We start from the raw sequence: 72,089 nt of genomic DNA, 5'->3' as shown, positions 1-72,089 counted from the left end.
TAAAGCAATTTCACCTTCAAAATCTGAACTTGAGAGATTGAGGTGGGTCAAACTTTTTAGGGAGCCAACTCGATGTGAAATTCATGAACCGATGAAATCGTTAAAAGCAAGATTGAGGCGGCGGAGATGAGAAATGTGAAAAAGGCTAGTGTTTGGATGGATGATTCCGTAAAGCAGGCCGCAACCCAGATCCAGCCCAATTACACAACCACAGAGGTTGTGGCATGTGACGCCAGCCCAATTGCAACAATCTGTATCTGCTTTCCAATGTGCTGTCTTTGGATATGGATGCTGACCCATTTCATCACAATCTTGAGAAGCATAAGTTGATATGCTAAACATTTCTTTGAATTGAAACAATGCAACAACGTCATCGTGACAGCACAAATGATCTCCCAAGAAAGTGAAACTAATCACTTCCTGAGGTTGCAATAGAAAGAAGAAAAGTAAAGCACTAAAAAATGTCATTTGTCTCTTCATTCTTGCTTGATAAATTTAGTGTCAGAATAACGGTTATATAAAGGCACGGGGTTTACGTGGAGGAGGTATCATTTGGAAAAGGTTGTAACAAGTTTTTCTTAAATGTTGAGCCAGGTAATAGTGGAAGTATAAAGCTGGAACAGTAAAAGTCCGAAAGTTAAAAGCTTTTTTTTTCCTTTACTGGTTTGTTGTTTGAACAATTATGGTATGAAAAGGTCAAGTATTTTGTGAAGAAGTTGCATGTATAATACTCCATTCTTTTTCTTTAAAATTGCAAACTTTACATCATCTTCATCTTCATCTTTTTTTTTTTTGTTTTTCCCTTAAAAGAAAATATTTTATACAATATTCTGATGAAATTTGATAAAGAAGTAAATGAAGAGAAGAAAACTAATAAAATTCTACAACATGATGAAACAATGTTATCGTAACTTAATTTTCAACAAAAAAAAAATTATTTATTCATTTAGTCTGCATGATCTCTATGATATTTTCTTATATATATATATATATATATATATATATATATATATAAAAGAGATATGCTCTTATTATGATCACCAGTTCAAACTTCATAGACCTAAAGGATCTTTGCTAATTTGAACACAAGAAGTCAAAGTGATACTGCAACGACCCTTATATGTATAGGGTTTTCTTTACCTTGACAACTTAATTAAATCAAAATAACTCAAAATTCTAACATATGTCATATTAAAATGCAGCCAATGAAGGTTTTCTCAGCTGTTAAGATTTGAACCATTTGCCTAAACGGAAACTCATATTCAAATACACTCCTAGCAGTTGCTTAATGATACACCATATGGAAGAACACCTATAAGTTGTCAAGGGAGTAGCTGATTTACTCTGGCTTAATTTGAATTGTGGTCTAGCTTTCTCTTGAATTTTCATGTACCAAAACTAAAAGGAAAGAAATAAAATGTAGAGGATAAAAGCGCAAAACATGACGTAAATTAAGATAATTTAGAGTCAAGAAAGAATTTTCTACTGTTAGATAGGAAAAATTGATTCATTATTTAGAAATTGTTGATCATTAGCCAAGATTGTAATTTTAAATGTCAGAACTCATAAAACTAGTCAAGTTTTGTCATTTAAAAGAACTTCTTTTTCTAATCAAATTAGAAATAAAATCGGCTCTACTTGTACAGATTGTATTAGTAAAGGAAGATGCACAACCAAGAAGCCACAATTTATAGTCAAATAGCCGATGTTTCTGCTAAACTCCACACCCACACTCACACACAAAGACACATAGACACACACAGATTGTCATTCGAAGTGAATATTCACTAAGCAACTCTATTAAAAATAAAATTAGCATAATTTGTTCTAGAATGCTTATATAAAAAGAGCATGTACTGTCAAAAAAATGTTTTGTATCTTCAAGCAGTAAAATTGTTTAATGTGTAAGATATTACTATAGCAAAAATATATTTAGTTTATGTATATTTTTTCTGTTACTTAAAAAGAAAAAAAGCCAGCATACAAGTTGTAATCATTGTGCCATTTCCATATTACTATAGACACTTTGCACTTTAAATTTATCAAAAGTTTTTAAAGCACCCAATTGTTCGTGCAATTAATAAAAGTGGACTAGACAGCGGCCATGAATTCATTATTTTAAAAAGACTTGGACTAAAAAGTATTACGTAATATATACAGGTAATGAAGTATACGTAAGATCGCTTTCACAAGATACGTGGGGGTGAGCATCATGTAGTAATAAGTCTATGGGCACTTGGACTTGGAATAAATTCTAAGCAAAAAAAATAATGAAAATGATGATTAACAAATTAGAGCACTTGTTAAACCAAATTAGTTAATAAAATGCCCAATTATCTATTTGAATTCGTACAAAGATTCCCATATCAATGTGAAAGCCAAAAAAAAATTGGGTTTTATGTTAGAAATCGTAATACAAAGACACATAAATGATGTTCAAAAAATATTCAACACTTTATTTTCTTAAAGCCACTTGACATAAATGATATTCTAGAAATGATATTTCTTTCTTCTACTTGACATATGACTTCATGCTTTAATTTAATACGAGTAGAGATTTTGGGTTCACAAACAACTGCAGTAAAAAATAGGGATTCAGGTTCATTATTATTCAACTTGGTCAGAAAACTTTGCTACCTGTTACCACATGCAAGTTCTAATCATATATAATTAATGTTCCTATTCTCTAATGTCACGTATAAATCTCAAAATTAAAATTGTCAAATATTCTTCACAATTGTCATGCCATCGCCATCATCAGGTCAGTCATGAAAATATTCTTCTTGTCTATCTAAACAGTTAAGAATAAATTCTAGTCAAGTTTTTTCCAAGAATTTTCATTTCGACAAATGTTCGGTGAAGACTGGACCTATTGATCATGAAAATACTTCAAAGTTACGCATCAAACATATACCTTGACCTAAGGACGACCTGTGCTAAAACCTCTTATCACTTTTGAGTTTACAGGATAAAAAATGGGAAAGGTCTTTCTATTTTGTGTCCAGATGGTAGACGATAAAAATATAGGGCTAACTATTTTTTGTCAACAAAAGTTTAAATTTTCTATGCAAAAGTATACACAAATTTAGCGTTGAAAATAATAATTTTCTATTATGGGCACAAAATTAAAAAAGCCTTGTAAGAATATAGACATATATGGATATTGTAGATCCGAGCTTGTCAAGTTGAATTGTTGGATCTAGTTATATATATATATATATATATATATATATATATAATTTTTATAACATTTGATGTAAATTAATACAATTTTTGTGTAAACTTGAGTTTGTCAACTCATACAACTATGTTGAAAAAAATCATAATTACGTCAAAGTTATATGAGTTTACACAAACAATTGTAAGAATTATATCAAACGGGGTGAACTAAAGAAAAATCAATTTGAGAGGCCACTATCTTAATGTTGCATGCTAGTAGTTTGTTTGAATAAAGAATTGTGTACTTTCAAAAAAAAAAAAAGGCTTATTTGAGTTTCCAATTATCATTCTAGTTATCAGAATAACTTATTTTCTTTCTTGTCTCAAAAATAATTTTGAACGTGCTTTAGTCTTTACACTATCTTCAAATGTAATAGGACGAGTTTTATGCTTTGCTCAACAACCTTAAATTAATGTATTTTGTCCGCACGAATAAAGACGCATTACATTCATCAGCAAGGTTTCCTTTTTTTTTTTTTTTAGTTTACAATGTTACTATAATGGGGAAGACATAAAAGAACAAGTATAGTTGTATATGGAATCTGTGATTTTGCGAAGGGAGTATGCTTATTTATCAATTATTGGGGTATAAAAAGATTGTATTGCTTAAACCATTTGGGTCGGCCTAATTGCTAGGAGATAGCTCTTACAGTTTCCTCGCTGTTACATTCATGGTTAGATTCAAGATTCAAATTCTGTACTTGCCGGTGTTTGCATGTAGATATATTTCTTTGAATTTTGTGCTTAGCAGTATTTGTGTGTGGATATTTTTCCTTGATCTTCATCCCAGTATAACTCTTCAGCAGTTCCTACGAGGTATCATTAGACAGTTTACTTAAAAGGGGTTAATTTTTTTTAGAAAATTTACATAATATGATTATGTTTTCCAATTTTTCTTCAGGGAGCAAAATGTATAATTAATAAGCAACGTATTTGAAATTTTCCTAACTTTGAGGGAAATTTTTCATGATTTTTTCCGGATTTTATTTCAGTAGGTTTTCATTAATCAATTTGTACTTTTCCTTTTTTCATGGAAAGATGATTTTCTCATAATTTATTTACGTCTCAAGTTAAGTGGTTATTCATTGTTCTAAATTTACCTTTTGCAACAATTTTATTTTGGATTCAATCCTTTAATAAATCAGGTGATTGCCTACGAAGTCTCTTTCTGCGTGATTAAAATGCATACAAATTCCAATAAATTCTTTACAATGAAGAGAGGTACTGAGAGAGAGGTAGGAAAGAGGAAGCTCTGTTGAATATTCCGCCATGTGGCTGCCTTAGGCTCAAGTTGATTGTGCTGGCGTCACTGAACCTCCATGGCCTTCATCCTGTGAAGCTAATGCTATTGAATCTTTTTCTCTTTTGATTTCAGTCATTGATTTCAATTTGAACTGCGTTTTTTATGTAATATTTTGGTATTTTTATTCTTTATTTTAGTTCAAAATGAAAACTTTGAAATGATCTTTGCTACAACCTAAAATATTCTTTATTTCAGTCATTGATTATCCTGGTATTCAACCCTTTTTATAAGAGTTCAATTTGAGGGAATTTAACTATACATTATATGCTTATTGTTCTTGAAATTTATTAGAATATTTGCAGAGATCAGCCACAATGAAACTCTTATGTGCCCACATGAGATTGGCTAATTGCCATTTAACCTTCCAAGTCTGGTCTTGTAAAAAACTGATTAATGTAGTTGATAATTGTGCTTGAACCAATGAAGTTTAAGACACGTATTTAGAAAGAAAGATCTGCCTTTTTTTTTTGAAGTTTAATGACTTTAGGAACATGAGTGCTCCTCATTGTATTAAAAAGTAATTGAGCAAGATATTTTAAGGGTTTTGATCTTTTCCTTTACTCAATTACGGTCTAAAGCATGGTGGAATTCATGGCTAAAACACTTAAGAGGGCACACGATAATATTTTGCACAGACCAATGGTTAGAAGACCAGCCTCTGGTGGAATTGGCAAAATCCAACATCCCAGAAAAAAAACTTTAGAGGATGGCTTATAGATATTTCATCGATAAATCAATGAAATTGTAGGCTTTAGGTGAAGTTTGATTTGTATCGTTGCAACCGTGTTTGGAAAGGCAAAATTGAATTATTTAAGACAGCTTTGCCATCCTTATCTTATGAAACTTGTTGGCTATTGCTTGGAGGATGAGCTCCAGCTTTTGGTCAACGACTTCATGGCCTCTGGGGCAGCTTAGATAAAGCATGTGTTTAGAAATAGCCTATTTCTTCCATAAATCAGTACACTACTAAAATCAGATAATTTAAAACATAGTTATGTATCTTAGTATATAGTTCAATATCATTTTGTGAAAGGGGATCTTGCTTTTAACAATTCTCTTGGGATCTCCAATTAGAGGCTGCTCTTTAAGGTGCAAAAGGACTAGCTTTTCTACATGGTGCTGAGAATAAAGCAATCTATGGGGACTTTCAATTGTCAAATTTTCTACTTGATTCAGTATTCTGTCCTCCTCCAATATCTAGATTACGTCCAATTAGACTTGCTTGTGTAAAAGTTTGTGTTCAGAAGTATCATATCATTCAACATGCTTTGATGTATACTTTCATTTTATAATATGGCAGAGCTGCGGTACCCAGCTATTCGATGGATTGGCCATGGATGACTGGACAGTTGATGAATGCCATTTCTCCACATGAGTTATGGAAACGTATTGATATGCAGCATTACGGTATCTAGGTACTCGTAAGAATGCTTTTCATATCCCATATGCAGTTTTGTGCTCTTGATCTCATTTTATAATGGTCCAGTTATAGTGTAAATGAGAGCCATCTTGGGGCTGTTTTATTACCATTTCAATGAGATAGTGGAGTTAGTCTTGAGTTGGTAGGCGCTGTTGGATGTGCTTGCCTTTCACTCATGGACATTGATTTTGTTTGTTTATTCTGTTAAAACATAGCATGAAGCTCTCCTAGTCATAGCAATTCCTTACTTATTTTGGTGCCTCTATTTTCTATCTTCTACAGCCTTCTATCTTGTTGCTTTGAGGAGACTACCGATGGATTTCTTTCCGAGAAAACATGCAACTCAAAACTCTCTTTCCTACAGCAAAAGAAAAAAGACAACTTAGATATCTAGAGAAAAGATTATTATTGGGAATTGAGAAGTTTGCCATCCTTGGCTGCAATCTCCTTTCCGAGCTATTGGTGAATGCCTACATTTCCTCTCTCACCCCTCTTGAACTTGCTGAAACCAATGTTTTAAAACCCGGATCGTCAATTGAACCGGTGAAATGAAAGGGTCGAGATTCAATCGATCCGACTGGTTCGACCCCGGTTCAATGAATTTAAAAAAAATAATTTATATAAATATATATGCACAAAATAAGACATGCAATAGACTAATTTAAAACTTTATATGATGAAAAGTTTACTATTTTTAAATAACTTGGATTTTCAAAAATAAATTTTTTAAATTCGAAGTTGAAACAAATAAATTTCATCTCAATTTCAATTATATCTACCAAAAAAAATCTTAAATCCAACCCAAAAATATCACAATATTTTGAAATTATACAAAATTCATATCTATGAGAATTTAGACATTGTGAACTTAAATTTTAATTTACATTTTTTAGATTTAGAGATTGCAATTTAAAAAAAGAAGTTTGGAGTTTGAAGGAAGTCAAGAGAATCGAAAATAGAAATGCAAACTTGATAAGAAACAAAAAATTAGATAAAAGTGAGTGGTTGTGGCATTAAATAATTTGGGTTAAAGAAAAATAATTCTTTTTTTAACTTTTTTCAATTTAATGGACAAAAACAAAATAAAAAGATGGAAGAAAACATCAAATATTAAAACTAAAGAGGTTTGATTAAAAAGGGAGTGACAAAAGAAAAGAGGAGAGAGAGAGAGAGTTGAAGATTAAAAAGAAAAGAGTCATGAGAGGATGAGATTTGGTAAAAAAAAATGAAAAAAAGAAATATGGATGTTTGTTTTATATAAATAAATTATCAAAAAAATCTAATAAGATGTGATGGTGTAATAGTTATTACATTAGTATTATATTACAAAGGTCTTGAGTTCAAATCTTGATAGCTATATTTTGCAAAACTTAAAAAAAAGGGGGGGAACTTGAAAACCGAAAATCACCGATTCAATTCGGTTCAACGGTTTTTCACGAGTTGACCGGTTTTCTGACAAAGGCAACTCTAACATAGAATCAGACCGGTGCCATGGCTGGTTTGCGGTTTAACCGATCGGACCAGACGGTCCGATCCAATTTTCAAAACACTGGCTGAAACATAGCAAACTATTTTGGTTTTTGATCTATTTCACTCACTATATTTTCTCTATATATTTAGTTGCTTTAATTAGTCAAGTTAAATTGGCTTTTGTTAATATTTATTTGGTTTTGCGTTAGATTTAGTAAAGAATGCTATTGATGTAAGGATGTTGAAATCGAAATATTTGTCTCGCTTCCATGTTCTAATTATCGTTAGTAATAGTTTTTTGTCCTAATAGACTTTACGAACTTTATCCTGTTTTCCCCTCACTCGATTTAGCCATTGATTTCCTTTTGCACTAATTTTGATATTGGACAATGGTAGGGTGACAGATGTCTGTGACCCTCAAGATTGGTCACAAGATTACAGAAGGCAAGTCAACTGGTTGTTAGGCATCTTTTTTATTTTATTTTTTTTCTTATTTTCTTGTGTCTTTGTTGTTTCAAATAAAATCTACCACGGCAAAGTTGGATGTCGAATCAACGCCATTGCTGAAAACCAACGTCAAGCACCAAAGATGGCAAATAGCAAATAAGTATATTACAAATTCTTTTCAATCATAGCAGTCATTTTAACTTGATTTTGCTTATTGCTTTAATGTGGTATGTATTTTTAACAACACATGGGAGTTACAAAAGAAAGCAAGTTTATGTGTAAGGTAAACTATTGCAACATCTCATCTACTGTTACTTCCTTTTCTTGGAGATATTATATTATGTTACTTTATTGGTTTACTGATTTGAGCTTGATATTTGGTTGTAAATCATTTATACTCTTTCCTTGTGAATAAGTTTTCACTTGATTTCTTTTACTAGAACATTAACTTGGCAAATATGCAGGATTCGTACGGAGAATTTAGTATCAATTAGGATTATAATTTGGACTTACCATTAAACTTTTCCCCTGTTCTCTTAGTTAGTTTAGAACTTTATTTATTTTCTAAGGCATTTAATTTTGCTTCTATTGAGTTCCAAAACATGACATTTTATTTGTTTGAATGCCAGGGATATGTGGGAATATCTTTAAGTGTTTTTTGGTGTTCCTAATGGGTTCCGTTTGGATTGACTTATTTTTCAAAAATAAGTTACTACAGTAATCTACAAACAAAAACAACTCAAAAAACATCTTATCCATACAATATCAAATATTTCAAATAACATTTATAGTAAAAGTTTTTCATATACACTGTTCATTAAATATTTCAAAAATACCTTAAAAAACAACTAATCCAATAACCTACTATAGTTTGAACTTTTTTTTTTGTTTAATTAAATTGCTTATCTTAGTTTTTTGATGTACAGACGAAATTTTAACATTGGATGAGTTTGTGCAACTACTCCATGCTTGGAGCTTGGCATTTGTTGAGGTTGTTTCAAAAACAAGACCATCACACTACCCAAATCTGTCCAATTGGAATCTCGAATAGGTCAATTTCTTGGCAGGAAGTAAATTCTCACTAACTTCGCTAACATTTATCTCTATAATGAACTTCAACGTAACGACAGTTAAGGTTTACTTAAGATATTTGTGCAGCTATATACCTCTTGGACTGTTTGAAATTGAAATTGAAGTCGTGAGTTCCTATTACCAAGTTCTCTTTCCCTTGTACTACTTGTTTATCGCAGTGAATTTTCCTGCATGCATGTTGATTAAAATTTCGTGTTTCTGGTAAACAAATGAACTGCCACATGCTCTTCTTATCATAAGTGAGTACATGATACTAATGTTCTGTATTTTCCCTTGGCTCCCTACTATTAAAGTAGCTGTGATTGATGCTTCCTCCAGCCTAAAACGTTAAGACCATATGAACGCGTATATATGATGAATCAAAATTGGACAATATATCATATTGTCCTTTTATGGCATTGTACTTAGAATATCATATGGCTAGAACTTTTAACGAACCAAATCGAGTTGAATACTTGGTGCTCAAGCTTTGTTTGTACGTTATACGAGCAGGGTTCAAGTGCGATTCGAATATTAACGAATTACAAATATTGTTCGTGTGACGGCCCCACCTCCCCTAGGGCGTACCCCAGGGTTCAGCGGGTCGCCTGCCCAGCTCTCGTCGGGACTCAGTCGTTCACTTCAGTTCTCAATTAAAATCAAAATAAATCACAAGAATAAATATAACGATGATCCAAAACTTAACGCAAAACTTATGTACATTACTCTCTCAAAAGGGAGTACAAACATCGAATATACAAAGGTTCTCAATTCTTCATACATCCAGTCCGTGCCAAACGCTAGGGCGAGAACCATTACAAAATCAGAAACTAGTCTAGGTTAGTCTAAACCGAGCTCTCGTCCTTGCTCGCCTTCCCCTGTTAAGGAAAACAAACTAAAGGGGTGAGCTAAAAGCTCAGTGAGATTCTATATACAAAAGCAAGTAATTGAACAAGGACATTAATCATATAATAACAAATAATCCAGAAAATATGTCCAATATAAAGCGATGATAATGCATTCATTAAAAGGGTACAGGCTTACAAGGAGCAATTCGTTTGTTTGTTCCCCATTCATTCCCTTATTCCTCCAATTATTTAAAAAGACATCTTTGTAAGTGAAACCCCTCGTTTTGACGTTCGTTTGTTCATTCTCATTCACCTCCTCCTGGACGTTGGCCGGGCTTTCACCCCCATCCGGACGTTGGCCGGACTCCACCCGACAACAAGGTAATACTCGAGTATACCAAACGTTCACCCAGATCACCAAATCGCCCGACCGAATCCGCTTCTGGCTCGAGTCGATCGGTAACAAGGGCAAGGGCCCAGTTCAGCCAAAAGACTTACATTCATGCGCAACTAGTATTTCAACATTTAAACACCGAAAATCTCATATTTATTTTGGTCGAGTGCGATAAAGTACACACTCACCTAGCAAAAGTTCATTTTAGAAATCATAGAAAACAATTAACATTTAATCAAATGTTCACAAATAACCACATAGTCACAACAATCCACATAGTCATAGAAACAAAACGTATATAGAACACTCACCTATTTAAGCAAAATAATGTCCAAAGTATCCTCCCGGATAACACTCTCAATCGCCAAGAAACCCTAATAATAGCCAAGAGAAAATATTACAGTTAAACCCCTCCAAAGTTTAAGTGGACCAAAGAAAATCCAAATAACTACTAGTACAAAGTGTAAGTATAGTTTTCTAGTCCTCGAGCGTAAATTTAAGCAAAATAATGTCCAAAGTATCCTCCCGGATAACACTCTCAATCGCCAAGAAATCCTAATAATAGCCAAGAGAAAATATTACAGTTAAACCCCTCCAAAGTTTAAGTGGACCAAAGAAAATCCAAATAACTACTAGTACAAAGTATAAGTATAGTTTTATAGTCCTCGAGCGTAAATTTGGGCAGCACGCCCTTTGTATTTTTCTATTTCCAGCCATTTATGGCTTCATTCTTTTCCTCAATCAAACCCAAGGTTACCCACAACACAAATTCATTTCAATAGCCATTCAATAGGCTCAAGACCATACAAGGACAAAAATCAAGCTAATAACAAGTGCGGAAATGAAACTTAACAGAAGACAGATTTGACGGGTTCGTGTGGAATGGACACATCCGAAGCTACGCTTATCGGATTGAAGTGAAACTTATACCATTTTGAACCTAAGACACAGGACTACAATCCTTATGAAGATCACTTAGTCAAATTTCCAGGGTAACCTAGTCAAATTCCCAGTTCACAGAACCAAATTCCAACTAGTCGGCTAATTAACCGTACTACATTTAAAAGGCCATATCTCAGGCTACCAAAGTCCGTTTAAGGCGTTCTTGGAGGAGTTGAAAAGCTAAGACAGAATACTAAAACTTTCATGTTTTGACAAATGGCTAAAACAGCACGGATCATAGTGAATAGACACAGTCAACTGGATGAACTGTCTAACACGGATCACTGGAAACATCCTAGAGCAGTGAGGGTATTTTGGTCTTTTCACAGGCTACGTTGCTCCGATTGAGCTGAAATTTTGTAGGATCCTATAAAATACCATTCTATACAACTTTTATGTTTTATTCTAAGCCTAATTAGGCCTCTAACATAGGGCAAAGAAACCGGACAGAACTGAAATGAAATTTTCCAGAAATCTGGAATTTTGGGATTCAAAGGAAACTTTCTTCATTTCTTGCTTCAATCACTACCAAAGCCCCTTATATAACCTTAGATACAACATATATCTCCATACAACAAGTATAGGCAGCAAATACCTCAAATCCTAACTCATGTAACTCAAGAAAACATACACTATATCCACCCAAAACATGATAATAGCTATCATCCACCACAAATTTAAGGTGCTAAGCCAATTTAAACAAGATCAAGAGTAAGAAATGTGGAAGTCAGCATCATTACCTTGCTAAAGTGACTACCAAAAGCAACCCTAGCTCTTCCTTCCAAAATTTCACCAACACCCCACTAGCTAAACACTCAAGGAAGGTTTAAATCGGTTTAGTTTTTTGTTTCCTCACTTGGATGATCCAATTTCAAGATGGATTGGGCAGCTCTCCCTTGGGTTTTTCTCTCTCTCTCTCTCTCAGCCAAGATAGCATAAAAATGAAGAAGAAAGGCAGCTCCAAAGTGATAAGAAGGCAAGGAAAAAAAAATATCAACTAAGGGACCATAGGGTGGTGACAAAGCCATGAATTTTTTTCTTTCTTCTCCTTGTATTTTGGCCACAATTTTCGGTTATAAGGATGAGGATGAGAGAGATATTTTGTACAAATATCAAGGGTATGTGGTGGTAAGAAAGTAGTGGTCAAGTGGTGGGTTCAATCGGTAGTGATCGATACCCGTCGGTTCGGGCCGATTTTCTTAAATCGCGTATACTAGGGTTTTTCTCTTCCTATTCACTAACTTTATATCATTGCTTCTAATTACATATTATTTCTCACCTAAAAGTCACTTTTAAGCACCAAATTTGATTCTCACTCGGTATCGAATAGTCATACTACGAAAAACGTGAAAACCCTAATTCGCGCTAACTTAAAACGAAAAAGGAACAACCTTTATTTTCATGTTCATTTGCGCTTATTGTGGGGTGATTGGGTAGTAAGGCTATTATAAAATCATAAGTTCCAAATAAAAGGAAGTTTTAAGAGAAACGTGAGGGATTTTACAATTCCAGTGATTAAAATTAGAGTTTCAATTAAAATATGAGAGATTTAAGAAAACCGGTTAGTCACAAGTAAATTAGGGTTTTTGATTAAAATCTTAGGGTTTTTTTTTTTTTGAATTTAGGGTTTAAAGAAGTTGGGGTATCACAGTTCGAATATAATTTGTTTATTTGTATAAATATTCGATTTCTAGGTCGAGTTCGGCTTGTTAAACTATATGAGCCGAATTCAAGCTCAAACTCAAACTCGAATTTGATTTTGAAGATGATCTAATTGTATTTTTAATAAACAATACATTATTTAGAATAAGCTTAATAGTATTTATTGATTTTTAAAAAATAAATAATGCTAAATTGATATATAATTACTATTGTAGTAAAATATAATATATATTTAATAATATTAAATATATTTATATTTATATATGTATCCATGAACTATTCAAATAATTACCGAATAGGTTCATGTTTGACTCGATTATTAAATGAGTCTAATATTATATTCGAATTTGATTCGAAATCAAGCATTTTTCGAACTCGAACGAATCGAACACGAGCACGTTTGCAAATAGTTCGGGTCGTTAAAAGCTCGACATGTGACCATATTAGTTGAAGCTTTTGAACTTCCTTATATTAATATTGGGATACCTGTAAAATTTATATCAGGGCTGTCTTTAGTTATTTATAAAGGCTATCATATTTGTCTAGAACATAAGAATTCCATCCAGATGTTTTGACTATTAGGCAATTTTGAATTTGGATTTACAGCTATCCGTATTTCTAGCTTTGAAATGTTAAAATCCATGTTTAGAAGAAAGGAGGCATACCCAGAGTATTTCAATTATTACGACTGTTAATATAATTCGTTTTTCTATGTTTTGATTGGCTGATTTCGATTATTTTTAGTTTTGAAGTTTTTTTTTTTTTTTTTTGACAGAACCCCAGAGGGGAGGTTAGCCAGCCCTGCCTTTTATTAGAAAAAGAAAGCGTTACAAAGAAGAGAATTATAAAAGATGTAACTACCCTTGAAAGGGAAAAACATGAACTCAAATCCGATCCTTCATTAGTCGTAGACGAGGGACCCCGTAACAGTCGAGACATGCCTCCACTCTGGCCCTGGGCGGCAGTTCCGAGATTGAATCATAGCATCGCTGACCCCCTAAGTGTAAGGAAGCCAAGGCATCCGCGACTGAGTTGGCCTCCCGATACACATGAAGAAGGGATGCCTGCATCTGGCTGAGAAGGTGCCTAATCTCACGCAATACCCTGCACAGAGGCCACTTAGAGACAGCCCCTGAGCCCACCAGCTGGACAAACACTTGCGAATCTGATTCGGCGGTCAACGATCTCACCTCACGTTCTGCACACATTCTTAGACCAACCAGAAGGGACTGTGCCTCCGCCTCCAAGACCTCCAGCTCTCGAAACTCCTTATAGTTATAGTAGGCAAAGATCACCCGCCCACAATGGTCTTGCAAGGCCCCGCCTCCAGCCGCCCTGCTATCAAGGACACTAGCATCAGTGTTAAGCTTCAGCCATCCCGTCGGCGGCTTCGTCCAGGAGGCAAGTGTGGCACCCCTAACCCACCTTGGAGAACCACCCAGATTTGCCCACGGGCAGTCTCGATCGCCTGCGAAGGAGGCTCCAGAGAACACACTAGCCCTGCCCATCTGTCTCAAAAACTCTTCGATCTGGAAGATCACCTGAGGCGGAGAGAAGGAACTCGATTGGAACCTTGCCAAGTTTTGAAGTTGTTTATGCTTTAGATAGAAATACACAGTCCACGAATGTAACCTTCCTGGGCATTCTTACGTGTAGCGTGAGGCTAAAAAACTAGTCTGTAAGAAATACACCAATCAGACTTGATTGAATTGTCCCAAATCCCCTATCAAGTAAACCTTAACATCCAGTAATCGTCAAAAAGTGCGAAAGTCAGGTTTCTTAAGAAATCTCTTTTTTCTGCTGTCTTGCATGGTGAAGTGTGATTGACAAGCTGAAATTAATAGCAATCAACTTTTGACTCTGCAGCTATATCAAGGCGCTCGAATGAGAGTAGCTTTTTATAAGAATAACTAAACATAGATGAGTAAAAAACAAGTGTTGCGAATTTTTGTTGCTACCATACTCGGATAGCTCTAAAAATTAACTCGAAAATTATGGAGATCAACATTAACGCAACCAAATATGTAAGAAAGTTAATTTACACACATAAAAAAATGTGTTTGGGAGTAAAGGAATAATATCACTAATATAATAATAATATTATTATAAGAACAAGACTCACAATTTTTCATTCTTTTTTAACTGAACACACTAACATGATACATTACTTATAAGGATGAATAAGAAACCAACACAATAAGATATCACCGTTAGGCATAATTAGAGGGTAGCGGGGAGCCCAACGCCCCCCCCCCCCCAAAAAGCTCTGAAAAATCAAGCTTGTCTTCTTTGAAAAGTTGAAATTTTGAAAAAGATTATGTATAAATTTAAATAAACAAATACAAATATTTTATATTATATATTAAGTTTTAGTTGAATTAGAGTCGCCCCTCAAAAGAATTTTTCTAGTTCCACCTATGATATCACCTGATACAATACTCAAATTACTAAATAAGAAAACTATCTGAAACTAAATTTGATTAAAAAAAAGCAGCTAAACAATAATATGAAAACTTTTAGGATTATTAGGCCTGATTTAGTATGTCAATGATAGTCAATATCATAAGCAAACTCTTCTTGACTGTTTTCTTCCAATACTGGCCGAATTATTGTATGCCTTAGCTAAACAATCTTTGTTTATTTGTTTATCCTTGCATCATAAATTGTTTGAGCAATTGCTTAAAAATATGGATTCTTTTTCGAAGACAGCTTCTGTAGCCATCTTTATGATGATTAACAAATATACTCGAGTAGAATCAGGACAATAAGGATGAACATACATGTGATTTCATGGTTCATGGTTATGAGATAAACTCAATCTCTATTTAATTTACCATGCCCCTTAAATTTTTCTCTTACTAAAAATCACAAATGGGTAGCCAATCATGCGTGATGGAGAACTTTGTGTTTCTTGTATGTTGGATTATGAGCTCAGTGACTTGTTCACCTCTTTCACACCTAATGATGAATGTCATATTGTTCCTTTTCCTACCTCTTAATAGTTGTTGAGCATCCTTTGACCGAAGCCGTCTTACCAACACTATTAAGAGGTTCTTCGTGGAATCTCCAAGTTGTTTCGACGGTAGGGGGAACCACTATATATTATCAATGGTATTATTGTCACATATTTAGTCCATATCATATAACATGTTATTCTGTTTAAAAAGAGAAAAGTTGATCCAGAGTACCATGAGTGCTGATAGCAAACAACATAAAATAGAAAATGAACCACATTCTGAAAATTAATAAAAAAAGGGATCTTAGATAGTGCAATACTTAATAAAAATTTCTATTGAAGTAATAGAGTGCCAAGATGAGATTACAATACAAAGCGATTCGGATAGACTACTACTTTAATCAATGTTGTTAAACTCAGATCGGATAGCGATTCGGCTAAACTACTGGATCAAGGGTCTGGTCTGATTGGTAGACCATTCTCAAAATCCCGTAGATGTCAGTATGATGTCATAATTATTTTATATTTTTGAAAAATCATTCAAAGCGTCCCTCACATTTAGAAGTGGCAATTTGTTCTAAGTCCCGCTACCCATGCCCAAAAGGACTTTGGGCGGGATGTATATTGTAATTTGATATTGGGTTTAAAATGAGATGTATTCCAATTGTACCCATTATTTGATGGGAAATATTAGGAAATACTTGGGTACCCATTGGGCCCAAATATCTTCTAAAAAAATTACATTTATCCAAAAATTCATCTTTATTTTTTTTATTTACAAAAATCTGATTATTTTCACTTCCATTTTCTTTCTTTTCCTTTCTTCACTTTCCTACAAAAGAAAACCAATTAAGTAAAAATGATGTCATTTAAACAACTTTTAAAAAATAAAGATAACAATAAAAATAAAATGAATTGGTAAAATTTTGGCGTCGACAAGAATCAATGGTTTACTAACAACTGTTAGCACCCTCTATGTTGATTTTATACTAATTATTGAACTATCTACATAGATTTCTATATGCAATCCTGTTATCAATTTTTAATCAGTTTCTTCATTTCTGTGCTAGCTTTATTCATCATTTAATGTGAATTTCTTTTGTATCAAATTTTGGAAATTTTAAGAATGTCAGTAAGAATGAATTTGGTGTTAAAAATTCTTGTTTCTAGTCCTTGTGTCAGACAACATTATGGGTAAAATTGGAATATGGCTGTATATCTATCTTTTCCTTTATTTGTTAATCCAATTTTTGGTTTAATCTACGGAGAAGATATGTTCATTCTTACCAAAATGTTATGTCTTTTAAAAGTAACTGTTGATCGTTCTAGAGTGTAAATGAATTCAGGAAAATATAAATTCACAATAAAATCAAAAGAAATTTAATAAATAAAATTATTAAAGTTATATAAAAAATAAAAAAGAATTAAAGGAAAAAAATATAGAAAATAGATTTGGGTATTGGGCGGGATCAATCTAAACCCATCCCAAAGTGATCCCGCCCAAATTAGTTCCAAAACACATATGGGTAAGGTTAGACCCAAACCCATATGATTCGGTTCCATTTCGAACCTAAGCAAATTCCGCCCATCCCGCCCATTTTGCCACCTCTACTCACATTGCACAAAATGATTTTTTTCATCCTTCACTTTTAAAAGTGTATTTTTACATCTCTTACAAATTCATATTAGTCAAATTTGGTCCCTATCTAGGTTTTTTACTAGTTTTTTGTTGGAATCCACCACATGCCTTACATGTGATCATTTTTGAAGGGCAAAATTTTCAAATCAAAATTTATATAATCCAATCTATAATCCTTCACATTTCACAAGATGAATTTTTTTGCCCCTCACATTTCATAAAATGAATTGTTTCTTCCTTCACATTTTACAAAATAAATTTTTTAATCCCTCATTGACCATGTATATGAATACCTTTTTTAAAACTCATGTATATATCTATTTGATTTTCATCTGAATAATATGAATAATATGTAATATATCTCTATTTGATTTCACATGAACGTACTATTCAGGTGAAATTCAATAGATATATATGGGGTTTTAAAAAAATTGTTATTTTTTCACTCATAGTCATTTCCTTTTATTCAAAAATTGAAAATAAAGAAGACATTTAATCCTAAATATTATCAAGTCATTCCTTTTACTCATGTTCATTCTTTTTCTATTTATTGTTCATTTTTATTATGTGTTTCATTATGTTTATCTTAGATTTAACATAGTTTGGTAGGTTTAATTTTCGTTTCTGATGATTAGCAGAAGTCCACCCAATAAGAGATGCCCGCGTCTTGAGAGCATGTACTTATGTGGAATTAACTAACTCCACTATCACAAGACTCTCGACCAACAAGACGTGCCCACGTCTTGTTAACGAAGAGCTCATATAATTTAAAAAATTTCAACGGATGACAAGGCGCAAGACGTACCCGTGCCTTGAGGGCACGTGCTAATGAGAAATTACTCAACCTCAATATCAGAAGACTCTTGACCCACAAGACGTGCCCACATCTTGTTCCACCAAAGGCGGGTAAAAAAAACTAACAAAATTTTTTTTTCTTTCTCTTCTTTTTCTCTCTTTCTCTTCTTTCCTCTTTCTTTCTCTTTTCTTTTTCTTTCTTTCTTTTTTATTCTTCTTTCATTCTCCTCTTTCTCTTCCCCCCTCCAAACTAAACCTAGTACCCTCACTGCTAATCGAGTCACTGCATGACATCGTCCTCGCGCACACCACCTGATTTCGCCTCAGCTTTGCGCACATCTGCCGCGCGTTTTACCGCTGCCCTCGAGCCACCTTTGCCGCATCACTGCCGTTGCTCCACCATTGACAACTGCTCCAAGTCACTACCACTCATGCCGATCTTCAACATCTGTAGTTTGCACAGCTGTCCGCCACTGCTCGAATGCCATTCACTGGAAATCGAAGCCATTGTTGTCATTGTCGCTGCTGTATTTCCCTTGCTGCCATTGTCATCTTCAACAACCATCGCCGTTGGCTTTCCAGTTTCGTTCGCCAACCGCAGACCGTCATCAGTGCATGTTTTGCCTTGATTCCATTCATAATTTGAAGTGCAGGGTAGGTATTTGTGACCTCAATCATTATTTTAAATTGCTGATGCTGTCTGGGCCATTAACAACTTGATAACTTTAATTGCTCCATCTAAGTATCCTACTGACCATTGATTTAGGGTGCTTGGCGCTCTGAATCTGGTTACTTTAACTTGGTACAATAGGAGTTTAGCAAATATTGAATCGGTACACACTTTTAGGTACATTATTGGGTATTGGCTATTTTTATGTTGGTGAATCGGGGTTGTGCACTGGTGATTTGCATATTTTTTGGTTGAATCAATGAGACTGTAATTCTAGTGTGCAGTTTGTTGTCTGGGGAAGTTCTATATTTGTTTGGAAAAAAATTGTTGGGATCTAGTTGTTCCTTTATCTTGGGGTGAATTTGATTATTTGTTGAAAAATTTTGCTTTGGGTCAATTATAAATCACATTATTATGGCTAACCGGCTAGCCGGTTTAGTACTTTGTTGGATGCATTTGTCACGCCCCGAGCCCGCACGCGCCCGTCACGTGACATCCGCCGTATTCTTAAGTCCCGCCCAAAAATACAAAACACATTTAACTAGACTAAACTTTAAAAGTACGAAATAATATAACTAAATAAAGTGTGGTACAAATGTCTATAAAATGTAGTCTATGAATATCCAATAAGTCCGTACAATTATTCTCGGATTGAAATAACAGAAAACGAATGTAAATAAACTAACAACTAGAAGTAGCCAGCCTACCGACTTCTATTCATTTAAAACTAATAAAAGTCATCCTCAGTGTGACAGCCCCACCTTCTCCTAAGGCGAACCAAAGGGGTTAGCGGACTGCCTGCCCAACTCTCGCCAGGACTAACGGATCAGTTCATATCGATCTAATACGTTCCGGGACATACAAACACGCGTAAACAACTCAAAACCGCAAAATAAAAAAAATGAAAATCGGAGCCGAAGATGAACAGTACCGGCCACGTCAGAATCCGGCCGGAATCTGGCAAGATTTCCTGCCGGATACTGGCCAGAGAGCAAGGCCGGATTTTTCCAAAATTCCATAGCAATCCGGCCACTAATCTGGCCAGTTTCTGGCCGAATTCCTGGTCGGATTTGACCCAGTTTTTCCCGCCGAAAATTTTTCGTTCGCCGTTTGAAATCCAACCAAACATCGATCAAACATATACACATTGAAATTCAACATTTACAAGCTAAAATAGCATACAAAAGCTATCCCACAAATATATATACATGTACAATTCAAAGTTTACAACCCAACAAAGGGGTTGGATCAAAATGTGTTTAGGGTTTTATCCAAAAGGAGCTATTCAAAATTCATATGCACATAAGCTCATTTCGGCAATCCATAATCATCTCCTTTCCAAAAGTATTCAATTTCCTGTAAGGAAAACAAAACGAATAGTGTGAACTTACGCCCAGTGAGCTACTATCACATAAGCAACAAGGTTCACATAAGCATAACCTTTCATTCCAGTTACTTTATTAAGAAGTAAACCAAGTTGGTAAAAGGATACGGAAGGCTCTCAAGAGCCCCTTTCCTCGCTTACATTCTTGATCGGATCTCATTGACCCTCCGTCAATGTTTAAGAGTAACCAACCGTAGACTTCTCTTTACTTCCATTCCTTCCACCCAACATACCCTACCGGGCCCGAACTCCAAACAGTAAACTTTGGTAATACTCGAGTATACCGGAATCAAGAGTCTCACTACTACAAAATTCCATATAACAGTCCCCATGGCTCGTCAATTTTCACGACCAAGCTCTCGCCGGCTCGATGCAATTGACTACCAATGGGGTTGAGCTCAGTAGTAACAGTAATGGCCGTTGGATACTCGTCCAAACGACACCAAAATCCAGTTTTTCAGGTACTAATCAAGTACCACAGTAAACAGTGACAGTCATATATAATACCACAGAGGGTGAGGGCGATCAAGTACACCCTCACATTTAATCAGTTTCAATGGCCAAATAAGCCTTCAAGACATCAAATCCGCATATAATAAAGCCACATTGTAAACAAACAAGTGAGTAGTACACTCACCAAGCAAGCAAGTGCAATTTTATCAACTTCCTCTCAAAGAGCGTCTTGTACCACTGTCACGTCCTAAAACATTCAAATAAGCATAATAAGACTCGATCACAAGTCATAACCAAGTCCACATACCACCAAAATAAGGTTCCACTAGAATGTATAAACACTAGAGTAAACCAGGGAAATCCGGAAATGGAATTAAGCTCTAATCCAAAAAAACAGTTTTTGACATCATTTTGGCGGTTTTGGTGCCATTGGCACTACAAGTATCGGATGGAGGTGCAAGACCCACCGTTTCGAAGCTAAGAGATAGGGTTACACTGTTACATAAGGTCACTCAGTCCAGTTCAAAGTGAAACTAGGTCAAAAATGCAGGATACTAAACCCAAACCGCAAAAATAGGTGAACAAACCGCATTCTGGTTAACGAACCGTAATTCAGTCTACCTAAGTCCAAATCAAGTAATTCCAAAGCCATCCGAACACTAAGACATCAGGATGTATTTCTTCAGAAGACCTCAACAACCAAATCAGTCATATTCCCAATCAAATTAGCCAATTACAGAAGCAATTCTCAAGTTCGGGTAGAAACAGGGCAGCAAGGGTATTTCGGTCGTTTCACAAGCTACGCTACTCCGATTGGCCTGAAATTTTGTAGGAATCTCTAAAATGTCATTCCCTACAACTTTCATGTTTTAACCCAAGGCTAATTCGGCCTCTAACTATGATGAACAGTGCCAGGTAGAATGAAGGAAAATGAAACCCTAACTTTCCAAATTTCCTTCCAAAACAGAAATTTTCTGCAATTAACCACACTTTCCACCTTCTAGTTTCCTTAAATATAATTTCCAATCATCATACACGGCCACATAGTAATAATCATATGAAAATAGAAAAATCACCAATAATTATAAAACTTCACCAATTCAACTAAAAATCATGAAATAACACCAAAGATCATCACTTCAACTCACATAGGTCACTAATCAAGCATTATTGGAAAGACAAGAGTAGTCCCTTAGTCACTCACCTTATAAGACAAGAAAGGAAGCAATTCAACACCTTAGCCTTCCAAACAATTTCACCAATCACCTCACAATCACGAAGTGGAGGGGTTTTTTGGAGCAAACACAAAATTAAACGGTGGAACTTGAAGATTGAGCAAGTTTGGAGCAAAGAAATTGGAGAGCTTTTCTTGTCTTGTTGCTTGAAGAGGGTCGGCCACAAGAAGCAAATTTTGAGTGATTTTTGGTCAATTTTTGAGTTATTTTAACCAAATGGTAAAAGGGTGAATAGTGTTCAAAAAGGTGAAACCAATGTCTAAGTGACACTTGTCACTTCAATAAATGCATAGCTATCACTTTGATTCCTCTCACACCAATCCACTTGGTAACCTCTAATTATCTCTTAGCATCCGATAATTTAACCCCAGTATCCAAAACTTAACCTAACTGGCCGAATTTTTCCGAACTTTTCGCACTAGCGGGTCCCACATCCGATATATATTTTTAATTTTTCAAAAACTATCCGATACTAGAAAAATCATCTAAAAACTATATTTACTCATAAAAAATATCGGAAAAATTTTTCCTAATAAAGAAAATGCAGCAAACATGCCATTAAAGAGAATAAACCCTAGAAAAAAAATGAGAAAATTACAGGTTCTCACACTCTCTCTCCCTTAAAAGAATTTCGCTCTCGAAATTTCTCACCTTAACTCCCAAAAAGGTCAGGATATTTCCTTTGCATCTCTTCTTCCACCTTCCAGGTAGCTTCCTCTACTCCATGGTTTCTCCATAGTATCTTAACCAACGGAATTTGCTTGTTTCTTAACTCTTTGACTTTCCGGTCAAGCATTTGGACAGGTTTCTCTTCGTAAGCAAGCGACTCGTCTACGTCGATCTTCTCTGATTGTAAGATATGGGATGGGTCGGGATAGTACTTCTTAAGCATCGAGACGTGGAAGACGTCGTGAATTCGAGAGAGACTGGACGGCAACTCTAATCGATACGCTACCGCTCCTACCCTCTGGAGGATCTTATAGGGTCCAACGAACCTCGGTTGGAGCTTCTTTCCTTTGCCTGCTGTGACGCTCCGTAATGGTGTGATCTTGAGAAACACATGGTCTCCAACTTCGAATTCCAAGTCTTTTCTTCGATTATCCGCATAGCTCTTTTGTCGGCTTTGAGCTGTTTGGAGTCGTTGTCGTATCAACTTGACCTTTTCTCGAGCCTCTTCCATCCATGGAATAGTTGCCGGGTCTAGTACCTTCCTTTCGCCAACTTCGTCCCAGTAGATCGGTGACCGACATTTTCGTCCATATAGTGCCTTGTATGGAGCCATTTGAATCGACGAATGGTAGCTATTGTTGTATGCAAACTCTACTAAGGTCACGTGTTGACCCCAGTTGCTTCCAAAATCCAGAATGGAAGTCCGTAGCATGTCCTCGAGAGTTTGGATCGTCCGCTCCGATTGTCCATTCGTCTGAGGGTGATAAGTCGTGCTCAAGTTGAGTTTAGTCCCCAGGGTTTCTTGGAACTTCTGCCAAAACCGAGATACGAACCGGGGATCTCTATCTGAAATGATGCTCACCGGAACGCCGTGTAGCCTTACAATCTCGTCCATGTACAGTTGGACCAACTTGTCCATGGAGTACTTCATGTTTACTAGCAAGAAATGGGCCGATTTGGTTAATCGATCGACGATCACCCAAACGGCATCGTGTCCTCTTTGCGTCCGCGGCAAACTTGAAACGAAATCCATGGTGATATTTTCCCACTTCCACTCGGGTATCTCAAGGGGCTGTAACAAGTCCGATGATTTTTGATGCTCTGCTTTCACCTGTTGGCAAACGAGACATTTCTGCACGTACAGAGCGATTTTCTTCTTCATATTGTCCCACCAATAGGTTCCTTTCAGGTCCTGATACATCTTGCTGCTGCCCGGATGGATTGTATACTTGGACCGATGGGCTTCCTCTAAGATTTCCATTTTCAATGATTCATCCTTCGGTTCCGGTATTTCAAAATACCCTCAGGACTAAAGTTGAAATCAGTTGTTTCTCATTTTTCCACTTTCTCTCCCCCACTTCCGTACTATCACATCCTCCTTTTGCGCTTCTTTAATGCGTTCCAGTAGAGTGGAGGTCACCTTAACATTGCTAAAACTCACCTTATGACTCCCAAGACAGGGTTTCCACTCACATACGGATTCTAATAAATCCCATTCTTTGATCATCAATCCTGCTACTTGAACCTTACGACTTAAGGCATCGGCTACCACGTTTGCCTTTCCCGGATGGTAGTTGATTGTGCAGTCGTAATCCTCCAAAAATTCCATCCACCGTCGTTGCCTCATGTTCAATTCCTTCTGGGAGAAGAGGTACCTAAGACTCTTGTGGTCCAAGTACACTTCAAAGGTCACCCCATATAGGTAATGCCTCCACTTTTTCAGTGCGAAAACAACCGTGGCTAGCTCCAGATCGTGGGTCGGGTAATTCTGCTCGTGAAGTTTCAACTTCCTAGAGGCAAAAGAGATCACATTACGGTTCTGCATTAAAACGCAACCCAAGCCTTCTCGTGACGCGTCAGTGTACACAGCAAATCTGTCCACTCCGTTTGGCAAGACTAGCACTGGAGCCATGGTCATTCTTCTCTTTCATTCCTGAAAACTTGTCTCACATCGGGCATTCCATACGAACCGATCATGTTTCTTTGTCAGGTCAGTTAAAGGTCCTGCTAATTTGGAGAAGTCTTTAATGAAACGTCGGTAATACCCCACTAGTCCTAGAAAATTGTGGATCTCTGTGGGATTTTCTGGCCTCTTCCAATTCGTCATGGCCTCTACTTTCGCCGGGTCAACCGAGATACCTTCGTGGGAAATTACATGCCCTAGGAAAGCGATTTTATCCAGCCAAAACTCGCACTTACTGAACTTGGCGTATAGATGATGTTCCCTTAGGGTCTGCAACACCACTCTCAAATGCTGCTCGTGCTCCTCGCGAGTCTTGGAGTAGACCAAAATGTCATCAATAAAAATAACGACAAATCGGTCTAAATAGGGCTTAAAAATCCTATGCATTAGGTCCATGAAGGCGGCAGGAGCATTGGTTAGTCCAAAGGGCATAACTGCAAACTCGTAATGTCCATATCTCGAGTTGAAGGCGGTTTTCGGAATATCCTCTCTCCTAATCAATAACTGGTAGTACCTTTGACGGAGGTCCAGTTTTGAGAAGACCACTGCTCCTTGCAGCTGGTCGAACAACTCATCGATGTAGGGCAGTGGATATTTATTCTTAATCGTGACGTTGTTCAGGCCCCGGTAATCAATACACATCCTCAAGCTTCCGTCCTTTTTCTTCACAAACAGGACAGGAGCTCCTCAAGGAAACCCACTCTCTTGAATGAATCCCTGCTCCAGAAGGTCTTGTAATTGCAACTTTAGCTCCTTGAGCTCGGCAGGGGCCATTCGGAAGGGTGTTTTTGAGATAGGTGGGGTTCCAGGTAACAGGTCTATCTTGAATTCTATCTCCCTTTCCGGAGGTAAGGTTACTAACTCATCAGGAAATACATCCGGAAATTCCTTTACTATGGCCACGTCCTCCACCTTTAACTTATCCGTGGGGGTGTTAATCAGAAAGGCTAAAAATCCTTGCGCCCCTCTACAAAGCAGTTTCCTAGCCCGAATGCCAGAAATCAAAGCAGATGAGGCTAACCTACCCCTTATATCCAACCTTAAGGTTGCTTCACCAGGGATGCGAAATTCTACCACTTTCGTTTTACAATCCAGTTGGGCATTATATTTGGCTAGCCAGTCCATACCCAAGATCACATCATACCCCTTAATGGACAAGCTTATCAAGTCTCCTAAAAATCTCTTCTCTCCTACCCACACTTCACAATCCCTATAAACCATACTAGTAACCAAACGTTGATTCCCCGTAGGTGTACTAACTTCTAGGTCGTATGGTAAACTAGCAAGTTTTATATCGATGCCACACATGAAATCAGGGTTAACAAAGGAATGAGTGGCACCAGGATCAATTAAAACTTTGGCAAAACGGTGGAAAATAGGGATCGTACCTTCTACGACCTCTGAGAAATCTGGGACCTGATGGGGCTCTAAGGAATACACTCTAGCTAGCACCTTAGGTTTGGACCCATCTCCCTTAGCTGGTCCAGCATTGGTCCTGGCGCATTGGTCCTGGCGGTGGTTGGCTCCCTTTTCCGTCTTGTTTTAGGACCGGGCAAGTAGCCAACTGGTGGTCTGCGCTTTCACATCGCAGACATTTGCCCCCTTTCCTCCAGCAGTTATCTTCCGTGTGGTTTGGCTTCGATAACTGCCCACAGGGACCGCGAGGTGCTGAAACTGAGCCTTCCTGAAAAGTTCCTCTTTGCCCTCGCCCAGCTTGGCCACCCCTAGACGGAGTCCCTCTGTCTGAACCCGATTGTCGTCCACCTCCCATTCCTCGTCCAAACTTGGAGGGGGTACTCTTCTCACCCTGTCCCGAACTACTCCCAGGAAAGCCATGCTTCTTCGCCTGGAAGTTTCTTACTTGCATCCTAGCGCTCTCTACCAGTTGGGCCTTCTCCACGACCTCGCTAAAAGCGTTGATTTGAGCCACTGCGAGGTCTTTCTGAATTTTGACATTCAAGCCCTGGATAAATCGCCTGATCCGCCGCTGTTCGGTCATGATCAGCTCAGGCGCAAATTTAGACAGGCGGGTGAATTGACTCTCGTATTCCGCCACTGATTGAGCCCCTTGGCGGAGTCGGATGAACTCGTCTTCCTTCCTCTCCTGAACTGGAGGGGGGAAGAATTTCGCGTTGAATTCCCTTATAAAATTCACCCAAGTCCTGGGTGTTTGTTCTCGTTCCCACTTTTGCCTAATGACGTTCCACCAGGACCGGGCAGCCCCCTCTAGTTGGAAAACGGCAAAAGTTACCTACCGTTCTTCAGTGTAGTGCAAGGCCGCAAAAATATAGACCATCTTCTCAAGCCACCTCTCGGCGACATCCGGATCGGGCCCCCCAACAAACTTGGGCGGAGCAAACTTTTGGAAACGGTCGAGAGCTCTGTTTTCGCTCTCGATGTGGTTGCCAGGGTTTCCAGGATTAGGGTTTGGGTTTTGGCCCTGTTGCTGCACCACTTGTGCTAGCAAGTTGGTCATTTGCTGCATAGCGGCAGCTATTTGCACGTTGGGGTCAGGATTAGGTCCAGTAGAGGTTTCCCCAGTACCCCTGTCCGGTGTGAATTGTCTATTTCCACGCCCACGTCCCCGTCCACTCCGTGTACCTTCCATGAAGTCTACTTGGTTTAGGCAAATGTACTAAACCAATATAATAACAATGCATGTCAGTAAAATCGAAAAACTTTTACAAACATATATATATACATTCTAAACAAGGCAAACAACACACATATCAACAACCAGTCAAGTCAAGTACAAACATGGACAATCCACGAGGGAACGGCCTTATCAAAAGAAATATACACGTAGCTAATTCAAACATACAAAATGATTAGCTAAGGCTCTTTTCCCTATCCGCCATTTATACAAAACAAAACTATCCCAAAAGACACTAAGCGTCAAGACCTAGTCCGTTGTTGGGCTCTTAGACCCACCCGACGGGATGGATTCATCCCCAGTCCCGAGCCCCGCACACGAGTCCTCGTCGTTCACTCCCTCGACCACGTCGGCGCAGAGGTTCAAGATCGATGCGGCTCGAACCTTAACCTTTCGAGCTCGCTTCGTCTCGTGCTCACGTACTTCCCTAAGCTGGGTGCACAGGTCATCCACCCGATCTTCGACCTCAAGCACATCGTATTCTAACTCTTTGATGCGCGCAGCTTGCTTCTCATTGGTCGCCCTAAACTGATTCACCTCGGCCTCCAGCCTAGCGTTATCTTGGGCTAATTCCTTACGCTCCTCCGCCACGGCCAATACTAAGGCGTTAGGATAGACATACGTGTGACGACACTCACACTGTCGGAGGCGGTTGGCCGGGCTCCAACGAACGACGGCCCCCTTTGGCCTAATCTGGTACTTAATCGGCGAAAGCCCGCCACGGGGTAGCTCTCCAGCAGGGCGATCACTAGGGTCACCACTTCCGTTCATCCTATACCAAAACAAGAAATAACATGAATAAACTTAAAGAACATAATCAAAAGAACCCTCAAGTCGAGCACTTCTAATACGCCCAGGCGAATTCAAACCTAGACTCTGATACCACATGTGACAGCCCCACCGTCCCCTAAGGCGAACCAAAGGGGTTAGCAGACTGCCTGCTCAACTCTCGCCAGGACTAACGGATCAGTTCATATCGATCTAATACGTTCCGGGACATACAAACGCGCGTAAAAAACTCAAAATCGCAAAAAAAAAAAAAAGAAAATCGGAGCCAAAGATGAACAGTACTGGCCACGTCAGAATTCGGCCGGAATCTGGCCGGATACTGGCAAGAGAGCAAGGCTGGATTTTTCCAAAATTCCAAGGCAATCCGGCCACTAATCCGGCCAGTTTCTGGGGTGATTCCTGGCCGGATTTGACCCTATTTTTCCCGCCAAAAATTTTTTGTTCGCCGTTTGAAATCCGAATCGGTCTGAAATCCAACCAAACATCGATCAAACATATACACATTGAAATTCAATATTTACAAGCCAAAATAGCATATAAAAGCTATCCCACAAATATATATACATGTACAATTCAAAGTTTACAACCCAACAAAGGGGTTGGATCAAAATGTGTTTAGGGTTTTGTCCAAAAGGAGCTATTCAAAATACATATGCACATAAGCTCATTTCGGCAATCCATAATCATCTCATTTCCAAAAGTATTCAATTTCCTGTAAGGAAAACAAAAGGAATAGAGTGAGCTTACGCCCAGTGAGCTACTATCACATAAGCAACAAGGTTCACATAAGCATAACCTTTCATTCCAGTTACTTTATTAAGAAGTAAACCAAGTTGGTAAAAGGATACGGACGGCTCTTAAGAGCCCCTTTCCTCGCTTACATTCTTGATCGGATCTCATTGACCCTCCGTCAACGTTTAAGAGTAACCAACCGTAGACTTCACTTTACTTCCATTCCTTCCACCCAACATACCCCTACCGGGCCGAACTCCAAACAGTAAACTTTGGTAATACTTGAGCATACCGGAATCAAGAGTCTCACTACTACAATATTCCATATAACAGTCCCCATGGCTCGTCAATTTTCACGACTAAGCTCTCGCCGGCTCGATTCAATTGACTACCAATGGGGTTGAGTTCAGTAGTAACAGTAATGGCCATTGGATACTCGTCCAAACGACACCAAAATCCAGTTTTTCAGGTACTAATCAAGTACCACAGTAAACAGTGACAGTCATATATAATACCACAGAGGGTGAGGGCGATCAAGTACACCCTCACATTTAATCAGTTTCAATGGCCAAATAAGCCTTCAAGGCATCAAATCCGCATATAATAAAGCCACATTGTAAACAAACAAGTGAGTAGTACACTCACCAAGCAAGCAAGTGCAATTTCATCAACTTCCACTCAAAGAGCGTCTTGTACCACCGTCAAGTCCTAAAACATTCAAATAAGCATAATAAGACTCGATTACAAGTCATAACCAAGTCCACATACCACCAAAATAAGGTTCTACTAGAATGTATAAACACTAGAGTAAACCAGAGAAATCCGGAAATGGAATTAAGCTCTAATCCAAAAAAAATAGTTTTTGACATCATTTTGCGGTTTTGGTGCCATTGGCACTACAAGTATCGGATGGAGGTACAAGACCCACCATTTCGAAGCTAAGAGATAGGGCTACAATGTTACAGAAGGTCACTCAATCCAGTTCAAAGTGAAACTAGGTCAAAAATGCAGGATACTAAACCCAAACCGCAAAAATAGGTGAACAAACCGCATTCTGGTTAACGAACCGTAATTCAGTCTACCTAAGTCCAAATCAAGTAATTCCAAAGCCATCCGAACACTAAGACATCAGGATGTATTTCTTCAGAAGACCTCAACAACCAAATCAGTCATATTCCCAATCAAATTAGCCAATTACAGAAGCAATTCTCAAGTTCGGGTAGAAACAGGGCAGCAAGGGTATTTCGGTCGTTTCACAAGCTACGCTACTCCGATTGGCCTGAAATTTTGTAGGAATCTCTAAAATGTCATTCCCTACAACTTTCATGTTTTAACCCAAGGCTAATTCGGCCTCTAACTATGATGAACAGTGCCAGGTAGAATGAAGGAAAATGAAACCCTAACTTTCCAAATTTCCTTCCAAAACAGAAATTTTCTGCAATTAACCACACTTTCCACCTTCTAGTTTCCTTAAATATAATTTCCAATCATCATACACGGCCACATAGTAATAATCATATGAAAATAGAAAAATCACCAATAATTATAAAACTTCACCAATTCAACTAAAAATCATGAAATAACACCAAAGATCATCACTTCAACTCACATAGGTCACTAATCAAGCATTATTGGAAAGACAAGAGTAGTCCCTTAGTCACTCACCTTATAAGACAAGAAAGGAAGCAATTCAACACCTTAGCCTTCCAAACAATTTCACCAATCACCTCACAATCACGAAGTGGAGGGGTTTTATGGAGCAAACACAAAATTAAACGGTGGAACTTGAAGATTGAGCAAGTTTGGAGCAAAGAAATTGGAGAGCTTTTCTTGTCTTGTTGCTTGAAGAGGGCCGGCCACAAGAAGCAAATTTTGAGTGATTTTTGGTCAATTTTTGAGTTATTTTAACCGAATGGTAAAAGGGTGAATAGTGTTCAAAAAGGTGAAACCAATGTCCAAGTGACACTTGTCGCTTCAATAAATGCATAGCTATCACTTTGTTTCCTCTCACACCAATCCACTTGGTAACCTCTAATTATCTCTTAGCATCCGATAATTTAACCCCAGTATCCAAAACTTAACCTAACTGGCCGAATTTTTCCGAACTTTTCGCACTAGCGGGTCTCACGTCCGATATATATTCTTAATTTTTCAAAAACTATCCGATACTAGAAAAATCATCTAAAAACTATATTTACTCATAAAAATTATCGGAAAAATTTTTCTAATAAAGAAAATGCGGCAAACATGCCATTAAAGAGAATAAATCCTAGAAAAAAATGAGAAAATTACGGGTTCTCACACTCAGGGTCTTCTACGTAAACCAATTCATACTTTTCAGAATTTGCAAGGATGGTAAAAGTAGGTTGAGCGACAAATCGTTTAGTAGGTAATATTTACCTCTTTGTTAGACCATGCACTCATAACTTTATAGATTCATATATAGATATAAATCAAATAATTTGCACATCGTTCATGCCCACAACCATGAAAGAAATGTTGTTTATAAAACATTCAGTAGTAACAAGTAGCAAGCAATTTAAAAACATCATATTGATAACTGTACATGAAAAATCATAAAATCGTAAGTCATTTCATATCAATTCACAAGTCTCTTCATATTAGTTCATAAATCATTACATATCAGTCATAAGTTTCATATCAAATTAGCTCATAACAAGTACATGTGATGACCGGCAACTGAGTACTCAACCTAGAGATTAGACCTCTTCTAGGTGGGCGACCAATAGGTTTCATGACTACCGATTGGTCTCTTTTTATACATTGGTCAATCGACCGGACTTTATACCAGGCTACCATGACCTTGTAAATTGGCCGAACTCTATACTAGGCTATCATGATTTTGTCAATCGGCCGGACTCTATACAGCCTACCATGACAATTAGATAGGACTATAGTCCCTACCGTCTATTCCATGATTGTTTTGAGTTTTACTTGTCAAAAATTCATTCCACATGTCACATACATAGATCTTTGATTTCATAAAAGATTCAACTCGTTTGGTATATAATAACTTATCAAAACATTTCAAATAAGTCACATGGTCCATTTTGTATAGGAAAATATAACTTTCATAAATATCCAAATAAAGCATTTAATCAAACACATTCCGAGTCAACACAACAAAATAGGATGGAAAACAAAAATTTCATGTTGCACCTTTGAAATCTCAGAAGGGTAAGTACCACCTACCTTTGTTTGGCTGCTCAAGTGAAACTACTTTATATCTTTTAAATTGGTGTTGTACCTATCAAATGCATAGATTTTCTAATTAGTTGTTATTTCCTATAAATGCATAAATATACAAACTCTGAGTAAGTCAAAGATTCATGTCTAGACCATTATATGAACCCTAACAGCATTTTCCCTAAATTGGATGATTTCTATTTTCAGAAAGTTTCCTAATTTGGAAAGTTGCTATTTTTAGAAAGTTCTCTTTTTTGTAAAGTTTCCTAATTTGAAAGAAAATAATTATTTATTGTCATGTTTATTATCTTGCCTATTATCTTACTATACATATTTATAATTTATAATTATTCATTATTATTATTATCATTCTTGTCGTCGCTACTTTATTTTATTGCCACTTATACATTTGTCAATTAGTTATTATTACCTTTCCCTTCATTTTTACCTTTATGCATGTGTAGGTGTTATTATTATTTATATATACGTGTGCATATGTATATATATATATTGACTTATTATAGTTATTGTCTTAGTTTGTTTCATTCGTATTTATATTTTTATTTTCGTTTATATCCTTAATTTATTTCCTCCATGTCCATATTGTTATTATTCTTACTATCATTGTCTTATTAATTATTATTTACTATTATTGTTATTATTATTATTATTAGTGTTACTGCTAGAATTATTATTATTATGATTTTGAGCGTTTCGTTTAACAATCTAGAACTTATTTTACATTGTCTAATTTAACTTAATAAGGTTAGATTAAAATGTTTTATATTTCCATTTAAGTATCTTAGACGTAATTAATTAAGTATAATTTTTCATGACTAACCCTTCAATTTTAACAATTATTTTAAATTGGGTCCTAAATTTTAATACTCAAAATAAACTATAAAAATGGACTAGTTATATTTAAAAATTTATTTATTAAACATTTACTAAATTTTATATTATAGTTTCGTCCAAATTTAATTTGTCACTTTTCTTCCTTGGGTTGGACCCTTTGACCATGGTCACCAGCAAGTCTGGCGACCCTTTGTTTTCATTGGTTGGCCAAAAAGGCTAACCATGACTTTTGCCTATTGTCGCCAGCCAGTGCTGGCGACATCATCTTTCAAATTTTTTTTTAAAAATTTCTTTTCGGTCGGCTAACCTTTGCAATTCCTTTCTCTGCCGCTAGTGATGGCAGCCTCCACTTTTTTTTTTTGGCCTGTGGCGTTGTTTCTGCAACGGCTAGCCAAAACAAAGCAGCGGTAGTCGCCGTTGCTCTTCTCTTCTTTTTGTTTTCTTTTCTCTTCAACAGATTTGGGCAATCTATTCATCCAAAGATTAAAATATAACACTCTATTTCTACTAATCCAAGTATGAATCCTCCTAAATCTCTTATAGAAACCTATATATCTACATATATATAACAATAATATCCATCCATAAAATCTCTAGGACAATTAATGTAACTACTAGAAGTTAAAAGAGAAGTTTTGCGTGAACTCGGGACTTACAAGTTTAGGTGTCTAGTCATCTAATCGATTAACGGTGTCGCCTGCTTCTCTTTCTCTACTCTCTAACGACTCTTGCTCTAGGGAGGCAGATGAAAGAAAGGTAAAGATGGTGTTATTTTTCTTTCTAGGGTTTCAATAAAATCCTAAACCCTAGTACCACCCACTAGTAGGTGATTTAGATAAGAGTTTTAGTTTATTAGGAACCCTTATCCCATCCTATAGTTATTTTATTTTTTTTCTTTTACCTATAGTAATTTTACCTTTTTAATTAATTGGGAAAATAAAATAATAAAAACAGGTGCCAAAAAAACGTGAGTTTTACATTCTGTCCCCTTTACAAAAAGTTTCGTTCTCGAAACTTACGTACCTTGATAAAAAGATATGGGTATCTATTCCGCATGTCCTCCTCTAATTCCCACGTTGCCTCTCGTGGTGTATGGTTTGTCCATTGCACATTCACGTAGAGTATGGTCTTTCTCTTTAGAACTTAGTCCTTCCGATCCACGATTCTTAAAGGAACTTCCTCTACTGATAAATTCTCCCTCACCTCGATGGGTTGATCTTCCAAAATATGGCAAGGGTCTGATACATAACTTCCTCAGTTAGGAGACATGAAAAACATTATGTATCCTTGACAAAGCAGGTAGGAGAGCCATTCGATACGCTAGAAGTCCAACTCTATCCAATATTTCGTAAGGTCCTACATACCTCGGATTTAACTTGCCACTTCTTCCAAATCTCATCACTCCCTTGGTAGGGGATACTTTCAAATACACATTTTCTCCCGGTTGAAACTCTAAAGGTTTCCTTTTGGAATCTGCCCAACTCTTGTTTCGATCCTGAGCTACTTTTAATCTTTTCCGAATAATTTTAATTTTCTCCAAAGTTCGTTCCACCAAATCAGGGCCAATGATCAGTTTCTCATCTATTTCATCCCAATATAAGGGGAATCTACACTTGCACCTATATAACGTTTCAAACGGTGCCATACTTATACTGTTATGATAACTATTATTGTACGAGAACTCCATTAGTTTCACCAACCTATTCCAACTATCCGTGAAGTCTAGAGCACAGGCTCGAAGCACGTCTTCCAGAGTCTGTATGGTTCTTTCCGACTATTCATTCGTCTAAGGGTGGAAGGCGGTACTTAATCGCAGATCAGTCCCCATAACTTCTTGATAGGTCGACCAAAATCTAGACGTGAATTTAGGGTCTCGATCAGACACTATACTCACTGGAACACCGTGAAAACATACAATTTTCTCCATGTACATCTCTACCAACCTCTCCATTGTTACTCTATTCGATATTGGTAGAAAGTGGGCAGATTTGGTTAGCCGATCGACTATCACCCAAATGGCATCATTATTCCTGATTGCCCGAGGCAATCCTAAAACGAAATTCATTATCACATGTTCCCACTTCCATTGGGGAATCTCTAGGGGTTGCAATAAGTCGGCAGATCTTTGGTGCTCAACTTTTACTTATTGGCATACCAGACACTTCGCCACATATTCGGCTATTTCTTGTTTCATCCCATTCCACCAATAATTCCTCTTCAAGTCTCGGTATATTTTAGTTCCCCCAGGATGAATAAAAAATCTCGAATTGTGTGCCTCTTTTAGTAATTCCTGTTTCAATCCTTCATCCCTTGGCACACATAATTTACCATCATTCCACAAAACTCCCATCATCTTTCAATTTGAACCCATCAAAAGGTTCCACTATAAGTTTTTCCTTAACCGTTGCAAACCCGTCATCAGAATACTGCGTCTCCTTAATCCTATCTATTAAAGTAGGTGCGACCACTAGGGCAGCTAGCATTTGAGCCGTGGAGTCCACCATTTCCACTTCAAAGTTTTTCATCTGATCCTTTGCCATGAATTCTTTTAATACCTTTGACCTCGTACTGAGGGCGTCTGCTACCTTATTTGCCTTGCCCGGATGGTAACTGATTGTCAGATCATAGTCCTTAATTAATTCTAATCACCTCTTTTGCCTCATGTTCAATTTCCTTTGAGTGAACATATACTTGAGACTCTTGTGATCGGTAAAAATCTCACATTGCACATCATATAAGTAATGCCTCCATATTTTCAATGCAAATACCACCGCTGCCAATTCCAAATCATGCGTTGGATAATTCTGCTTGTAAGGTTTCAGTTGGCGGGAAGCATAAGCAATCACTCTCCCATTTTGCATCAAAACGCACCCTAGACCATTTTTAGAGGCATCATTATAAATCACAAATCCTTCAGTCCCAAAGGGTAGGGTAAGTATTGGGGCTGACACTAGTTTTTCTTTTAACTTCTGAAAACTTGTTTCACACTTATCTGTCCATTCAAACTTTGCTTTCTTTTGAGTCAACCTAGTAAGAGGCATAGCAATGGTGGAGAATCCTTCCACAAATTTTCGATAATAGCCGGTCAACCCTAAGAAACTCCTCACTTCGGTTACATTAGTGGGTCGTGGCTAATCGACAATTGCCTCTACCTTCTTTGGGTCAACAGACATCCCTTGACTTGATATCACATGTCCTAAGAATGCCACACTCTTCAAACAAAATTCACATTTACTAAACTTAGCGTATAGTTTCTCTTTTCTTAGTATCTCTAGGATTTCCCTAAGATGGGCAGCATGACTTTCTTCATTTGGGGAATACACTAAAATGTCATCAATAAAGACAACCACAAAAAGGTCTAGTTGCGATTTGAATACCCGATTCATCAAAATCCATAAAGGCTGCTGGAGCATTGGTCAATCCAAAAGACATTATCAAAAATTTATAGTGCCCGTACCTCGTATGAAATGCACTTTTCTGGATGTCATTGACTTTAATCTTCAATTGATGATATCCCGATCTCAAATTTATCTTAGAAAATATTTTAATTCCCTTCAATTGATCAAAAAGATCATCTATCCTTGGAAGGAGGTACTTGTTCTTTATTGTGATCCTATTCAACTCCTTATAATTGATACACAATCTCAAACTACCATATTTCTTCTTTACAAATAGTACTGGTGCACCCCAAGGAGAAACACTAAATCTAATGAATTTCTTATCCAATAATTCCTGTAATTGCTCCTTGAATTCCTTTAACTCTACAGGCGCCATTCTATAGGGTGCCTTAGATATGGGATTCGCCTTACGTATAATATTTATTTCAAACTCTATTTCCCTATCCGAAGATAGACTAAGAAGGTCTTCCGGAAACACATCAGGAAAGTCCTTCACCACTGGAATCTTTTCTAAAGGCGTCTCCTCTTTCTCCCTATCTACAACATAAGCCAAATATACCTCACATCCTTTTCTTATTGCCCTATACGTCTGCATGGCAAATAGAAAAGGTAACTTACGAATTTTCCTATTCCTAACATTTTCTTGGTATGAGAAATCCTTCTCGTCCGATTTTATGAATAATACCCTCTTCTTCTTACAATCGATTTTGCAAAATATCTAGTTAGTCTATCCATTCCTATGATAACATCAAAATCACTCATATTTATTTGTACTAGATCCACTCGTAATCTCTTATCCTCCAATTCCACACTACAATTTGGATACCTAGTATGAGACACTAGAATTCTATTTTTTGGAGCAGCCACACGGTAGGGATGATCCATCCATTCAGGAAATATGCATAAGTACTTTGCAAATTTTTTTGCAACAAAAGAATGACTAGTTCCACAATCAAATAGCACGTATGCAGGCACAGAATTAATTAGAAGAGTACCTGTGACCACGTCGCCTGACACCTCCGCCTCAACGTCGGTCATGGCATGCATCCTCGCGTTAACCTTTGGCTTCTTATCAGTGAGATTGCCACTCTTATCTCCTTCCACCTTTCTATTTGGAAAATTCATAACCCTATGCCCCTGCTGTCCATATTCAAAGCAAGCTCCTGTTCCAATTCGGCATTTCTCTCGATGTATCTTCCCACAAGTTTTGCATGGAGGGAAAGTTGTCTTAAGTCGGCATTTTCCCCGATGCATCTTCCCGCAAGTTTTGCACACAGGGAAGGTATTTCGTCCAGTTATCTTTAGTAGTGACCCACGACTTTTCTTAATTAAGCGGAACCGTCCTCCAGGTTTCAGTGCTCCTGACATTGCAAGTTCATTTTCTTGTTTAGCCATTTTATTTCTACCATCTTCATCTAATCTCTTGCAATCAGCTTCAGCTTTAACTCTGGCGTCCAACACGTCATTAAACGTAGGGGTGTAAGCGGTGTTCACCCTAATTTGAATCCTACTCAACAACCCTCATATAAACTTATATTTCTTCAACTCAACATTCGCCATTGTCGACGACACAAACCTTTCTAGCACCATGAACTTATTCAAATACTGCACCACAGATATCCCTAATGTTTGTTTCAAATTTTCAAATTGATCTATTTTCTGCATTCTCACGGTAGGTGAGAAAAAGTATTTCAGGAACTCCTCTCTAAATTTTGTCCAACTTACTGGTGGGGCGATGGTAGGCTCTAGAGTTTCCTACCATTTATTGGCTTCTCCTACCAAAAAAGGTTTGATGATTAGGTGTTTCATCTCCTCCGCCACTTGCAAAAGTGCAAAATTATTTTCTATTTCGTGTAACCACTTTTCTGTCAAATCCGGGTCAGGAGTTCCATCAAAGGTAGGGACATAAACCATTTTCATCTTCTCATAATATGATTGAGTTTCCCCTTGTCCATAATTCTGGGTTTGAACAGTCTGAATCTGTGCTAATTGTGTTTGGGCTTGTAATGCTTGGGCTATCTCGGTTAGTGCAGTCATTAATTCTACGAGTAACATTATGTAGGGTTGAGGCCCACTTGATCCATCCCCTGATAACCCATATTTTGATTATTATTTCCTAGATGTGGTTCTTGGTTGTGATTACTGTGGTCGTTCTCACCATTAGGGCTGCTGTTGGGATTTCCGCCACGCCTAGTGTTTGGTACCATTTCCTAAGTCAAACCAACAAGTTCCATACTAGAGTAAGTAATTTATTCTTATTTATTATTATTATACATATATATATATATATATGAATATCTACCTTTAAGATGATCCAACTAAAGTTATCTACTTGCATAATTTACGCATACTATCCCCAAAATAAAATTGGTGAATAAATAATAATAATAATAATAAAACTTTAATTTAGAGGTTTTATTTGCTAACTCAAAATGAGAAGAACGATCGAATCCTTACACATCGAAGTCAATATCCTAACTTATTCAAAAAAGATATCTAACGAATCTAGTGTCCAAACTGTCTAATTATAACTTACGATTGGATAGAAAACTAATCTATGCAAATAATCACTAATCAGCCTACTAATATTCTTGTCATAATATTCCCTAACACTAATAAAATGAATGAATCGTTAAATGGAATTTCTCTTAGACCAACTCTACTACTCATCCGTTGGTGGGTCTGTATCCACAACTGCTCCATCTCCTATGCCCTCCCCAACACCGTCCTGGTCCTCAACACTATTTTCCTCCTCATGATTTTCCACGGGCATGTTCTCAAAGTCCTCCTCGGGGTCGTCCTCTAGCTCCGCGTCACTATTAGACCACAGATGATTCCACCCAGGCATTTGGGGTGCAAGGGGTTGGTGGTCATCTATCCAGTTTATCACGCGTTGCCTCCTCTCTTTATACTTCACTGCTAAAGTTTCGTTCTCCGCATCTCGATTCTGGAGTAGGGAAGTTACTTCTTCAAATCCTTCATTATACATATCTACTAGTCTCTTCTGCACTTCTATTTCCACTTTCAACTTATTGACCTCTTCCCGTAGACAGAGAGCCTCCCTACGCCAACCTTTTATGTTCTATCTCATGTGTTCCCTCGACACTATCAATGTCGAGATCTCGTGCGTTTGATCAGCTACTCGGTCAACCAATGCATAAGCCTTCCAAGATCCGTCCGTGACTCTCTCTAACTCCTCAAAGAACCTGTCCTTATAGAATCTTTGTCTCCTCCTAAGACGGACCACATCGCATCCCGTCAAATAAACTGGATAGTCGCAATCCTGATGCTCCCCATGTATCGGTTCGGCTATCTCCTACAATGCCTAATAGAACACTATCAGTCCTGATTTCTCTTTTTCTAAGGCATGCAGATCTTCTCACGCCTAACTTACTAATTACTACCCTTCATTTCTTACACTGTTCTATCTTATAGTATTATTTCGAATCTAAGTTCTGATACCACTAAAAATGTCAGGCCCCGAGCCCGCATGCGCCTGTCACGTGACACCCGCCGTATTCTCAAGTCCCGCCCAAGAATACAAGGTACATTTAACTAGACTAAACTTTAAAAGTATGAAATAATATACCTAAATAAAGTGTGGTATAAATGTCTATAAAAGGTAGTCTACGAATATCCAATAAGTTCATACAATTATTCTCGGATTGAAATAACAGAAAACGGATATAAATAAACTAACAACTAGAAGTACCTAGCCTACCTACTTCTATTCATTTAAAACTAATAAAAGTTATCCTCAGGGTCTTCTACGTAAACCAATTCATACTTTTCTGAATTTGCAAGGATGGTAAAAGTGGGTTGAGCGACAAATCGCTCAGTAGGTAATATCTACCCCTCTGTTGGACCATGCACTCATAATTTTATACATTCATATATAGATATAAATCAAATAATTTGCACATCGTTCACGCCCACAACCATGAAAAAAATGTTGTTTATAAAATATTTAGTAGTAACGAGTAGCAAACAATTTAAAAACATCGTATTGATAACTGTACATGAAAAATCATAAAGTCATAAATCATTTCATATCAATTCACAAGTCTCTTCATATCAGTTCATAAATCATTCCATATCAGTTCATGAGTCTCATATCAGATCAGCTCATAACAAGTACATGTGATGACCGGTTATTGAGTACTCAAGCTAGAGATTAAATCTCTTCTAAGTGGGCGATCAATAGATTTCATGATTACTGATTGGTTTCTTTTCATACATGGGTCAATCGACCGGACTTTATACCAGACTACCATGACCTTGTCAATCGGCCGGACTCTATATCAGGCTCCATTAGGGATGGCAACGGGGCGGGGTTGGGGCGGGGGACCCCTCCCCCGTCCCCCGCCCCGTTGCCTATTAGTTCCCCCCGTCCCCCGCCCCGTCCCCCGCCTCCTGCTCCCCCCGCCCCGCCCCGCCCCGCCTTGCCCCGCTTCCCCCGCGGGTGCCCCCGCGGGGTTAATAAAATTTTATTATATAATTTTATTATAATTAAATTTTAATAAATAATCAAGTACTAAAATATCAACACATCACCAAATTATTATTCATTGTAATTTTACAATTGAAACTCATAAAAACAATCAAACATAAGTTATTTGAATACAATCCAATATGATGAAATAAATATAACTAAAATAGTCAAGTTTTCACTTTTAGTACAAATGCAATCACTAATTCATTATTGTGTTTGTGCTTTTTTTTGAGAAAAAAGTGTTATTCTATTAAGTGTAATTAGAAATTTAGTATAAATGTATTAGTAAATTTAGTATAACTAATTAATAAATTCTATTAGTAGACATGTATAATTATTCATATAATTGATAATATCAATTATATTACATAAACTAATATACATTATATAATACATCTAACTAATAATATCATTATCATAAGTTTATAACTAATTAACTTACATATTATATATAATTATATATATATTTATATATATATATATATATTTGTTTTGCGGGGGGCGGGGCGGGGGATGGGCGGGGGTATACTCCCCCGCCCCCCGCCCCGTTTCTAAGCGGGGGGAAAAAATTCCCCCCCGCCCCCGCCCCACCCCCCGCCCCGAGAGCCCCCCGCGGGGCCGGTGCCCGCGGGCACCCGCCCCCATTGCCATCCCTAGGCTCCATGACCTTGTCAATCGGTCGGACTAGGCTACCATGACAATTAGACAGGACTATAGTCCCTATCATCTATTCCATAATTGTTTTGAGTTTTACTTGTCAAAAATTCATTCCACATGTCACATACATAGATCTTTGATTTCATAAAAGATTCAGCTCGTTTGGTATATAATAACTTATCAAAACATTTCAAATAAGTCACATGGTCCATTTTGTATAGGAAAATATAACTTTCATAAATATCCAAGTAAAACATTTAATCAAATATATTCCGAATCAACACAACAAAATAGGATGGAAAACAAAAATTTCATGTTGCACCTTTGAAATCTCAAAAGGGTAAGTACCACCTACCTTTGTTTGGCTGTTCGAGTGAAACTACTTTAGATCTTTTAAACTGGTGCCGTACCTATCAAATGCATAAGTTTTCTAATTAGTTGTTATTTTCTATAAATGCATAAATATACAAACTCTGAGTAAGTCAAAGATTCATGTTTAGACCATTATATGAACCCTAACAGCATCTTCCCTAAATTGGATGATTTCTATTTTTAGAAAGTTCCCCTTTTTTGTAAATTTTCCTAATTTGAAAGAAAATAATTATTCATTGTCATGTTTATTATCTTGCCTATTATCTTACTATGCATATTTATAATTTATAATTATTCATTATTATTATTATCATCCTTGTCGTCGCTACTTTATTTTATTACCACTTATACATTTGTCAATTAGTTACTATTACATTTCCCTTCATTTCTACAATTATACGTGTGTAGGTGTTATTATTATTTATATATACGTGTGCATATGTATATATATATATATATTGACTTATTATAGTTATTGTCTTAGTTTGTTCCACTCGTATTTATATTTTTATTTTCGTTTATATCCTTAATTTATTTCCTTCATGTCCATATTGTTGTTATTCTTACTATCATTGTTTTATTAATTATTATTTACTATTATTATTATTATTATTATTATTATTATTAGTGTTACTGTTAGAATTATTATTATTATTATTTTGAGCTTTTCATTTGACAATTTAGAACTTATTTTACATTGTATAATTTAACTTAATAAGGCTAGATTAAGATGTTTTATATTTCCATTTAAGTATCTTAGAGGTAATTAATTAAGTATAATTTTACATGACTAACCCTTCAATTCTAACAATTATTTTAAATTGGGTCCTGAATTTTAGTACTCACGATAAACTATAAAAATGGACTAGTTATATTTAAAAATTTATTTATTAAACATTTACTAAATTTTATATTATAGTTTGGTCCAAATTTAATTTGCCACTTTTCTTCCTCGGGTTGGACCCATGGTTGGCCTTTTGGCCAACCATCTTGTTGGCGACCCTTTGTTTTCATTGGTTGGCCAAAAAGGCCAACCATGACTTTTGCGAAATCATCTTTCAATTTTTTTTAAAAAATTTCTTTTCGGTCATTTGGCCAACCTTTGCAATTCCTTTCTCTGCCGCCAATAATGGCGGCCCCCATTTTCTTTTTCTTTTTTTTTTCCTGTGGCGTTGCTTCTGCAACGCCTAGCCTGCTCTTCTCTTTTTTTTTTTTTTTCTTTTCTCTTCAACAGATTTGGGCAACCTATTCATCCAAAGATTAAAATCTGACACCCTATTTTTACAAATCCAAATATGAATCCTCCTAAATCTCTTATAGAAACCTATACATCTACATATATATAACAACAATACGTATCCGTAAAATCTCTAGGACAATTAATGCAACTACTAGAATTTAAAAGAGAAGTTTTGCATGAACTCGGGACTTACAGGTTTAGGTGCCTAGTCATCTGATCAATTGACAGTGTCGTCTGCTTCTCCTTCTCTACTCTCTGACGACTCTTGTTCTAGGGAGACAGATGAAAGAAAGGTAATGATGGTGTTATTTTTCTTTCTAGGGTTTCAATAAAATCCTAAACCCTAGCACCACCCACTAGTAGGTGGTTTAGATAAGAGTTTTAGTTTATTAGGAGCCCTTATCCCATCCTATAGTTATTTTATTTTATTTTTTTCTTTTACCTATAGTAATTTTACCTTTTTAATTAATTGGAAAAATAAAATAATAAAAACAGGTGCCAAAAAACGTGGGTTTTACAGCATTTTTGTTCATTGTTGAACTTGGACTAGTGCTTGATAACTTTTATCCCTGATTAGTTCGATTTTTGATATTTTGTCCAAATTCTCCATCGCAATTTCATATTGGCTGCATTATTGTCAGATTAATTCTGATGTTTGAGTAGGTGACTTCTAGGAGTAAATTGTTAATTTGGGTTGGTGTTCTTGCTTATTGTGACTTCATTCATCATTGTTGTGTGCCATTTTTGGTGCTCTTTTTGTCATTTACTTAGAGGTTGACATTGCAAGCTTTGTTTTGACTGTTGTAGTTGCTAGTGGGTGTTGCTACTAAATTCAGGCTTTTGGCACACTCTCAGCTATCAGTTATTTCTCATACTTTCATTTTGGGCTTGTTTGACTGTCCTAATGGCTAAGAAAAGGTCAGCCTCTAAAACCGAAATCACAAAGCCCAAGGCCACCACCACACCACAGCCCTCTATTCCCGCTAGTGATCCTTCACACAATCCCTCCTCTTCAGGTAAACGGGCACGCTTAGGTAGAGACAAGGGTGTCCATCTTTCCTCACCTTCGCATTTTGGGGGTCATTTGAATTTCACCAGAACCACTGACAAGCAATGGTATTCTACTTGTTGTGAACGGTGGATTATCCTTGCAAATATCTTGACTCTCTTACTATGACTGCCTCAGGCATTAGGAATAACGTTGATAGGATGTTCACAGCCATAGGGTAGCATGCCTATGCTATGATTCGATGTCCTGCCTTTGTGGAGTTAGTTGGGGAGTTTTATGCCACGTTCGAATTTGACCTCTCCACGGGATATTCTATCACCACTCTCGATATGATTAGGTTTAGACTTATGGGTCAGCAGTTTAACTTCTCCATTACCCAGTTCAACTTGGATTTTGGGCTCATTGATAACGAATATGCCACTTCTAGGGAGTATGTCAAGAGTGCCTATGATTATATAGAGCCTTTTTTCTCCTTCCATATGAAATCTGGAAGGATGTGTCTATCGACGGGGCTCGTTATGATTCTAGTCAGTCCAAGAGCTCCTATTTCAAGGACCCGAGTGCTCGTTATGTTCAGCGTTTCCTAACTTACAGTTACTCGGGTAGGAGGGATAGTTTAGGGACCTTTCCCAAATCTGAGTTCTTTTTCATTTGGTGTATGCAAAATAACATCAAAATTAATTTGGGGTGTTGATTGGCTTCTCAATTTAAAACAGTCTTGACTAAGAGAAAACAAACCACTAATCCTTGGCTCGTATATCACTCATTTGGCAGTTCACTTGGGTGTTCTTGATTTATTTGACCATGATTTGCATGTAACTTGTTAAATGGATCCTTTGGATGTGATTTGCCTAGAAAAAATGGGCGTAGTGAAGCAGGTTAATAACATATACTCCCTCCGTCCCATTGTTATTGTCATAGTTCACCTTTTTTCATGTCCCAAAATTTGAGTCACACTACAATTTTTTTCTCTGACAATCCATTTGTAGCCTCAAAAGAGACATTGATAAAATAAAAAACAAGTATGATGGAACCCACAAAAGCAATAAATAGACATCCAAAAAAAAGGTGCGTGGACAGCACCAAAAATTTTGATGGCCATAAATAGGCGCGTGCTTGGCAACAGCATGAAAAAGAGCTTACATTTTACATGGACCCACAGATTCTTTTCACATCACCATAGACAGCAATTAAGATTTGATATCGGTCAAAGGGGCACGATTGGAAAAAAATGTCTCACATTCAAATTGATTGAACTGTGCATAATAAGTTAGAATCCCAAAAACGTCCCTTATTTTGGGACGGAGGGAGTAATAGTTTACCCCGCCGGGGTCCACTCGTGCACTCGTTTGCCATCCTTCCAGGCATATTGGTCCCTCCTCCACTTGTTAAATAGCTGAAGACGAGCTTGGACGGTCTACCTCCGAAACCTCCTCCACCGTCATCTTGGGATATTGAGTGGCACCAACTCTATGCCCAAGTTAATCATCTGGATGAGTGGATGTCCAATCTTGCGCTTCATATGTCCCAGAATTTTGCGGTCTAATTCCACCACATGGGTTTTACGTTGCCATTTCCGCCTATTCTATAGCTGGCCATAATCCTTCCCCACGTTGTTCAAGGGAAGTCTCGTTGCCCCTTCTCTTTCTTTTTGCTCTTTCTTATTACATTGGGGACAATGTAGTGATTAGGTGTGGGGGATGATAGTATAGTAGGTATTGTTCATTTTAGATGTTTTCATTTTCGTTTTGTCATTGTTGGACAGTTTTATGGTTGGTTGTGATCAATAATGGTTAGATGACTCAAACTTTTCTATTGCTAAGTTTTCTTATGAGTTGAGTTTGATGTGAGAAGTCGGAGCTTATCTTTTTGGTGAATGTTGAAAATTTTGTGACTTTTGCAGTTTGTGGCTGACTTGTTTAGGCAATGTGAATATTTTCTGGCATTTACTCTGTGAATTGGTCGACTGTTAACTTCAATTCTCCATGTTTGGGAAATAAAACAGGTTTCTAAACTTTTCTTTATTTATTTATTTTATTGTTTATTTTTTGGTGCTTTTTGTTATTTGGTTGTACTCCGCTAGTGTCGTCACTTAGTAACCGGAAGTCTTCACCAAAAAATGTCGACTTTCACGTCAAAAATTGGCGATGTCTATGAGAATATGGTCCTAAGGCAATGACAAGTTGAGTAACCGGGCTCATTCATTTAGTAGATGTCAGAGTTCGTGTCAAAAGATTTGAATGGTTAAGGACTAAACCCACGTCACACTGAATAAAAAGAAAAAAAAATGAAAATGAGAGTTGTGAAGAATGGGAAATGTACCTGCTGATCCATGGGTTTAATGTTGAGATTTTGGTTAGAAGTTGAATCATTTATTAGTAAATACCAGTTTAATATTCTAACTTATTGGATTAGTTAGCCATGAGTCAGATGAGTCTTTGATTTTAGAAACTAACCGGGGAATATGTTTTGGAACTTAGACACTAAGGCTTGACGTGAGTTAATTGTATCTTGGCAATAGATAGTTTGAGTGATGACCATTGTTTGAGTTTATTTACTAAATTGCTGTTCTCATGCTTGAGGACAAGCATGGACTAGGTGTGAGGGGAATTGATATGTTGAAATTTGTTATTAACTTTTATGATTCATTTCCCCTTTACTCTTGTCAAATATTGTTTTAATTGTCGGATTCTACTGATATTTGGTTAACTGTGCTAATTGTAGGGAATTATGTGAGACGTGATAAAAAAATGAGCAATTTTCCAGCATTCCAAGAGTTAATTTGATGGTGACGCATTTGGGACCTATTTCCAAGTTCAAGTCGAACTTAGGGCAGTTTTTGGAGGAAGATTTTGAAAACTTTAATTTTCATTATTAGTTCTAGTATTGAATTAGGGAACCTGGAATATTATCTTTAGTAGTTACCTTTTTTCTATTTAGGAAACATGTTGTCTTATTGGTAGTTGATACCGAATAGGAAACAAAAAGCAAAAGCAAAAGACGGACCGTTTGATTAGGAGTTGGCCAGCAACAATTTCGCGTGGTGACTCTTTGGGAGCATTAGCATACAGCCGTCACCTGTTTTCCTTTTCCTTCGTCTTTCGTTCATTTTTGAAAAAAAAAAAAAAAACAGAGGCAATTATTATCAATGGAGTCTTGCCGATTTCCCTCGATGATGCATAGTTAAATTATCTTTCTAGCCCAAGGATAGCTTGAAAACTTTATTCTACAAACTGTGAGATTGAATCAATTACACTGTTTCTTTTATTTGTTGGTATTAGTTTGTTCTTTGGTTTTAATATTTATGATTACTATGTTATTCGAATATCAAAGGGCCCAATATTTGAATTGACTTGATAGTCGATTGGTAATTGAAGCGATTTAATCCGTAATTGTTACATTGCTTTAATTCTGGTAGCAACTGGTATAATTAGGTTTGTGTTAGGGGAATGAATAATGTAACTTAAAGAGACCCTCATAGCGTGTTGATTGATTAGAATTAGGCTTTTCCAATTATTTATGCAATCGAAAAATTAAACTTCTATGGTCGTACTTAGGTTTGTTTCCTATTAGAAAAATAGTCAACAGTCATAACTTGACTGTCGACAAAATAAGAAAGAGTTGGCTTTTATGCTAGAGCTAATTTATTAATAAATAATTGGATTCATCCTTGCATCTATGATCGGTTTATCTGACAGTTATTCCTCTGATTAAAGTTTTGCTATTATTGTTTCAATCTTATTTTATTTGTGTTATTTTTATTTTATTAAATTTAGTTGGTTAATTCCGAATATCTCCAAAACCCCTTTTTTTTATCTTAGCCAGAAAATAAATTAAAATTTTTCAATCCCTGTGGATTCGACCCTACTTACCGCTATATACAAAAAATTATATTTTTTGTTGAGTAGGTATTTATTATTATACAAACTCGACACCTGTCATAAAGGCTACAAATATTGAATAGATTTATATGATGAAATCAAATAGATATATATATATATATATATATATATATGGGTTTTGAAACAAAATTGTTAGATTTAAACCCATATAGATATATCTATTGAATAGCATGTGTACAACTATAATTAGTCTGTTTAGGTGAAATCAAATAGAGATATATTACATGCTATTCGTACTATTCATGTGAAATCAAATAGATATATACATAAATTAAAAAAAAATTATTCGTCCACATGGTCAATGGCGGATGAAAAAATTCATTTTATGAAATGTGAGGAACGAAACAATTCATTTTGTGAAATGTGAGGGATTATAAATCGAATAATGTAAATTTTGATTTGACAATTTTTTTCTTAAAAATGATCACATGTAAGCCACGTGTTGAATTCTGACTAAAAACTAGTCGGAAACCTAGGTAGGGACCACATTTGATCAATGTAAATTTATAAAGGACGTGAAATTATACTTTTAAAAGTGATGGTTGAAAAAAGTCATTTTACAAAATGTGAAGGACGTTTTGAACGATTTTTTCTTATATTTTATAAGTTTTAGAAATATTCAAATTAAGTTCTTAGTTAAATTCGGTCAATCATACAAAATGTTCCAAAAATATTAGACTTGTAATCAAATATACACCTAATAATTATATATAAAAATGTAAATTTATGACTAAAATATGTCCATTTTCTAAAACTACTTGAAAAACTAAATTAAAACAAATTAATGCAAGTTGGAATCACTTATGTTAAATTAATAAGATGATAGGGATGAAACGTCTTGATTTAGAGATCATTTAGGAAAGTGAGTGATTTTAGTATTTACACTAAGTGGATGGTATTTTCACACACCTATTAATAAATGAAACTATTACAATTTAGGTAACTCAAATTATTTTTTGGAAAAACAAGAAAGAAAAGTTTGAGAACCAAGTCAACCAGTCGAATTGGGTCACTGGTTTAGTCGATTTTTTACTATTTTTACTGATTTTTTACCAAAGCGATTTTGTGCTACAAATCAGCTTGGAGTTTGATTCGGGTCTAACAATACTGACTTTAGTTATTGAGGCTACTTAGTCTGTAATATGCTAAACCATCCCTCAATTTCAATGTAACTTTATTAGCCATTTGCTTGGATCTAAGTTGCATAAATGGATTTCTAGATTGTATTTCCTAAATAAAACTTGTTCTTGTTGCCTGTAATCAGCTTTGAGTAGTAGCTAATTTAGAATGCAAAAAAGTGGGTTCATATTTGAGAAAGAAAGAGACTTTAGTTCTCGAACTATCATGGCTAATTACATACAAATATGCTTATTTCACAACATTAATGTCTCAAATAGTACTAAAACCACAAATATCCCAGGCAAAATGAAATTCTTCATAATGTGAGAAAATAAAATTTTAAATGTTAATTGAAAAAAAACCCTGATTTTCTAATGTGTTTGAACTGAAAGTTACTTCTTCTTACTGTAAGGTAGGATATTCTGAGGAGAATGGCTATTAATTGTAGGATTTTGTTTTTAATTGGATAAGAATAACAAAGTGTTGCAATGGGTTTTAATTTTAGGAGAAATTGACCAATTCTATTTTGCTACCCAAGTTAATGGAAAATTGTTTCTCACCCCTATTTGAGAGAAATTTTTTTTTGTTTTTCTTTGGAGCTGGTTGTAGTTCCTATAATATCCTTGATTTTTTTGGTTGTTTTTAAGCTGGAAATACTTTATTGGTTGCATCACCATACAAGGATCAAACTGGATATAGAATTAAATGATGTTACAAAAGAAGATGAAGGAAAAAACATGAATAGAGGCCATCATCTCCACCTCATTGGAACTAGAAATCACCCCAAGGATGCCTTCGATATCCAGGGGTCATGCAAAGGTTGGTGATGGAGCAGAACAATGATGGGTGACAAGTGAGACTGAAGGTGAGTGATTTGGGAATATGATGGATGCCGAATATCATGTGAAGCAGACAAGGCTAATAAAAATTTTAGCAATGCAGTCCCTGTGTAAACTCGAGAAGATGCTCTGGCAACTGCTTCTTGTTGGTTATAACAAGACTACTGTAAAAATATGTGCTTGTGATTTTAGTAATCGTTGATGCTGCCATCATTTATAAAAGGGTAAAATACAGCTTACCACCTTTGGTTTTGTGATTTTTCACGTAACCTCTCTATGTTTTCAAAAATTAAATGTAACTTTCTCATAGTTTATATTAAAGTGTTAAAATGACGAAATTTGTATTCCATAACGGAATCCATTGAAATGTCAAAGGAAAAATTACCAATTTAGTCCTCAAACTATTTCACTAAAGCCGATTTGGTCCCTTAACATTTTATCGTATGCATTAAGTCCTTTAACTAAAATTCTTGTGCCAATTGAAGACCTATACGGTGTCGTCACCCAAAACATATATTTCTGTACCCAAACCAATGGCGAGGCGGGGCTTTTTTGGAAGTAAAAAGTATGATTTTCTACGAGAAGCAAGATACCATTGCAGGATGTTTGATGCAGCCGGAAATGTTTTTTATTTTTTCCAAAGAAGGCCCCGCGAAGGGGGGTGGGGGGGGGGTTGGGAGGGCGATGGTCTTTCAAGAGAATTGAATTGTGGTTGATTAATTTTTTCTGGTTAATCAATAATTACTTTACAGTGGAGAAGGATCCATCAACAGCAGCCATTTTGCTGTGAGAATGCTTTCATCCAAGGCATGCAGAAAAGAATAAGTAATAATAAAAATTGAATTATGACTCTGCAATTAGAGATGAGGTATCTGTCTCTTCTGTCCAGCTGGAACTAGGTTCACTCCAGGACCGTGGTCTTACTCCCAGCTTGAAGAACAAGATCATTTCAAGGGCTTCAAAAACCTTGTATGTATCCAAAAGCTCGTTCCAAACGCCACTTACGATGCAGTAATTGCTGTCATATAAAGGACGGTGATGAGCTCCGTGCTCCGTGCATTGATCTAGATACCAGCACTCCAGCATCTTGCAGTTCCACCACCAGTGGGTGAAGCTTGCTCTTTGTACTGTAAGCCCAGGCATGGAACTGCTGGCTAAACATGATTCAGCCTAAGCAGACACCAACAAAACCATGCAGCACAGGATCATTGAAGATAAGGTCTATAGGGAGAACTGTGAAACTAACAGCTCGAGCTAGAGCATGCAAGTTGTTAGCAAATTGGCGCCTTGTGATGATCCACGGCCGTTTGTGATGGCCTTGAAATGCTTCAATTTGACTACCAAAAACCGGGGTGTTTTCATCGCCATAGTTATCAATGCCCCAGTGGTAGACTCCAGAGCCAAGGTCTGCCAGCACGTAGCCGACTAGCCCTGCTAAAATGGGCTGTAGCCAAATGCCCGAATCAGCTGCACCAGTGACCGACTTGGCTAGAGAAACTAGCACAGTCGTGCATCCACTTGCCACCCAAGCACGGTGATACCATTTTGATTTCAAGATTGGATCTTTGAGCATAGAAGTGGTTGTGACTGGGGAGCTCGGTTTCAGTACTGGTGGTGGATCAGTTGATTGCAAGCTTGGGTCATCAAGTGCAATGGTAGTTGTGGCTGGATTTAGTCCTCAAATTCCGTAGAAAATCTTGCTTCCTGTAGAAAAATCGTATTTTTTACTTCCAAAAAAGCCCCTGCCTCACCGTTGGTTTGGGTACAGAAACATATGTTTTGGGTGGCGACACTGTATAGGTCCTTAATTGGCACAAGAATTTTAGTTAAAGGACTTAATGCATGCGATAAAATGTTAAGGGACCAAATCGGCTTTAGTGAAATAGTTTAAGGACTAAATTGGCGATTTTTCCAATATCAAAAGTATCCCTATATGAAGTTGAAAATTATTTATTAACCATGAGAAATTATGCATATATTTTGAGAACCATAAGAGGGTTATGGAAAAACATTAAACCATAAGGGAGTTATATGATAAATTATAAAACCATAAAGAGGTTATATGATAAAATACAAAATCATATGGGGTTAAAGTGTCATGCATAATATATTTATATATTTTGGTTGTTTCAACCATTTGAATTTTCAAACAAAGATAATTTTAGGGTAAAATACACTAAACCCCCTTGTGGTTTGGGTTATTATCATAAAGCCTTCTCATTATTTGAAAACCCCCAAAGAACCCCCTCATAGTTTGGACTAATTTGGATAATAAACGGAAATCATCCAATTTGACGGAAAAATATGAAATTCCAATATTAACCTTATTTCAACGTATACTAAAAGTTAGTTCAGGGTTTACATAAGATTTTAAAAAAATTTTCACTTTATTTGAGAATAAAGAAACATCAAATGGCTCATTTGAAAATTTCAAAACTTATCATCTTCTCCAAATCTCCACTTTTTCCTTCAACAATAGTAGAATAGCCACCGATTACCACTGCATCTAAGCTCCTTCCATGGGTAATTGATCCGTGGTTTCTTTCTTAACTATAATGCAAATGTGCGAATGGTGATGAACTAAACAACATTATTGCTACTAATTTTCTTTGAAAACAACCTGCATACCAGAAATATTCACTAATTTCACTAAAATAAATTCCCTAAATTCGCCATTATCCTACTTAGTACTGCTGCCAGAAAAACTTACGGCTACCCAACTTTCAAAGTTTCCCCAACAAATCGACAACAGCAGGTGAGAACTAGCAAAAGCCCAAGGTGATTTATCTACAATTAAAGAAGGGGGTCTTCTGCACAATCGTAGCCATCAAAATTCATAACAGGGAGCCCCCCAGAAATCTAGATTATCATCAAGGTTCTAACTTTCCAATAACTCTTCCCAGAAACGCAAATTTTGATCGGACGGGCAAAAACAAATCTTCCTCTGCAGCATAAGTCCGCACAGTAATCCTCCACCACCACCCTCATTTTTTCAGTTCCTTGAGTTTTCCGGCCACCTCCGTTCCATTCTTTCAAAACATTGGACGCCGTCGACGAAGACGACGTCGTCGATTCAGCACCATCCGACGACAAGTCCAACAACAAGAAGTCAAAGTCACAAGATTCTCCACCACATGACTGCATGCTCCTACTCGATCATCCTCCTTTTCTTTCTTGATCTCAACACCCATTAGATCACGGAAACTAATTGCCGACGCACCGCTGAATATTTCAAAATCGGAACAAGTGCTGCTGCAAATCGAAGTGGCGATGTTGAGGACTCCGTGAAACCTACCGGAAGGACGCCAGATTTGGACTGCAGTGAACGCCGGAGTTCCAATTGCGTCGGCCAAAGAGGGGAATTTCCGGAGGCAACTACTTAGTAGAAACCGTACAGTGCTTTCTGGTTTGCTGCACCAGTAGGGGGGAGAGAGAGGGAAAAGAAATAGAGAAGGAAAGAAGAAAAAAAGAAAGTAGTTTGGAGCCCCTGTTTCGATAAAGGTTGGTATTGATTTTGCTTCAGTTTTTCTGCCCCAGATGGTTCAAGAGAAAGACGAAAAAGGAAGAACAAGGAAAAAAAGAAAAGGAAAGAAAAGAAAATGTAAAATTACCACATTAACCTTGATGTATTGTTACCACACTCGCTTATCAAGCATGTGTAAGTCACTTCCCGTCAAATTGGATGATTTCCGTTCGTTGCCCAAATTAGTCCAAACCACAAAGGGGTTCTTTGGGAGTTTTTAAATAATGAGGAGGTTTTATGATAATAACCCAAACCACAAGGGGATTTAGTGTATTTTACCCATAATTTTAACATTTTTATGGGTTCTGTTACAGAGAATCATTTCCGTCATTTTGACGTTTTAGTCTAAATTATGAATGGACTAGATATAACTTTCAAAACTATAAAGTGTTATGTGAAAAATCACTAATCCACATGGCAGTAAAGTGTATTTTACCCTTATAAAAATAATCAAGACCAACTCCTAAACCAAGAATTCAGCAAAACAACAGATGGAAATGCTTAATACAAAAAGTTATTAATAATCAATTCTACACAGCTAGAAAAGATGAACAAAAACTGACTCTATGGTTTTCTTGCTCTGCCCAATTTTCGAACACAATAATAAGAAAGGTGACAAGTGCTCAAGAGTATAACACAAATCCTCCATCAAGTAAGTCTTTAAGTTGAGAATAGTCAATCAATTCTCAAATAATTATTGAATTAACCGCCACAAATATTCTTTTTTTTCAACACCCCATCAAGATATTAACGTTCTTCAGTAACTTATGGTCACCTTCTAGGCTCATTCAAATTTGTAAGCTAATTGGCTATAGGGCTTGGCTTTTACATACACAGTAGGATGCGAGAACTAGCAGGGTTCGGTGGAAAGCTAGTAGGACGGAGGGAGGGATGAATGGAATAGAAAATGGACTTGAAAAACAAAAGAAAATGAAACAGGAAGGAGGAGAAAAGGAACATTACATAACCACATATAGCTTAATCAAATATGAAGGACCACTTTAACAAAGAAAGTTTTATACAATGCGACCAATATGTAAACCTAGGATAATTCTTGCATTATGAATGGATCCGCATGAAACGCCTTGTTCCCAATCTTCATCCTTGACCAGTAAGCTCAATGGCCCGCATTATCTATTGATGTGTGTTACCTTCTTGATTTGGACTATCACTCTCATAAGAAGGAATTTCATGCTGTTCGGAAATGGTTAAATTATGCTCCATGCGACTTGAAAAGCTTGGATTTGTATGTGGAGAGGCTTGCAAAGAAATTGTTACTGGACTTCCTGGACAATGTGAACAGCATGAAACTTCCTTATCACCACCTGTGGTTGTTTTTGCAACTCGCATATCAGGTTTCCTGTATGTATGTCTGGTGACATCTTTGCAGTCAAAGCATCTTGACAAACCAATGATTTTGTCCCACGTTGAAGAATTATAATTAGTTACGACATTCCAATGCTCATATAAGAACATTGTCCAATGGATTATGAAAGCTGAAATAGCTGTTATTCCCATGATTAAAAATAGGCCGCGAAAGCTCCCTATGTCCAAGCTGCCAGGAGTGGAAGATGCGCTGTAGTCTTGGCAGCTGGATGTTTCCAAATGCCATTTTTTCTCAATTTCAAGAATTTGACTGCCCTGTGTAACATTCAGGATCGCTCTTGAAACGTCAGGTGCAAGAGGAGATCCAATTGGAAATGCCTGTTAGTCATGAAATTCAGGAAACAGACAGTGAGTGAAACTTGTAGGAAAAGAAAATAGACTAAGATCAGTAGGCAAGAGTGAAAGCATGTGGCTTACAAATCCGAAACCGTCCGTCTTATATTTTGCTTGAACCATGGTATATTTAGAGCAATATGTACCAAGTATAAGCTTCATATATGGAATCCCATCAAAAGCAGCAGCAATGCCCCCATTTCTGCTCCCTTTGGTAAAAAGATCATTTAATTCCTCTGGAGAGTGGTAAGCTACAAGTCTAGACTCATCAAATCCCATTTGAAGCAGAATTTTTGAAAGATACGAAACATTTTGGTAACCAACATACGCCCTGGTCTTGATGAGCTCGTCTACACTTGTTATAGTTGGTTGGAGTTGTTGTACTGTTAACCTTGTTGTAAGGCTGGCTGTATAGCTCTGGGTAAGTACAAACACAACTAGGAACCAGATGACCAGCACGAACCTGGCCAAATTACTTACTATTTTCTCCTCTATGAAAAACAGATAAATAAACAACAGAAGAAATTTCAGTAAACACCCAACACAAAAGTCAAGATTAAATGATTTTGTAAGTTTAGAAACACGTTGATTTCCCTACAATTTCATGAATTTTTTTTTCTAAAAGATGTGGAGTTACCAAGTAAAGACAATAGGGCATGAATATTATTACAAACCAAAACTACCAAAATACAGGGAAGAAGGAAAGTGATGCATCCTCTTCATAGTAGAATATTACATGCTACTATGTGAAAAAAAAAATGTGGAGAAGGATGAAAACTTACTATGTGCAAAAACCATGGTAGAGAAGGAGAACCAGAGGATCATGCCAATTTGATGCAAAGGCGGTCCCCTGAATTCATCATTTATTCTATGTTCAAGAACCCAAATAAGAAGACCAATAGCGACAAAAGCTAAAAAACTTGTCAGCCAAAGATCCCAAGTTAGTGGCTTCAAAAATATCCATGTATTTCTACTTTGGTTGTCTGTGGGAACAATCATCCCTATCCCAGACTCAGTATATGCCAAAGAAAAGTCAACATACAGCGACCTGTTTGCTGTGATTGTTATGTCTCCAGCGACTGCATCAAAATTCTAGTAGATGAACATGAAGTACGATTCAGGACTCTGCCTTTTATGAACTTAGCAGACGAGCTATAACTATTAGCAAACGTGATATGTTATTATATGATGCTTTGCATGGTTCAATATGTGTCTCTTGTGGTAAAGGTTGACAAAACTTCAAAGGGTTGTAAATTTTGATAGATGTCTCTCACCATTGTTGTTTCTTTAGCAGCAGCATCATAAATTGAAAATTGACATCTATATTTAATATGTTCGCAAACTAGAGTGAGTAAGCATACAAGACTATGTGGTTTGTTTGTAGAAAAACTTCTTAAAAGTAGTTGTCTATGTTCAACCAAAATGGATATCTCTATGTTGCCTGAAATAAAAATGTATTACTAGTATAAGAGGGAGAGAAGCATTACCCCTAAATAGACTTGGTACACCAAGTCATTGTAATTTCCAGCACTCATACCATCTGAAGTTGCAAAAGGAACATACTCATAAGGGACAGCATATGGTAACAAAGCCATTACTGCATCAAATATATCAATGCAATATCCTTCGACCATGGTTGTATTTGTCTGGGAGTTTCTTGTAACCTTTACAAGTTGATTAAATCGAGAATTCACTGGTACACCGATCCTCAACTTCTTCCCATTTTTTGGAATTGCCCAGCCCTTAGGAGGAGTTGCAGTGTCACCTGGCCACAATATAGTTCCCAGTTTCTTTATAGGTATAGGGTTTATCTGCCTAACAATTCCTTTATCTGCAGTCCAGACGCCAATTTCTTTTACACCATTACCAATGACGTTTACTATGTCATAAACTGGAGATTCAAGTTGTCCGTCAACTATATTGAAGTCTCCACTTAGGCCTTGAAATGCTGTGCCTAACATTGCCTGCAAAAGCTTAGGACCATTTCTAGAGACTCCAAAACTTTCAAGGTCTGTAGAGTTCCCTGAGATATCTGACATTTGATCAAAGCCAATGTTTGAAACTCCTGCTTCCTCTATTGCCATTGCGAGTGCTGTCGCTGAATCATATGCCCATAGCCCAAAAACATTCAATTGAGGATTGACGATGTCTGGATTGCTTTGTTGAAACTTCAACTTCCACCTTTTAATGAAGCTTTGAAGCTCTGCAGTATTAGGAACATGTGGCCTCACACCTAGTACTCCTTGCATGGTGTCAATGATAGAAGGATCAATTGAATTAAGCTCATCTGTTAAGGCATCAGTGCATATCCAAGCATACCCTGCACCCATCATTCCAAGTTGTTTTGCTTTAGCAAAAAGCCGAGAGCCAAGACTGGGCAGCAGATGAACAATGAAAACTCTAGTCTGGATGGTCATTAGCTTGTGAAGCTCTGCAACAATTTGCTCATCCGTGGCTAAAGAAGGAATGACACTGCGATAAGGGATGCGTGCTTTAATCTCATCGAAGGCATCTGTCAAGAATGGTAAAATCCCTTCCCCAAGCTGATTATCAACGTAGATTGGCACAACTTCTCTCCATCCAAAGGCCTTGACAATTGAACTGATGGCTTTTACTTGAGATGAGTCATTTTGCGTAGCACGAATGAAGTATGGACTGCTAAGTGGTGAAAGAAATGTGCTTGTTGTAGAAAATGAGATGATGGGCACACGAGCTTTATCTCCAAGATCATTTATGAATTCTGCTTGTGTTGATGACACCGGCCCCATGATAGCTTGCACTTCAGTATTTTTTAGTAGGTCTAGAGCTGTATTTTGCACAAGAACAATCAATTAATTAGTTAGTTCACTTTTGAACAGATGTGTCAGCTTGCTACTGCAACTGCTAAATTTGTGATGATAATTAAACATAACAAAACTGAAAATAGAATGATCCATTTGTAGATGAACAACTTGATGATCTAGATTATTTCAGTCTATTATCATATTGGGCTCCTGCTTTGGTGTATAATAAAGAACAGTGCTAATCATGGGTCCTCATTTCCAGAACTGAAAACTTGAAGGCAAAATGTAGTCATTGGTTAGACTATTATTCCTGCAAAAAATGAGAGCAGGACGTGGCCTCATAATAGACAAAACAAAACAAATTCTGAACGATTACTTGTTTGTAGGAATGAAACTTAACATCAGAAGTAGAATTCCTAGCTCTACAATGTGATAGATGGATTAGAACAAACTGTAGTCAAAGAATTAATTACAAATTATCCCCTTGAACTTTCTTTGGATTGCAAAGTGCTCCCGAACTATCAATTTCAGCACAATACATCTTCCAATTGTTAATTTTTTTCCTTTGTACTCCATTCAACTCGTTGTCACCAAAATTGAATGAGTGAAAAATCGTTGATGTCTATGGATTTGGTCAAGTAACTAAAGCGCCTTTTTTTGTCTGGTCTATAACCAACTTATACAGTCGTATATATGAAGAGTTTTGTATAATGCTGAAATTGATACTTTAAAGAAAACCTAAGAAAGTTCACCGTGTATTTAGCTCTAATTTAAAACCACAAACCATTTTCATTCCCTGAATCCCCGGTTGTAACCCCAAGGCATATGTTTTGAAGCCTCTAAAGCACCCTTTACTACTATAGTAAAACTTGCCTAGAAGAACGGAAAGAAAGAAATAAAGGGGAAAAAGTCAAAAACATGCCTGCATGCAACTTGTCTATTGTAAAGTCAATAGTATGTTTGGATATTAGATTGTTTGAAATATTATTTGGAATAATTATTATAGTATTTTTTGGAATGTGATTTATGTGAAATAAAAAAATGATTGAAAATATAAAAAGTTCATTAGAGATTATACTTGTGATGAAAGTAAAATATGTTTGTTGGAGTCTTTAGCAAAGTCAAAACATATTTCTTAGACCAATTTATTTCAATCAAATCATTAAGTAATACTAATGGAAAATCATTTAAAATATCTCTCATATTTCGTCAAATGAATTTTTTTATCCTTTACTTTTAAAATAATAATTTTACGTCTCTAACAAAAACAAGTCAATAAAACTTGGTCCCAACCTAAGTTTTCGATCATCTTTTAGCCTGAATCTATTACGTGATCCACACATCCTTATTTTTTTTTAGGACCAAAAAAATTAGATCCCATTTGTATATTCATTTTTCCCTAAAATAGCAGAATCTAACCTGAATCATATCTATTTTTCCCTTAAAATTGTGGAATCAATCTAATCCATATTCAATTACCATTAAAAAAATGCGCTCTGACTTTTTGTAATAAAAAATGATTGCATGGGGAATCACATGGTGATTTTAGATTAAAAGGTGGTCAAAAACTTAGATTGAGACTAAATTTTATTAACTTCAATTTGTAAGGGACGCAAAAATAACATTTTCAAAAGTGAATGACCAAAAAATTTATTCGAAAGAATGTGAGGGACATTTCGAACAATTTTTCCTAATAGTAAACTATTTTGTACAGTCAACCAGCCGTGTGGATGAAAAGGTAGCTGGTCCTCGAATTGCAGTTCCCCAAATGTCATTTTAGTATTTTGCTGATGCAATGTACTAATTCCTTGGATGAAAATATTTCTACAAAGAATCGGAAAAAATGGAAAAACCTCTTAAATATTGGATGTAAATTGCTCATTGAATGGAATAATCTTTTTACTCCTAATTTGGGGATAATATTAGAAACCTCCCCTAAGGTTTCTCTTAATATCACTTAGTACCCCTGAAGTTTTAAAAATATCGTTTACCTCCCTTACTTTTGCTTGTTATATGACAAAATCTTTAAAAACTCTAACTACCCTTTTGCTCCTTTTGTTAAACAAAAATACTTTTAAAACCACTTTGTTTACTAAAAACTACAATCTGAAAACCAATTTTAAATACTACCACCACATCACAAAGCCATAACTTTTAAAAATATAAATTTAAAAACAAAAAAGATACTTATAAAGAAATATATTAGCACCGATTCAACTTTATATGATGAAAAGTCAATTTTTTATGAACTCTTTTTTTTCCCAAGCTCTTCTCAACCCATGACCCAAGCCTTTAACTTGTACTAAATCGTTACAAAAATCAAATCAAAATAGCCAAAGAAATCAGACCATACTCTAATACAATCACTCAAAAAAAAGATAAACAAAATTCACTTTATGATAATTAAAAAAAATCATATAGCCATCCAAAAAAATAGACAAGATAGAAAGTTGGAGAAAGGGGAATAGAAAAAAGTGACTTTTTCTTTAATTTTTTGAGCTCCATTTATTTTATATGTATGTTATGTATGAAGTGAGGGTTAATATAGTCATTTTGCAATCATCAAAGGAGGTAAGCAATAATTTAAAGACCTCAGGGGTGCTAAGTGCTATTAAAAAAAGCCTCACAGGAGATTTCGAATATTACCCCACCCCCCCCCAACCAAAACCCCAGCACCAAATTTATTATTCCATGTGTTATCTTAGCATTTATCATTTTCCGCTTAAGGCAAGATCTCCATGGCAGGCCTAAAATATATATATAAAAAAAAGGATAAGATGTCAATGGCGGCCTAAAATCAAATGCGATAGACCCTTTTAGACGCAAAATGTTGCGTTGGCTGAAGACCTTTAGCAAATACCTCAGCCTGACTGCTTACGTTTTCTAAAAGTAATTTAAGGGTTGTATTGATTAGAAAAGTCAAACAAATTAGTTTCAAACCTTTAATGGTCAAGGCCAACAATGACATGAAGTTCAAGTTAGCATGTGTAATATGCTGAAAATTTATACGTAATATAACAAACTTACACGTGTCAAATTTTATTTCAACAAGGAACGTAAAAGTGGGATTGGTATCAAGACAGAATTATTCGTTTTCGACGTTTTAGCTTACTAAAACTATTCTTTTACGCAGTTTATCGAACAGGTAATGGGCATAACATTCTGTCATGTTGGCAATTTGTCAAGGATATTTACCCACACTCAACAGAATGATTAACTAATGTAGAACAAATAGCTCATTAACTCAAACAAGAAATGAGTATTAGAACTACAACTTCACCAGAAAGTCAATACACAAGCCTATGCCACAGTAACTTGACAACTTGCCCGAGTGTTTGGGAATACCTTCTGAAAAAAATTGTATAAAAAATTCCAACGAGAAAAGATATCTTATGTGCAAATTACAAAACCATTCACAAGATAAAAGTTTCTAGAGATTTTTATTATTGCAATTCTCTTCCAACATATCTTTTCGCTGATTAGTTCCTCAAGGTTGCAGATTTGTGTATGAGAAATGGGAGGGGTGGAGTTTATTTCTTTCGTAGAATTGAGAGGATAGAAAATAGGGATTTGGAGATTTATGTTTACTCCTTTTTTATATCGCTGCATGTGAACAGAGGGAATAATAAAAAATGAAACTGGAAAACTGTGACGGAGGAGGCGCGTTATAATCAAATGATGTTTCCTAGAACGGAGGAGGTGCGTTAGCTTTCAATTTAAAGTTGGTGGTGAAATCGGGAGCAATGGAAATTGATTAAATATATGACGTGAAAAATGGTGGACCCTTTTATCTCATTTGGAGTTTTCCCACAAGTCAATAACCAGCTTATTAGGCTTGTCCAATAGTTGACCAGGTAAAACTTGCCAATGGGGAAGAGCTAATCTACGAAATAGTTAGTGGTCTAGCTCTAACCTGACTATTCCACCTCTCCCTTGTTTCTTCCTCCCTCTGACATCCTAAATCTTATGAGTAAGCAAATTTTCTTGCAGAAACAGATATTGGAAACGAGTTTGCTTGCGAGAAGTTTATTGTACAACGATATGTTGCTAAATTGGAATCTGGGCCGGAGATTGAAAGAACAAAAAGCATACCTGCAGCTGCAGCACCAACCACATCTTTCTTCGAGTCCCGGTTGTTGAGGACAATCCTAGTCTTGTAGTCACTATGGGAGGAATAGAAGTCTGAAAGAGCCATGGAGATGCAGCTCAACCCCATCTTTCCAATCCATGTATCCATGTCTAGAACCACTCCCACATTCACGGGAATTGTTGTGTTCTTCTGTGCACTGACAATTTGCGACGGTAGAATCAGCACCCAAAGAATTTGTGGGAAGGAGAGGAGAAATGCATGGACGTTGAGATGTTTTAGTTTTTTCGGCATCTTTGCAGTTTGCGAGATTCATGTCTAGGTTATGAGACATGTATATACGACTGAGGGGCGGTAGCCTGATCAATAGTTAAGAGTATACAAGTGTTTGGAAGACCGGTTTGGACCGTTGTGTTCATCCAATCAAATCATGAAACTGGTCCGATTCATTATTCAATGCAAAAGTTATTTAACTAGTCAAATCAGATAAAGCCGATAAAAAAAATTAGACTTTTGAACTGATTCAACATAAATTTAATTTATTTTTTAAAAATTTCATAGTCATACAAGTATATGATTAAAAGAATAAAAAAATCTTTAAACTAAATTAAACCAATTTGATTCATGAACCGAAAACTTATCCAATTCACTTAATAGTTCGAATTTAAAAACATTGGAATCTACTATTATTATAGTGTTGCTCCGAAATAGAAGTTTTAATTTTATATAATAAAATGATGCCTGTATAAAGCACAGAGAAGTCAACTTTTGATTGTTGATGGTTTTTGAGAAAACTTATGAAATTTAGTGCGTTTGGATAGGCTATTATTCTGATTTTTGCAAATAATGCTACAGATAACCGTTTGGACAGGACAAGGGTTACAAACGATTGCAGGTGCAACGTTTGTGACGGTTTGTGCATTTTTCAACAGCGCGTAATATTCTTTTCACGTCGTGTAACTTTTTTTACACACAGAATAACTTTAGAATAAATTTTTGTGAATCCCATACATGACGTGAAAATCGAGTTATATGCTGTAATTTGAGCCGCACAAATTTCTAAGGCCACATTGTAACCGTGAATCTGAGACAACCGTTCCTGCCCCATTTCCGGACAGGACAACACCTCAAAGAATCTCTTTGCCCGTAAGAAGTAGTCACACGTGGAATGGAATTTCATAGTGGAAATAGGCCACGCATCCACGTGGAATTTCTTGTCTATCGCTGGCAGTTGCTGGTCGTGTAAGACATCAATTAGTAGCTTCCACTGTACAATTTTTTTACCGTTGTAAGATACCGTGAAGAAGAAGAGTAAAGGTAAAGCTGCTCCTCCCACTTCCTCCCTGCACAGAATTTATTCTCCTCAACTGTGCTCCTCCTCTTGATTTCTAACTGTCTTCTCCCATCAAATAGTGCAAAAGCTAGGCCTTTATCTTCTCTCAAGGGCAGATATCTAGCAAAATCAGTCGTTGGATTCGATTCCTCTGCTCAAAATCCAGCTGAAAGTAAACAAGAAACCCACTGACCTGCGTTTGGGGAAGCTTGGAGCATTCAATACAGTAGCTCTCCTTGGGGATTTTTCCACAAAAACTGAACTGCAGCTACCTGTAGTTCAAGCCGTGGTTGGGCTTCTGAAGTGCTGAGGCACTACACATAGCCTGTGCCTGGCTTGTATTTTCTTCTCCATTCTTGGCGTTCACGGATGAAAGAATATCAATGAAGTAAGCAATTGCTGGATGAACAGAAGCTATTCTAACAGAATTCGGTTAGTAATTAACTTTCTTTGCTACCGGCAATTTATATACATGTATGCTCAATTTGCTTTCTCCCGAAGGTCTGTATAATCCAAAAATGTATTATTGACTCTTTTCTGATGATAGAAATTGGAGGCTGTTAGGGTTTTTGGAATTTCTTCATTTATGCATTATGTCCAAATTAATATTGTGGAGGCATTTTTTGGGTTATTGGTAAATGATAATCACCTTGTCCTCTCATTTGTCTAGTTCACTATCCAAATAGGACGAAATACTAAAGTAATTGGCAACTTAATTTGATTCAATACTTTTGGTTGATAATTTGGAATGCCATTTTGAATGAGCACGCTTGGTATCTCCAAATTGTGCCTCTGTTTTTCATTGTATCTCCAAATGGTGGTTTCACAGCCGTTGCTACTCTCTGGTTGACATATCTGCTATGACTGAGGGTCGAATTGTTAAGTTTTGCTGCTCCATTTCACTGACTTAACGCTTATGAGTTTATGGTACGGGAAGTTGAAATTGCATGTTTGCTCGTAGGCTTCCAGTACGTTGTGTTATATGCTTATTGTGTGTAAACTGATAGCTATAAGATGGTGATTTCAGGCCTTTCACACTGCTCGTTGTATTTTTATTAAACTTGACAGAATATTTCATGCGAGGTCCTTACTAAAGCACAACCATGTGTGTCGTAGTTGAACATATTGTCCAATGCATTTTTTTATGGCCCTTTCGTGCCTCTGTTCCGCACTTGTTCTGCACATGTTTGAACATCTTATCATGTTTCTGTCAGGTAGATTGCTTATTGAAGTTGACAGAATTGTTTTTTCCACTGGCTTTCAGAGCTGAAACTATAAAGTTATAGGATAAACATATCAAACGGAAGTGTTCATGCCCACTGCAAAAAGGAAAAAATTAAGTTCATCAACTGGTAAGGCATTGCTCACTCTCTTAGTTACCATACTTCTAGCATATCTTCTGTTTACAAATGCATCTCAGTTAATCAACCTGAATGCTTACCATATGTTCTTCGGATCAGAATCCCCATCCAGTTTGACTACTTCTGTCAGTGCAAAGTCTTTGTGCGACTTAAACGACTTTGAAGAAAGCCTAATAAACTACTTTGAGGTGAGTTTTAAATTTTTGCCAACTAGATTCTATTAAATAACTGGATTTTGCTGTTATAAAGTTATAGGATAAACACATCAAACGGAAGTGTTCATGCCCACTACAGAAAGGAAAAAATTCAGTTCATCAACTGATAAGGCATTGCTCACTCTCTCAGTTACCATACTTCTAGCATATCTTTTGTTTGCAAATGCATCTCAGTTAATCAACCTGAATGCTTACCATATGTTCTTCGGATCAGAATCCCCATCTAGTTTGACTACTTCTGTCAGTGCAAAGTCTTTGTGTGACTTAAACGACTTTGAAGAAAGCCTAATAAACTACTTTGAGGTGAGTTCTAAATTTTTGCCAACTAGATTCCATTAAATAACTAGATTTTGCTGTTTCACGGATTTTGCTACCTGTGACTGAGTATCCTATTCTGTTCATGCATAGATGTCTGAAAAGAAGCACTAGCAAGACTGTGAAGAGGAGTTGTATATCCGCAACTATGTTGATTGGCAGAAAAATGAAAAGTGGGAGGCAACTCGGAGCACCTTGGCAAACCACACTGCAATGGCAACCTACTTGATTCAAGAATGCGGGGTAACTTGTACTGGAACTCAATCCCAGTTCAAGTACTATCGAGTGGTCGATAAGTGGAGACTGTTCACACACCTCCGAGGTGATTGTGCCAAGCCAGAGACGGGGATAGGATGGGACGAGGAAACGCAATCTTTCTCTGTTCAACATACTTAACTCCTACAACTTTCAAGTGGACGACAAAAGCTATGCAGGCCTCCATCACATTCATGTCGCTGAATCTGGCCACTATATATATAACATAACATCAATACTAATTCACGCCACCTTTAGTTCTGTTTACACATAACGTTAAATTTGACTTCTTGCTTCTTACTTGCCTCAAAAGAAGTGCATCTGCGGTCCTTTATTGCAGTTTCCTGTAAGAACATGGAAACTACCTTCAAGCTTTTTTCTTCGCAAGAACAATGACCGCTGCTGCATTATCTATTTAAAGCCCTGTCCTGTATTAACGCGTCCCTTTCCATCGTTCAATCCCCTTATTGTTCAATCATAGCAATGAAGTGAAGTCCTGCGATTTTTTTATTTCAATTTGCCATTCAATTAACAACTATTTTTGTCATCCATTTCAGGCTTTTACTATTTTTCATACATGGCCAACTTTAATCTGTACTTCGCTTCCTCCTCTTCTGGCTTACGCTCTGAAGAAGATGAAGAGGCCATTCTGAACGGTGCAGTTATGCTACTTTTTTCACCGGAAGCGAAACGTTACGATTGGCCTCTTATCAAACTACCTTGCCACAATTCTGACATGCTTGGTTGGAAGTGGGTTCAAGAGCTAATAACAGGTTACCCACTACGTATTTTGGAGAATTGTCGAATCATTGTCGACAATTTCATGCGGCTTTGTGATGTTCTAGTAGGCAATAACTATGTCCCTCAGAATCCATACAAGCATGTGTCGATCGAGGAAACGCTAGCTGTGAAGACTCACAAAATTTATCTATTTTAAACTCCTAATTCTAGCTTATTTAATTATTTATTTGGCTAATTGCCCTGAATATTATTTTCTAACCTTTTTGGACCTAATTATATGGATCTATAGCTTAGTTATATTTTTAAATGACTTGTTTCAAAATTTAATTTTTGGAAACTCGTTAAGTGAAAATAGTGAATACGCGATTGGAGTCAATAATCGATTCGAGAATACAATAAACTTGGAAAATTGGAGACTTGTACATTAGTCTTAAAATAGGTATTTTTTTTATACTTAAGTATTCAAATATTAGTTAGTGATACAATCGTTATAAGAATTTCTTGAAAATTTCGCTTTATCGCTCAAAAATCGGAAGTATGCGTTTTCACACGCGCAATTTAATTGAGAGACTTAAGACCTTTATTTTGGAACTATTAAGAGTGAATAATGATAGTATGAATAGAAGTGCAATAGAGGTTTAGTGCACTAGTGAAACAAACCCGAGAGGAATCAAGCACGAAACGCGTGCGTACGCGCACTATTTCTAGTTGACTTTTGAAGCAATTTTTGGCCACAAATTTTAAAGCTTCTCACGGAAGCTTACCATCAACACCATCTCTTCTTTTCCTTCTCCAAGCAGCCGGCCACACCAAGGGAAGAAAGAGCTAACTTTCTTCATCATTTCACTTCACTTTACTCCACCAAATCACCTCAAATTTACACTAAACTTTGCTAAACACTTGGAGAGCAACTCAAGCTGGAAAAAGGACTTCATTTCCACGGTTCTTGTGAGCATTAAGAGGACCGAAATTTCTGCCTAAGTCATCAACTAAGGTAATCAATGATCAACCTTGAAATTCTTAGTTTATGGAAGTAGTAGTGCACTTATGAGTTCATGCATACATGTGGGTAGCTTTATTTATGTTGGATTTTGGTGTGTGGGCTCTATGAATTCCCACTATGGTTGAATGGACTGATTTGATGAACTATGGTGTTATTAATGTTGGTTTAGTGCTTGTTATACTAGAATTGAGTGATGTTAAGGATGAAAACCCAAATGAGGTCAAAGGGAGAATTTTTTCAATTCTGCCCCTATGAATTTCGTGCACTTTAATGCAAGTTTTTGAGGTTCTAATGACTTGTTTCTGATGTATATGTGTAATATAGGTTGTGTACAAAGTTTTATCAAAAAATTTTATGATTTGGTTGGCCAAATGATGTGTTTTCGGAAACCAGTAAAACTGGAAATTTTTCCCGCAACTGCTCTGGCAGTGTTTTTGTTTGGTTATAACTTTTTGTTCCGATGTCAAAATCGAGTGCCGTTTGCAGTACTGAAAACTAGACATTCTCAGATTTCCAATGGTATAAAATGCACATTCTGATTCCACCTGAGTAGTCCATACCAATCATTTAAACATGACTGTCTTGTTTCGCGTCTACACTGGGAGCTCTGTTTTGAGCAACGAATTGATGATCAAATGTGAGCTAGTTGTGGACAGATTTTAAAAATGATTTCTTCTAAGAAATTGTAGCTTTATGAATTTAGTTTCAACACCACCAACCACGCTCAATTCCGAGTTGAATTGAATGATTTATGACCAGATTGCGAAACTGACTTTGTGGGAGAAAACCCTCATTTTGAACAGATTTGTAATCAATCTTGACTTGGGACATGTTATTTGAAATTCTTGGTGTAAACCACCTACCAAATGTATCTTGGATCCTTATTAGACCTGGTTATCATAAATTAGACATGTTTTAGGCATTTTTGTTGGCCAAAGGTTTGAGAAAAAGAGAACTAGAGGTGCAAGGCAGTTTTGCCTTGGAGATTTGGAAACTTCGATGGTTTTGTTAACCAACTTTTCGAATGAATTTTTCTATAAAATTTGGTAGAGGAATAGCCCTTATAAGGTAGGATAATACTGCCAAATTTGGTGCCATTCCGAGTCTGTTTCGATGTTCAACCAACGTCCCAAAGTTACCGATTTAAATCTGGAAAATTGGCCAACGGTCTTATTTTTCAGCAAATTTGAGCCGCCATATCTTGGTGCTCAAAACTCCGATTCTTGTTCCTCTTATTTTTTTTAAACGTTGATTGCAAATATAATTGAGTTTCAAATCTGAGAAGCTAGTTCAAATTCTGTGAATTTTGCCGAATTTCCAAAATTGGCGAAAATCCAACCTCAAAACTGTTTCGCAAGCCTAAAACAGAAACTTTGAGCCAAATTTTGAATCTCTTCCATTTGGAATCATGGGAAAGTGTATTCTAGGAACTTTTAGTACTTTGGAAGAAGTTTCCAACGGTACAAAGTTTTTCAATTTTGGATTTGTAAAGAGTGAGATACGATTTTTCAAAGATCTCGTATCAAAACTAAAATTTTCGAAACTTAAGAAAATGGAGTTTTCCGAATTCTCCTTTTTCCTTCGATATCACATGATCGTTTTACACTTGAATTTAGAGATGAAATTAGATTTCTCTTGTGCTTTAAAACCCCGCCTTTGAGTCTCGATTTACTAGTAAATAGAGCTCATTCTCATGAGATTTTCTTAGATTGTACTCTAGTACAATCTTCTTCGATAATTGGGGTTTATACATGATAATTTATTATTAAATGCTCAGGCACTCAAGAGGACCTTCAAAGGGATCTCATGGGAGACGCCTAAACTATCGTTTGAACTTGCTACTTGAATCACTCGGTGAGTGTCAAGTGTGTGACAACATGTTAATTGTTTTTGATAAATGAAAATTTTAGAAGTGCCGAGTCGAGTGTGTACTTTATCGCACTCGTTCTCATTTAAGTGAATTTCACTTGAATTTAGTGACATGAAGTTCGTGAATTATTTAAGGTGACTTGTTAAGTGAATTTAAGTGAAATGTTTAAGTGCTTGTTTATGCTATGGTCGCATAAGTCGTTTGGAGTGAATCTCCTCGACTCTTACATGTTAAGTGGGGGACGCCCAACTCTCTCATTGGCTAACCTTGGACTCGAGCCGGCATGGGCTTGGTTGGGTTCCTTGGCGAACCATGAGATCATATAAGCTTGACCTATCGAGAGGTTTTGCTTGGCATACTCGTGGAGTATCGCCTCATAAAAGTATTGCGGGCCCGGTGTGGTATGTAAGGTGGAAGGGGATCGTGTAAATGAAGTTTCTACGGACTAAACCTACCCGATTGACGGAGTGTCAATCGTGGAGGTTAGTGATCGTGCAAGTGGAAAATTGCTCCTGAGAGCTTCTATATCCTTAAATTGTTTCTGTTTATTTTTCTAGCTTGAATTGTTATTTATTGAAATATTATTACTTGACTTGAAAAATTGGGATTGTTAGCCTGCATGTGTGTTCTTGGCCTCACGAGCGTTTTTGTTCACCCCATAAATTTGTTTTCCTTAACAGGGATGGATGAAGTGGAACTTGATAGAACCCTCTTTTGATGTACTCTTGTATTAGGTTCAAATGTATTTGGCTAGACTCTTGGCTGTTGCATATTTTGGAATTGAATGTATCTTTTGGAAATCCTGATGTAAGGATTGGATAACTTATGTATCGTGATCTTGTGGTGTAAGGTTGGAGAAGTTATAGAAGTTTTCCACACTTCTTTACTTTGCCTTATCGCTTTAGATACCATTGTATTAAGTTTGAATGGATATTGTACCGAGTCCTGGTGAGAGTTGGACAGGCGTCCCGCGGATACCCTTTGGTTCGCCTTAGGGAGACGTGGGGGCGTCATACTAGCCATGACTTTAGTTATGTTAAATCATAGCACGCGAACTCGTGTAGTAGCTGAAAAATTCCAACATTCAACGGAAACCATCCATAGAGATGTAGCGGAAGTGCTGTTAGGGTTATGTCGATTTGCACAAAGAATTATTCGTCCAAAACAAAGTGACGAAATGCATCCACGAATAAGATATAGCACCAAGTATTATCCTTGGTTCAAGGTAAAACATGTCTTCACTCGCTCCAATACATGATTTTTAGATGGAATATTGGATAAAATATATGATAAAATATTTTTAGATGGAATATTGGAATATTTTTAGATGGGCCTCTTATATGATAAAATATATTGGCTCCGTTTGGGAAAGTAAATTTATCCACTTTACTTAACTTTGAAAAAAATTTCTAAAATTTGTGTTTGGTCAAGTGGTATTTATGTGGTTATTGACACTTCTGATATCAAGTTAAATTGGACCCACTTGTCTAGTCAATTTATTCCCACAACTTTTTGTTCACGTGAAGCCTTTTAGATCCCAACATCATAAGATCCGATCAAACAGTTGGGAGTTTAACTTGATTACTGTTGTTGAAAATAGAAAATAGTCATTCTGAACGTTTGGGAAAAAGAGGTTTCGTTTGCCGTGCACATTCCCAACTCAATTCTTTGTCTGAGGTTAAACCCAAAATCCTCCTCCAATTTTCTTACGCCCCTGAGCTATAATTTTTGAATCTCTCTACTCTGACTGCCCTTTGTGAGACGCCACACGAAAGGAGGAGTTTATCCTTTCAGGGATTCGGACTGTGGAATCAGGTGTATATGTTTCAAATCCCGCAATTTTAGCTTCAGATTGCCGGCCAAAGCTGCCTGAATTTGTTCGGCCTTGCCATCTTACCGTGGTGTTTCCATAGAGGCAAACAGTATAGTACTCCAACAAGGTTAGTCTAGTTGCACCGGAGCACTATGTTTAAGCTACTGCTATGATGTTTGAGATTTTACCATTATATCCTGCAACTGTGCTCACCAATATATGGCCGTTCGCCATATTTTCCATTCACTTGGTCAATTAATCTATCCTTCATATGCATATTTCCCCTTTGTATTTGCAGTGTGTTTGCACTATGACTATAATGGTAGTTGCCTAATTGTACTAATTATGACGCCACTTTTGCTGATGCGGTTTTAGAACATTTGAATTTTTATTATGAAATTTCAACACTTTTTCCTATTTTTTCATTTGGTGTAATACTGAATAAAATTGGTGATTCCGTCATAGAGGTAAACATTTGTATATATACACATGTATTCCTTTGGCCGCTTGCTCCTATAATTTCTAAAGATGGATGGTTTATCAGTTCTTGCTCTATTTTTTATTACACGCTACTTTACTTTATTGCTTTTCAGAATTATTTGCTAGCAATTTTTGATAAATGATGCCCATGTACAGGATTCATAAGAATCCAAACCTGTCATGTCACTCACAAGTTGTTAATGTGGATTAACCAGAATAACATGAAAATGTTAAAAACTAACGGGGCAAGTCTATATGCCTAAAGCTAATCTTCCCCCTTTATGGTGAGACTGTGATAGCTCGACCATTTATCTCTATACCGCCTATATGTTACCCTTTGCTAATTGTATTGCCAATTGTAATTTGGAATCGGTTGTTTCTTTAACTGGTTATCCTTGCAATGTCGGCAGTGTGCTCAATCAGGTGTTTCAGAGTATGAGGTGCGGTGGCTTCTTTAACATTCAATAAATGCCCAACAAACGGGCGAAAGTCTTTGCCCGGACCGACCACTCCTGCCAAAAGTTCCTAGATTTTAGTTGTCCACTCTGTTATAGATTCCAACGACTATATCCAGTGTCTAGTGAACTATTTCAGGGTAAGTTCATTATCGTGGCAAGCCACCTGATTTATACTTCCAACCCCACCCCTGTTAATAGAGCCCAATAATTATGTCATTTCTGTGATGCTACAGAAAAAATAGTCAAGTTATTTTTATTCTTTTTGGAACTTATACTGCTGAATAATTTTTATAGTAAACCAACCACTTCTCTCTACCTGTCTTGCTACG

The 72,089-nt window shown here is 36.7% G+C and overlaps 1 protein-coding gene, 1 long non-coding RNA gene and 1 pseudogene across 2 annotated transcripts; 1 reads left to right on the top strand and 2 right to left on the bottom strand.

Annotated features, from left to right (window-relative positions):
- Positions 1-50,647: 50,647 nt before the first annotated feature.
- On the bottom strand, positions 50,648-52,948 carry LOC113780731 (annotated as a pseudogene).
- A 1,351-nt stretch (positions 52,949-54,299) lies between these two features.
- On the bottom strand, positions 54,300-62,210 carry LOC113780730 (glutamate receptor 2.3-like). The gene is made up of 5 exons (XM_027326509.1): positions 61,922-62,210; positions 56,534-57,852; positions 55,829-56,138; positions 55,131-55,537; positions 54,300-55,031 (listed from the first exon to the last, which is right to left on the bottom strand). Exons 1-5 carry the CDS (start codon positions 62,208-62,210, stop codon positions 54,462-54,464), a joined length of 2,895 nt encoding a protein of 964 aa, XP_027182310.1. The 3' UTR covers positions 54,300-54,461.
- Positions 62,211-64,471: 2,261 nt separating this feature from the next.
- LOC113779228 lies at positions 64,472-65,783 on the top strand. Its single transcript, XR_003469452.1, has 3 exons — positions 64,472-64,601; positions 64,710-64,798; positions 65,234-65,783. It is a non-coding gene; the product is annotated as an uncharacterized LOC113779228 (long non-coding RNA).
- The last annotated feature ends 6,306 nt before the right edge of the window (positions 65,784-72,089 follow it).

Source organism: Coffea eugenioides, chromosome 8, assembly GCF_003713205.1.
Source record: "Coffea eugenioides isolate CCC68of chromosome 8, Ceug_1.0, whole genome shotgun sequence".
In the NCBI taxonomy this organism is placed as follows: Eukaryota; Viridiplantae; Streptophyta; class Magnoliopsida; order Gentianales; family Rubiaceae; genus Coffea; species Coffea eugenioides.
Note: the sequence above shows the minus strand (reverse complement) of the source record. Positions and strands in the feature narration are given on the sequence as shown.

Excerpts from the sequence above, each read along its gene's own strand:
- LOC113780730 (XM_027326509.1), bottom strand. The coding sequence starts at position 62,210 with ATGCCGAAAAAACTAAAACATCTCAACGTCCATGCATTTCTCCTCTCC. Across the intron at positions 55,538-55,828 it reads TACCATGGTTTTTGCACATA|AGGAGAAAATAGTAAGTAAT; the intron begins GTAAGTTTTCAT and ends TGTTTTTCATAG. Across the intron at positions 55,032-55,130 it reads AGACGGACGGTTTCGGATTT|GCATTTCCAATTGGATCTCC; the intron begins GTAAGCCACATG and ends CATGACTAACAG.